The sequence below is a fragment of the Passer montanus genome, unplaced genomic scaffold, assembly GCF_014805655.1.
Source record: "Passer montanus isolate IOZ18808 unplaced genomic scaffold, ASM1480565v1 scaffold27, whole genome shotgun sequence".
Lineage (NCBI taxonomy): Eukaryota > Metazoa > Chordata > Aves > Passeriformes > Passeridae > Passer > Passer montanus.
The window spans coordinates 2,158,849-2,229,409 of record NW_024367372.1 but is presented as its reverse complement, the minus strand read 5'-3'; the positions used below and the strand labels follow the sequence as shown (position 1 = coordinate 2,229,409).

Sequence of the window (70,561 nt, the reverse complement as noted above, 5' to 3'; positions counted from 1 at the left end):
TAGGAGAGTGAGAAGCTCACCTGCTAAGGAAAATTACTAGGAGGACTGACAAGCACTGGGTAAGGCAGAGAATAGGAAATCTCCATCCTGGAAGACAGTAAAATCCTAGACAAGACCAGAGAAACCCATATAGTTGGCCCTGCTTTGAGAAAAGACCTGAACTAGATGACAGCTAGGGGTCCCTTCCAACCTGAATTTTTCAATGTTTCCATGATTTCTCATCTATTATCCCTTTCCATTTTCTTCTGTGTTCATAGTTTTGTGTGCTGTGCCCAGTCATTTTATCTGAAACATGCACAAGAAAGAACTTTGTCTGGCCCAGATTTCAGGATTTCCTGAACGGTGATTTGGGTATTCAGAAGTGGCCAATATTTCACCTTCACAAATGTCTCACTTCTACATCATGGCCTGCTTGTTTCATTGACATTCCAGTCTCTAAGAACTCCAGTTGCGATACCAGAGTGGTAAAATAAAGGAATCTGTTACACAGGTGGGTAAGAGGAAAGGAGACAGTGTCACACACTAGTAGAAGCTTCTGGAGCAGTTTCATTAATTCTGCCGTTTTACACAGACTTCTCTTTACACTGGTACAGTGCTTCCTTTAGACTGCTCCAGCACACTGCCAAATGTGAAGATAGTGATCTTGAGCCACCTCCCTTAACTTAGTGAATCTAATCCAGCAGAGTATCAAAAGCACTGAAATACAGACCCAGGAGGAGCCTTGTCTCACAGAAGTTAGAGCAAAGAAAATTAAATGGATTGCCAACATTGCACCCAGTCAAGCCAGGAATGCCAGGCCTTTTCTTGAACACAAGGTTCACTCATCTTTTCTGTTGCCATTGGTAGGAGATAAGCAAATGTTCCTATTTCTTCTTCTACATAAATATTTCCAATAAGTTAATACGAGGATATAGGAGTATGAATTATTCCTATACTTGCCAGGTACTTTGGTATCTCTGGAAAAAAAATTCTGTGAAGGTTTTAGCCATTATTAATTAACATGTATATTGATTTTTGCAAAATACTGCCTGGTGGGAATAGTGCAATGTCACTGCAAGTGGTACAATAGTGCAACATAAACCAGAGCATGGTGTGTGTTTCTGAGGCACATGTGAGACACAAACACAAACAGGGCAAGAGCTCTGTGATCCAGCCATCTCTCCTTCCCACCTTCAGGGCAGCAAAGGCAATATTCAGGAGCCTCAGCTGTTCCAATGGCATTTAACATCTCAATAACAACAGAGGAGCTGATGGGCCAAAGAGTTGAGTCAGCAGTAATGCGTTTGCTCAGTCGGTGCCCAACAACTCCTCCAACAAACAGTGCTTTGTGTGTAAATTGTGTCATTTCCTACTAGGTTTGCACAACACACTTGGTTTGGGATGTAGACCTGTGGTTTGTGTTGGCTGCATCCAGCCAGCCATGTCAGCACCCCTGCAGCACTGCAAGCTCAGGAGCTGCTGGAAGCCTGTCATTGTCACAGCGGTGTAACCCCACAGCTCACAGAGAAACCCACCACCAGGGCTGGGCACTTGGGCTCCTCAGACAAGGAGCAGGTCCTCTCTGTGCAGCCCAGGATCACCAGGGCGCTGGGGGAAGAGCAGAAATAACTATATAAACTTCACCCACATGCAGTAATGAAGCACCCTCCTGGAGCTGTTAGCCTGGGCCTTTATCCATATGGAATCCATATTCTGCACCCTGTCAAGAGAGGGGCCTCACCCCCCTCAGGGGCTTTTTCTTAGGAATAAAATCCACTCCTTTCTTTCAAAATATGTGACAGCATCATACTGAGGAAGGAGGTGCATGCACTCTTCCATGAGGAATACTCAGAGCATTGAAGACAGGGGGCAGCCAGCACCATTCCTGACTAAGGTTTGGGACAGTCTAAGTGACTTCCAGCTTGATTTTTAACCTCTTTCTGGGACTATTCATTACATCTGAAAATGTACACATCCTGTTCACTACATCTGAAAATCATCTGCGCCAGCAGGTGAACAGGAACAAGGTTTATACTGCAGGAATCCTGACTCTGAAGTCATTACCTTAATATTAACATTTTCACTTGCTCTCTTCCTGACAAAATGCATCTTGAGCACCTCTCAGGCAGAAGCTGGGAGAAACATTCTCTTTGAGGACATGGTGGCTTAGACCAAGGGGTCTAGGGAGAAATGCTGGCCCTGGTAACTCTGGACATGATCAGACAAATATGCCATGGTGTCCATCAGCAGCTTGATGAAGAGGGTGACAAGATGCAGAGCTCAGATCCAGGCCTTGTCCTATTTACTCACAGAGGATGATCATTTAGCTCAGACTGCAGACTCAAATGTCTATTTAAGGATGTGCTGTGTTTACCTCACAGTGTACCAAGGTCCCTTGGGAGTTGTTCTGTTTCTGCTACACTTCCTCCCAGATAATGATTGACGCATTTTCTTTATTTCTCTTTAGTATTTACACCTGATGGTGGATAACAGGTATGGCAATGCTGGCACAGCTCTCTCCCATACAAATGTAATCAGCATTTCAGGCTATAAAGGCTGTGATGGCAGACAGTATCTTTCTTGTAGGCAGAAAGGTACTTTCTAGCCAAACTAGCTAAGTATGATTCTGCTCTCCCTATCCATGTCTCTTAAAAGAAGCTTGAGCATGTTTCACCTCTGAAACTCCTGGAGCAAAACCTTCAGGCCCTGTTCTACTGTGATTGCTGAGGGGAGGGTCTGCACCTCCAGAGAGCTCACCTGGGCAAGACTCTGCCCAGGTGGAACTCAGAGGCAGCAGAGTGATGCTGGATGTACCTCTGGAGCACAGATGGCAGCACGGAAAGGCCAAATCTGAAAATCACTGGAATTGTTTCATAAACAACATGGAGGATAATTAATGACCCCATTATAAAGACACAGCTATGGAAACAATTGCAAATTGACTTTTGGCAGATATTTTTGGCAGAAGGGATTTGAAATACCAGAGAGGGCCTCACAGGACTGGGGTCTGTTTGCTGCACACAGCATTTGCCCGTTGATTCCTGGGAAAGCTGAGGGACTGAATCACAGGATGGCTCAGGCTGAACTATCCCATGAAGGTGGAGAATATTCCTTTCAGGTCTGCCAAGCACTCACTTGCTCTTCCTTGAACTCATTTCTGCTGCAGTGCCTTCAGCCCCACACTCTGCTCCCACATTTCACAAGTTAAGTTTCATGATTTGAGAGGCTCTCTGACTGCTTTACCCTAGTGTAATCCAAGGACAACAATTTTAAGTGCCTTGACATTTCAGGTGCTTCTTGGAATTTTTAGGGTTTCAGATGAAGACCTGTTAAAAAATTCAGTCCGTTCAGTCTTTTCATGCTCAGAAGCCTCAGCCTTCTGATGCAGTTTATGTTGCAGCAAGTGATTTGCTGTCTCATTAAGAAAACAAAACAAAACACAAAAAAAAACCCCAACAAAACAGACAAAAAAAAAAAAGAGAAAGGAAAATGATGCTCATGTGTCCAGGCAAGGAAATGACACACATCCACCTCCTTTTTCAAGCAAACAAACAGCTCCAGAGCAGTTGTTTGAGTCACAGCTGCCTGAAGAGAGCTGAGTGCTGAGCTCCAGCCTTGCTCACCCAGGACATCAGGGGGATGCTCCCCCTGGTTATAACCAGCAAGCAGAGCTGAACCAGTGGCACTCTGACCACACAAAGATACAAATCTGTCTGTCACTTCATCCTGCACAAGCCCATATTTTAAGTTACTATACACAAAAGCCACTGCAGCCATAGCAACAATTTTTAAACAAACTGCTCCTCAATGTAGTTTTTTATGCATTTATGTAACCTCTTCTTAGGCAAATGGGGGGGGGTGTCTTTATGGTTAGACTTTAAATATGCACAGATACACATTGATAAAGGTGTTGATAGCTGGAGGTGCATACATGCAATGCAGAATTATGGTGATGCCTGTAAGTCAGTCTGTGAAGATGCTCAGTGACTCCAAGCACTGCTCATCACCCTGAGAGGGGAGCCCTGCCTGCACAAGGCCAAGTCACCCCATGGCCAGCTGAGCCACCAGCCTGGCAGCAGACTAACCCAGCAGAAAACCAGGGAATCTTTTTCTTCAGTGTTAGAGAGCTGATCTGGCTGGTGGGAAAGCCTGGTGAGTGTAAGAGCAAGCTGGAGGGAGCAGACAGACTGGAGGAAGAGACATTGCTTGTCAGAGCCCAGGATGTCTCCCTGACCATCCTGAATGATCCAAGTTCCAGTCAGAGGGCTCTGAAGCCCTGCAGGAAGGTCAGAGACCCAGGCATGGAGCCAAAGACCCCTGTGGCTTTGAGTTCGACCCATGGAACAAATTACCACCTTTGTATGAAGAATTAAAGGTCACAAAAGTTTAGATAGCATAATAGTAGTAGTTGTAGGGTGAAAAGAAAAATTTTTGGGGTTTTACCATAGGGGTCTAGGAGGCAAGATGGAGGGATTTGGGTGTTGTCCTGTTCTTCTTCCTTCTTCTTCCTAGCTTCCATCTTCTTGGTGAGGCACTCTAGGATTGGTGTAGAGTAGAAAGCCACTGTCTAACATAGGTGATAGGTATTAGAACATAACTATAAATATCTAATATGTAGTTTATGGTATAAAAGATAACATCAGCCCGTGGGCAGGCAGTGTGCCTCAGACTGACCTGCTGAACAGACCTCGGCAGGCCAGACAGAAAATGTTTTAGGTAAGAAATAATAAACAGCCTTGAGAATGACAGGCGAAGACTTTTGACTCCTTCTTCAACAGCTGGATTGGGAAAAAGAGACTTTTAACAGAGACACACCTCGGGGTCACCTTGACCAGAGGAGATCCCAAGAATGGCTCCTTCAGTGAGATCAGTTCAGTGCACCCACGGCCCCAGCTGTCCTCCTGGAAAAGGCTTTTTCTCTCTTCCTTGACTGTGGAAAGAGCCCAGGCAAACAACTCTTCCTTGTCTTAGCCTTTCCAAATACCCCTCACACTGCTTTCCCCAGGATTTAGGGCAGCTGATCTAACCAGATCGTGGGGTCGATCAAAGTGCATCCCTGGAACTCGGACACGTGAATTTCCACAGCCCAGGCACATCAGCTGGCTTTCATCCCTCCTCTGCTCCCATCCTCTTCTGCAGCTTGTCCGAACAGGCACTGCATGGCCCTGCAGCTTGAGGGCTCTTCAAGCTGCTTCTGTTATTTGAAGACAACTTGTAACAGAGGGTTTCAGAGGAACAGCTCAGAGGGAATATTTACACACTCCAGAGTGGAATTCTGTGGCTGTGACAGTGAGAACAGCTTGGGCATTTCACCCCAGGCCTCTCACAAGTTGGAAGATAAGGACACAATCCCCCCAAGGCAAAAAAAATGTAATATTTCTTACTTGACTCCCTGGACCCATGAAAAATGCCTTTCAAAACTGCTCAAATAATAGGAAAATAATCATTAAATGTTCTTCAAAGGTGTTTTCTTTAAGATTAATATTTTGCAACTTTATATATACACTGTGAATAATTTAGTCTGATTATTTAAACTGACACACACACCCACACCTACTCTTTAGCACTATAAATCCACCTCAGAAATATAAAAATCTAGATTAATTAATTCAGAAGCTCACCTTGCAAATCTATAAAATTATTTTATTAATTTTTATATTACAGAAATATTAATTGGGGGAAACTGTTGGATCAGTTGGAACAACTAATGTTTGATGTGAATTTATCATATCATGCAATTATTTCATATGCTGTATTAGAGTAAATTGCTGCCTAAGAGAAGGGAAGAATATTTTAGGATGGACTTTACAAATATTTTTCCTGATTTTAACTGTTCTGAACTTGTGATTATGCTGTTAGAAAATCTGAGCAAATGAAGGAAGGGTTTTACTGAAACACATGAGGAAGAGCTCTGTAGCCAGGGAAGAGACACAGTATTCTCAAGGCTCTTGCTGAGCCTTGTTTTTTAGAGCATCAGGGGCTTCAGGACTGATCTCTGGAAAGCAGAGTTGTAAAATCATGGATTCTCTGTCTTGTTGAGAATGTTTCTTCAGTTCCTGGGAAAAGCAGAGAGATAGAAAGGGGTATAGTGCTAGAACCAGGCTTCACTTTTGTACACACATCATTTCTGCTGGTTGTAATTGATTCAAGACTATCCATGTTATACACCAGACATTTAAATCAGTGATTTGGTCTGGTTTACTGAATGTTGAAATCCTGGCAGTAAATGAAGCCAAATTAGCTAAGACACTGCAGATTTTTTTGAGATGTAGTAAAAGAAAAGGGTAAAAATAACAGCAAAACCAGGAAAGAGACAAGTGCCTTACACAGAGTACTCCTAATGGCAGACTGCTGGTGTGGCTGTCTGAGGAGTGAGGTGCAAAGCATCTCTTTGTGCCCGTGGCTGTACAGCCATCTCATGGACAGTTACGTTTGAGAAGAGGGGCAAGTGATGGGAAATCATGTCATAACCCTCATGCCAGTGGGTGAGAAGGGAAAGAGCGTCTTGCAGCCCATCTTCAGGGTGGAATGACGCTGAGGGGCACAGGGCATGGCTGGCGTGCAGAGCTGGGTGAAACCTGGGCAGCAGATCCCAGCAGTCTGCACCAGGGGTGATCCACCAGCAGCCCATGCTCCTGCTGAGCAGAGGGAGCACAGATCCTCTGCAGAACTACAGCTCATGCTCTGCTGGGTTAGCAGAATCCCCAGAGTGGGGGGCAAAACAGATACACACACTGAGCTGAGCTAATAAGTCTGCCCAGTCTGACCAAACCTTGTTCAGGGTATCAGCAGGATGGAGGGATGGCTGCTGGATCCAGCTTTTTGGATGTTGTTACCTAAGAGCAGCAGATTTTGGCGTGTGGCTCACAGGACAAGAGGGTTCAAGAGCTCCCACCACCATGGATCCACAGCCAAGCTGGCATTTCCCTTGCACCATGGCATTCCCCTTTCAGTACCAACATTTCCCTCACAGAATCGTGTCTGAAGATTGTTTTCAGTCTGTGGAACCACCTGGGATGCTTTTTCCTATATTACAGGCTCTACTTGGCTGCTTTTCTCTTCCCACAGCATATTGGCCTTTCCAATACTCAGCAGTCCTGCAATGAGATTTTCTTGCCATAACTCACCCCACTGGGGTGGTATGGAAAACAGGATGCCTTTACACACACAAAATACCCATCAGTCTCAACTGGGGGCTGAGGAAATTGCATTGCTGTCCTCCACGAGGCTCCAGCCTGGAAAACAGCAGCTTGGAGCTGGCTGGGGCTGGGAAGGGCCCCTGCAGCAGAGCTGTTGGGATGTGCTGATCCAGGCTGCGTGCATTTCTCATCTCATGTCACTGACTTCCAAGCCTCTCCTTGGGGCTCTCTGGAAGTTGCTTTGTGCTGCCACAGGCCTTCATGCAGATCTTGTCAAATGAATTCACAACCCTCACTTACTCAGTAAGGAGCTCCCATTAACTGGAGCTAAATTTAGCCCAGTTCTGCCGTGTTGAAAGATGCTGTATAGAAATGCAAAATGAATACATTAAAAATTAAACAAGGCAAAGATCTAAAATACTAACCTTACCACAATATATTCAGCTCAGTCTTCTCTCTATTCTCAATATTTTTGCTAGCCATCTCTTCCATATAAATTTATTTAAATATGGAAGCCTTGGTGGCATTATTTCAAAAGATAAAAATCTTTTTTCCAGTTTTAGCTAGTGAACTGATCTCAGTGATTGTAAGGAGAACAACATCCAGGTGTTAGCAATAAACTCAAAAATATGAAGTGTGCTAGCCACCTTATTCTGCAAGGTTTCACTCCTAAACAGCACATCTAATGGGTTGTAGGAAAAGAGCAACTGGTGAATAGGCTAGTCTATGGTTAAGTATTTCATAAAATTTAATGGCTCACTAGATTTACTTTGAAATAGCATTTTATTTAACAAAATGCCTTTTCTTGACATGTTCCTACCCATATATAACTTCTGATTTTCCCTGACACATTCATACCCTTGTAAATCATGTCTGCACTCAAGCTAATAATAAATGTATGCACTTTTATACAATATTCAAAACCAGAAAATTAATATAAAGTGTGATTGAACTTCTTAACAAATACTTTTTCATTTAAAAAATGAACTGTTGGTGTGTCTGTGCATCTCAAGTTTATATTTTGCTGTATTATTAATTGACATGAACTATGTGTGTGCTTTGATGTCTGAATTGAACAGCCTCTTACTGCCACTGTTTCCTTTAATGTAAAATGTGTGTGGCATAAACTCATTGCTAATTGCAACCTTATGATAATATTCTGCAGTCCTGCTGACCTCATTTACAATAGCGTAAGAAGCCCAGGCCAGCTGCTAATAGATGCATGCTAAGCCTTTTCTCTTTGGTGAGGTTTTTTAGCATAAATAGAAATGAGCAAAATCTAAATCTTAAAATGCAAGTCTGTAGGCACCTGGGGAGAGTCTGGATCAGGACACAAACTTTGAATTTCCAGGCCAGACACAGGTGCTGCAGCAGAGGTTCCCTGCTTTTGCTGCTGATTTGTTTTGCTCTCAGAAATGTGGCCTCAGTGTGGAGCAATGGAAAGCATTAAATAAAACACATGCTGCCCTCTTCCAGCTGGAGCTGTGATAGCGTCCTCAGCGCAGGAGGGACTGGCTGTGTTCCCTCCTCTGCCCCCTTTTGATTTTGCTGTAAAGTGTCCAGCCTTGTATTTATGGTGTTACCGACACGGAGCTGGGAGCAGCCGCCTTTCCCCAGCCAGCTCCTGGCTGTCAGCTCCAGCCTCAGAGGTTCAAACAGCCTTCTCCTTGCAAAAACAGCTGCCTTGTGATCCATTTGGTTGTACTTCGTTTTACCACTTGCAATGCAGACAAAACAAGGCTAAAGCCTGACTCCTTGTGAACTGCATGCTGCAAAGAGCATCTGGAAACACGGCTCAGGGAGGTGCTTGAGTAAGTTTTTAATGCAGTCCATAAGAGGCAGGCACGGTTCTAAAACAACTGTGGTGTGGTACACACTGTGTTTTTAGCTTTGAGGGGAAGGGATAGACAAGATGACATGAAGGGTGTTTGTAGCAAAGGTGGGAGAGAAGGATTTCTTCCCACAGACCCTTCCAACATTCCCAGGCACACAGGATCTCATTCCTGGGGTTGTTCTGTGTCCAGGACAGGAGCTGGACTCGATGATCCTTGTGGTTCCCTTTTATCTCAGGATATTGTATGATGGGACACTCATTCTAGCCATGTTTGAGACAGCACATTCCCACCTCCCAGGGGCATAAGTAGGCAGAGCAGGGGTTGGAAGTAAAGGAGGCAGTTTGCTTCAGAATCAGAAATTGTCACCTGTTTTATGTGACAGCTAAGCCCTTGCTGTCTGTACTGCAGCCATACTGCTTTACTGGAGAGGTGCCACTCTCTCGTAAGAAAGGCAGGTGACTGCCTTGCACACATATGCAAAATTCAAACAAATTTTGTCTTTTTGCTATTTAATCCCATGGGGTTTTTCTTCTTGCAAAGATCACATAATCACAGGTGAGATTGGAAGAGACCACACTGGGTATTTTGGTCCAACCTCCCCACTCAAGCAAGACCATCCCAGAGCACAAGGCACAGGACTGCATCCAGATGGTGCTTGACTATCTCCATTGAGAGAGACTCCACACCTTCTCTGGGCATCTGTTCCAGTGCATGGTCACTGCACAGTAAAGTTTTTCCTCATGTTTGGGTGGAATTTCCCATGCATCAGTTTTGCCCATTGCCTCTTGTTCTATACTTGCCACCACTGAGCAGAGCCTGGTCCATTCTCTTGCCACCCTCTCCTCAGGTACTGACAGACACTGATGAGGTCCCCTCTCAGCCATCTCCTCTCAAGGCTGGACAGGCCCAGCTCCCTCAGCCTTTCCTCATAAGAGAAATGCTCCAGTCCCTTCATCATCTTTGTCACCCTCTGCTGGACCCGCTCCAGGAACTCCATGTCTCATCCTGAGGAGCCCAGAATTGGACACAGCACTCCACCAGGGCTGAGGAGAGGGGCAGGATCACCTCCCTGAAGAAGAGCATCTGCCAATGCTCTTCTTAATGCACCCAGGATCCCTCCCACTGCTCTTCTTGGCCACAAGAGCTCACTGATGGCTTGTTGTCCCTTGGGACACCCACAGGTCACAGGTGTTTTCCAGCAGGTCACCCCCAGCCTGTGCCAGTGCCTGGGGCTGTTTCTCCCAGTGCAGGACCTGCATTTGCATTTGTTGAATTTCAGCAGGTTCTTCTCTGCCCATCTCTCCAACCTGTTGAGGTCTTTCTGAAGTGCTGCACAGCCCTCTGGGGTATTGGCCACTCAGAATGGGAGGATGGCATGTATTTTTCATTCATACTGCAGTGCTACATTTTAAGCAATAAAATGACACCTTTATTGACAATTTAACTTCACATGGTTTGGGACATGGAGACATCCATCAGGGACACTGTGTCTTCTTTTAGGGGCAGATAACTTAAACCAGCTTTAATGGTGTTTCCCCCATGCAAGGCAGAGTGGGGATGTTTCTCCCCATGCAAAGTGCTGTGATGACCACAAGTGCACCAAGCTTACAGCCCCTGCAGAGCTCACTTGCAGAATGAAGAAGCAAGATCCTTGTAATTAAGGAGCTACGAAGATGCTAATTATCATGATTTTGTGTTCTTTCACGTGCTGCTTGAAGTGGGAACTTGAGCTTTTGAAATATATTTATGCTAATGCTTTATTTGATTTTTTTTTTCCCAGAGATTTGCCAAGTGTCAAATGTAATGACTTCAAGTTGAAGCACAGCACTTCTAATGGGTTGTGTGACCTTCCCACAACCTCACTGAACAGCACCGACGAAATTTCCAGGAAAGCTAATTAATACACTGGTACAGCACCGGGCGGGTGAACCTCTAGCAGCTTAACTCTCAGCTGAGAGGATGAAATCCTCCTGCCCTCCCCACACCCACATCTCTCTAACAATGATGGATTTGGGACCTAATCAGGCATTAAAACAGAGGATTAGTGAGCTGCAGACCGCAGCGATCACGGCTCGTTTTACAGGGCATGCAGGGGACTGGCAAAAACTGCCAGGCATGCTCCCAGTAAATTAATGCCCGTGTACCTGAAAAACCTCTGTGGGCAGCAGAGACTTAATATATAAATGTGATGATTTGGAAAGATCAGCAGAAAAAGCAGCACAGAACAGCAGCTTAGTGGGAAATGTTACTAGAGGAGCAGGTATAGGTAGGTGTGAAACATCAAATACAATCCAAGTGTGGTACCACACTCCATTGTCTTACATTTAAACTACTCCCTTCTTGAAGATCTGGCTTATGTAGCAGGTTCAGGGAGTGTAGGGCCCACTTTCACCTGTGTCCAGAAAAGGTATAACAGGAGAAGGTACCAAAGGAGAATACATGCTCCTAGTTTTTCTGCTTTGGCTACACTCAAAGCAAGGAGAAATCAAAGTAGGAAAGGAACACAGCATTAAGAGAAGCAGGAGTTGGAGGTTTCAGAGCTAAAAGAAATGTGTTACTGTCTTCTTTAAGATCCTTTTCTTGGCTGAGTTGATCATAAGAAGCAAGATATTTAGATGGCCATTGTTATGTGTACAATAATAAATAATTTGGTGCAATAGGTACTGGGCTTGCACATCTGTCATGAATGGTGCTGAACTGCTTCCACCTCTGGCTTCTGCCACAGGCCTTCCTGTGGGATGTGTGTGCAACAGCTTGGTGGCTCTGGAGAAAGACACTGGTGTCAGGCCATGTCACCTCCCCAGAGCCTCCAGAAGCCAGTCTGGCACCTTGGATGTCTGCCAGCCCTGCTGAAGGAGGGAAGGAACCATCCCCCCATTTGTTTTACACAAACATGGCAATGTTTGGTGCATGGCTTTGAGGCAAAGCCATCCATCCTGGATCTGGCTGGACAGGCAGATCTGATCATTGTTGGTATTTTCACGTAGGTGCTGTGTGAGTTATTTCTCCTGCAGCTCATAGCCCCTGTGGAATTGCTTTTAGAGGTGTGCCAGCACTCCTGGGCAGTCTGGTGATATTTATCACTTCCCTGCAGATCTGAGCCCAGAGCTGTATTTCCTTCAGAAGCTTTGGCCCCTGCCAAGCAACGTGTATGGAAAAGCAGCACTCACTGTGTTGGGAACAGGAGTGTGGATATAGGGTGCTGGTTCCAGCTAATGAGGGAAGGAGGTGAAAAAGGCATCTTACAGTATGGACTTGAAGGGATCTTCTGTGGGATCCAAGAATAGCACCCTGGAGCCACTTCAAAGCACTGTCACTTCCCCAGGTCCTCCAGCATGGTGACAGAGTCCACGTGAGCTGTGTTGTGCTCTCACAGCAGGGGAGTGTCTGCCGTGCTCCCAGTGCAGTGCAATGGAACTTCAGGAGGATCACCTTTATTCTCTGAAATCTGTTGCTGGTCAGTGCTTTCATACAGTCGCAACATTAGCAATCTCCTGCCTCTACCAGCAAATTATCCTGCTACCCAGGAAATCTTTGTCCCTCTCATGTCCTGCTCACTGAATACAAAGCACCACTTCCATCGGGAGCCTAAGCCTCAGCTCTCTGAGTTTTCAGGAGGTTGAAGGCAGAAGAGAGAACAGTTGGCAAATGGATAGTAAAAAATAGATCTGATAAAATAATTGAGGGGTTCAGCAAGTGGGACTGACAACAGAAGGGAAAGCAGCTGAAGAGAGGAAAGGATTTCAAACTAGCAGCGTCACTGGCCGATGAAGTGGTGGCAGAGTGGAAGGCAGGCAAATGCTGGCCACCAGGAAGGTGCCTGTGGCATTTGGCCCTTTTCATATAGGGACAAAACCCACTTTGGGATCTTGTGGGAGCTCTGAATGGTTTGAGAGTCCTCTTTCAGCACATGTGCTACGTGAATTGCTGGAAGATCCTGAAGTAGTGCTGCCCACTGAATTGGGAAGATGATGTTTCCATTAACAGTGTTTCACTGCCTTTCCCCAGTTTGTGCTCCCCAAAACCACTCTGAGAAGCAGCCTAAATGTCAAAGCAAATGTGAGCTTTGCTTTGGAGCCACAATGTGGGCAAACACCCACATAAAGGCAGCCACTGAACACAGGGCACTGGTGCCTCTTGCACATCTTGCCTTTTTCAGAGGTGGACTACAGCTCCCATATCTTTCACACCTGAGACAAAAAGAGAAGGACATTAAGTACATCTTCCACCTCCTACGCAGGGTGTCTCTTTCTTTATCACTTCTGCACTGACAGCCCATCAATGAAGGGGTCCTGTGGGATGGATTGTCTGGGTCAGCACACAAGGCAGGTGGTGCAATACCTTTATGGAGTGGAGGGTGGAGGGGATTAATTCTTCCCCTGCTCAGGAGATTTGACAGATGTGTTTGTGCACGAGAGAGAGAGAGACAAGGGAGAGCTGCCATCTGCTGTTGGAAAAATCCTGGTTCCTCTTTTAGCCCAGGCACTGCTAAGAGCTGCAGGTGGCTCCTTGGTGCCCACAGCTCCCACCGCACTGGGATAGCACACAGAGCAATATTCCACAGGGAAAACAGGAATCCAAACCCTCCCGTGCACTGGGGAGGGGAAAGGTTTGCCCTGAAGTTCTGCTCTTCTCATGTGTAAATCAGGAAGAAGAAGATGGATTTCCCGACCTTTCCAACCATCCATGAGAGCAGCAAAGCAACGAGGGAACAAGGTATGGCAAACCCACTGTGCCTCCAGGAGGGACTGCAGTGGAAAAATCAAGCCCATCTTCAAACGTAAGGCACAGATAGCCAATTAGATCAGTATGTAGACCTGATCTCTGCAGTGGATTTTCAAAAAGCTGAGCATTCTGTATTATCATGGAAATGAAAAAATTGCTGACGTCCTACATTCTAAACTCTGGGTACTCAGGATGAAAAAAACCAATCACTAAATGAAAAGGCAGCTCATTTATTGAAATGCCATTCTGAGTCATTCAAAATTATTTATTTGCTTCTGAAAACATGTTTACTTCTATTTTCTAAGTGACATTTTACATAATTTCAGCTAAATGTATTATTTTTTACAAGAAAAGGCATTCAAGTATTTAATATAAATTAAACAAAAATACTTCAGTCCTTTAAATAGCAAGTTAATGTTGTTTAAAATTTCAATTAAGTAAACTAAAACAAATCTGAAAATTCTGTGCACAAAGGTATCTCTTGCTTATATTTTTTTCCAGAAGAAAAAATGAACAAAGGAAAAAGCAATCCATAAAAAAACAATCCTGGTCATTTACAAGGGAACCACACAATTCAATAATCCAGAAACAGGTCTTTCATAAGCAAACACAAATTTTTAATACAGCAGCATGGTGCTGATTTGATCTGAAAGTAAGCACTTAAGTAAGCAGTTATTATGTTGAATTTTTTCACTGCAAATTGGTACTTTTCAAAAGGATAAAAAGAAAAAGATAATTATTCTAGAGTATGTGTACTAAACTCTAATGATTTTCCAGTAGGAATGCTGAGAGGAGCAGTACTAATAGTTAAAGATGAGTGTTCAGTCAATTCAGTTGTTTGCATTGGTGAATTTTTGAGAAATGATGTTCTGCTCTGGTAGATGCATATGTGTGTGTCTAAATAGAAGCTTATAGTCCATGTCTGAAGCTTTTGACCTCTTTACCTTCTAAATAAGGACTGAGTTATTAAAAAACAAAACGAAAACCAAAAAAAAAACAAACCAAAACCCCATGGTGATAGTTCAAAAAGAAAGTATTGATTTAATGCAGTAATTATGCACAAGGCCTGGTCTGACAAAACTGTAAAACTCTTTTTTTTTCCCAGATAACAGGAATTTTATCCCACTGTACTTCAGAGGGGAATATTCTTAATCCAACCGTGTTGATGGTCCTAACTTAACCCAGTGTCATTTAAGGCAGGAGCTGGTGATCCCAGCAGCAGCTGTCACACACTCAGCCGAGTGCAGAGGACTGAACTCAGACGAGGGTGGGTGAAATCCCCTTTGCAGGACAGCTGTACTTCACACCGACCCCTTCTGAAGTGGAAACCTTCCCAAGCCACAGCAGTGCAGGTTTTCCTTGCGTTTGTGGGGGTTTCCAGCAGCATGTGCCTGGGAGCAGAAGGCAGCAGTGGCTACCCCCAGCAGAGGCTGCAGCCAATTGCTGCACTGCAGGGACCCAGGGCTGGCGTCTGAGTTTTCCCAGGGTGGGTTTTGAGGTGTGCTGGAGGCACACAGACAGCAGCGTTACGTGGCCAGCCCTTCACAGGGTTTCTGATGCTACCCTGGGAGGAAGGTGCTGGAACTTCCCTCTGTTCCCACACTCTGGTGTCAGAGGCCTGTGGCAGCTTCTGGAGATCCCCAGCTCCGCCACAGCTCCTTGCTGTGCTGCAGGGACGCCTTGCACTCGGCAGCGTTTGCAGAACCCACGCAGCCCTTCCCCTCCGGAGGCAACCCCGCAGCCTTTGCGCCGCCTGCTCCTTCGAGACGACAAAGGTGAAAGCGTAAAGCCGAGCAAAACAACCTCAGCCACTGCAAAAAAATGTTGATCCCCCTGGAAAACTGAAGAGAGCGCTGGAAGCTGCGGTCCCCCGGGCCGGGTCAGCGCTCCGGGCTGAGCCAGCCTCGCCCAGCCCGTCCCACATCCCGAGAGCTGCCGCGGGATGGCCACGCAGGGCAGGAAACCGCTCCGAAGCAGAAAGAAAACAAATTAAAACAAACCCTGCAGACAGCTGCCAATAAAGTTTCTTTGGCTCTGCGTCTGGGCATGGCTCCCAAATCCAGCCTCTCGCCCTCGGATAGAGCACTACAGCCGGGAATGGGAGTCAGATGCGTGGGAGGAGTGCCTGTGTCTGTGTCTGGGCTGGAAAACACATGTACTGTAGTGCCTAGAAAAAGCTTTTTACTTTGGGCCTGGCTCCAGAAAACCTCTTTCCTTGCTTTTACAACTGTCCCCTGTTCCTTGGGACTACCCAGATGTTTAACCCGGCCTGAGGACAGGGAGCTGAGGAGTTTTCTCCATGTCATTCCCTCTGACCCCCAGGGAGCAGCCAGCCTGGGGCACGCAGCCTCCTCCCACCTCTGTTCCTTGCCAGGTGGGATGGGATGGGATGGGATGGGATGGGATGGGATGGGATGGGATGGGATGGGATGGGATGGGATGGGATGGGATGGGATGGGATGGGATGGGATGGTCACCCCGGTGGTGCTGCCTGTGTGCAGCACTGGACCCACAGCTTCTGGCTTTACCTCTCCGAAGCGGATCAAGCCTCAGCCTCAGCAGAGACAGCCAATACCTTGGGGGGCAAAAGAAGAGAAGGAGGAAGAGGATTGTTGTTGGTCTGTTCCTACTGTTTAATCCCGAGGTTCTGTTAATTGGTGGACTGATTATCACTTTTTAAAGATCCATATCCTGGAACTTTGCAACTATGTGGGAATTTTAGCTAGTCCCAAATGAAAGGCAAACAGCAACCCCCACCATCAAACCGTGCCTCCTCAGCCTGCCAGGCCGCAGCGAGAAGCTGGGGAAGGAAAAAAAGAGAGAATACACTTTTCCTTTTCACATCAGAATTTGAATCCCAGCCTGTTCCCGGCGGGCAGGGCGGCTGCAACCCGAGGGGTGCGGGTGCCAGCGAGGCCGGGGGAAGCGGAGCGAGGGCGGACAGCGGGCGCTGAGGATGCGCTGAGCCTGCCCGCGCTCCGCGGGGCGGAGGGACCGAGGGCTCGGCTGTCCCCGGGCGGTGCCGGCCCCGCAGCCCGCCCCGCACACCTCGGCCCGCCCCTGGCGACCTGCGGGAGGCGGGGAGGCCGCTCCGGTGGGGCCGCTCCGGTGGGGCTGCTCCCTGCCCGTGCAGGTGACACCGCACCGGTGACACCGCACCGGTAACACTGCTCAGGTGACACCGCAGAGGTGACACCGGCACAGGTGACACCGCACGGGTGGCAGCGCGGGCGGAGCAGCCGCCGCCCCGGGGAAGCGCCCGCGGCTCCGGACGCGCGTCCCCCGCCCTGTCCCCTGTCCCTCCCCGCGGAGTCCAGCGCGTCCCCGGGGACAGGCGAGGGACCTGCCGCGCCCCTGCTCAGTGCCCGGCCCGCCTGCGGAGGAAACCGGGGATAAAACCACACTTTCGGGTCTGCCAAGCGCCGCGGCAGCTCGGTGAGAGGCGCGTTTAGTGAGTGCTCTTTAACCCGCCCCCCAAAACCGCTCGGGAAAATGCTTGAGGAGATGGGGTTAATCTAACGTGACCGGTGCAGCACGGTCTGTATCGTTTATGGATGCCAAACTGAATTTATTAGATCTGCGTCAATTACCTACGTAGCTGCAAATACTGTATTTTTACAGGATTCTGGTCGTTGGGATGGGGCAGCCCGTGCCGGCAGAAATAGCATTATTTGAGTTTGCATTATTTGAGTTTGCACGAGGTGGATGAAGTAGTCACAGAAAATATTTTTAAGGCTCTGGATGTTGACTGTAGTTATTTTAGTTTGTCTCCAGTGTACTCTGCCAGTACTGAGTTAATAATCCAGCAACTTCTGTTATGTATTTGCTGAGTATTGTTCACTAATTTAATGGCTTTCTTGTGGTGCGGGCAGATAGTTCAGTATAAATTTTAAATAATTTTGCCTACAGCAATTTTCAGTGGATAATGCTGGAATGTGTTTATTTTAACCCAGGCATTCTTTCTCCTACCTTATCAGCTATCTTTATTCCTACACAGGCCTTATCACAGAGGTATTTATTTATAATCCTTTCTTTGCAGGCTTAATACTCTACACAGAAAGTGAGGCCGAATAACGTGCACATGCCGAGTACTGGAGGAGAGGCTGAAGGACATCCTGTTTTGTTTCAGCAGTGTTGTTATTCTTTGGGATGAAATGAAGAATTTGATTCTGTTTTGGAAACACTCATATTTCTGATGCAACTGAACTTCAGTAACCTTTTTGCAGTACAGATTTCAACAAATTATTTTTTTCCTCTTGAACAAAGATGCAGAACTTGTCGGTGGTAGAAAGTCTTGGTAGTGTGGACATACCACACTGTGAGCTTCCAGAAGACCTGGCAGCTGAGGCAGGTGGCGTGTCTCTCCAGGAAAGTGGCTGTAACTGGAATGAAAGAAAAAGTGATGAAGAAATTGTTAATCTTGAAGCAATGCAGCAAAGCCTCCCTGTAACGAACAGCGAAGGGAGAAGTCGTGAGGAGTTTTCTGAGAGCAGCTTTAGTACCTCAGAACCCAGTGGCTCCTGGGGTGATTTTGAAGGCTTCAGGGAGCCCTTAGACAAACCAGAGAGATTTGATGATAACCATGAAGTTTTGGTGAAGTCAGCAGGAGCCAGGGGAGCCCATCCGGACCTAAGCAGCGGAGGCTGCAGCATTTCTGCTGCCCACGTGTGCACTGAACCGTCTCTGTGCCACGGGATGCAGGAGGCTTCGGGCTCTCAGGGTGAGGTACGTGTTCACGGCACACCAAGGACCTGAGATGTTTGTGTTACTGCTTCCTGCACCTCTGGGTCTGTGTCTGTATTCTCTGTGGAGGGTAATCTGCACAAGCAGAGAAATTGTCCGGCTCCTTCGCAGCTACCTCAAGTGGAACAAAAGCAACTTCTTTGCAGTGTTTGACAAATCCTTAAGCTGTGCTGCTGGAGAGCTTTAAAGAATGTAATGCACTATTTTGCTTCTAGGCACTAGGAATAAGTAGGCACATAGGCGAGTAAGCACGTAGGCACCGTGAACCTTGCCCTGAAGGACATGCAGTGTAACATTTAGACAAGAAAGAGCATAAGAAACAACAAATCGGGAAGGTGGGTGACAAAAGAAGGGTGGACAGAAATTCTGTGAGTTGCCTGCAAACTTCTTGAAGTAACGAAGAAATTACTTCAATAACCCAAAATAACTTCAAAGTACTTCAAAATAACTTAAAAAACCCACATACCATTGAGTTAGAAATTGGCAAAACAAATGTATTTTTGTTATTTACTATAGTCCCTGAATAATATCAACAGTTCTTCTGGAATTTTAGTCTGATGGTGACACACAAGACGTTAGTAGAAATAATATAATTCATATTTTAGAATAGGATATAACATTCACTCTTACAATGTTAGAGCTAAAATTCTGAGTAAATAATGCAATGAATTTTTATTAGCACAAAAAAAAGCTTCAGGTAAAGGGTTATATATTGTTGGGATAATTGTGTTTCCATGTGGACCAAACATGCATCAGCAAAGGGAAGGAAAGTAACAAAAGGGCAGAAAGAACATAGAAACACAGAACAAAAGCCCCTTGTTCTTACTACTTTCATCTTAAATGACAGCATTTTAAAAGAAAGAACAATCAGCTAAGACTTCCATGGGATTAATCTGTAGCAGCAATAACTTACTGCTTGTAGTCTGTTTGGTGAGTTTCAGTGTGCATAGGGGACTGTGACTTTCCTGGAGACAGGATTTCATGCCCTTTGCCTAGGAATTTCACTTGTTGCAGAGGTATTACTAGTAAAAGCACAAAGATGCAGGTGGGAAAAGCTGCCCACGCTGATTGAAAGTAGATACACAAAATACCTGGTTATTGGTGTGCACAAACAGAGGATTCAAATGTTGTGTAGTGCTGGAAGTGGCAGACAAGAAATCTTCTGTTGGAGAAAGAGAATGTTGTAATGACTGAAGCTGAAATGGAATATAGCAGGTTGCTTGGCTTCTTTCCAAAAGCAGTAGATCTTAATCTTACTGAAGCCTTTTCTTTATTTTGCATTTGTTAAAGGCAGAAGGAAATGTCCAGTATGAGTTAAATAAGTTGACCATGATTAGAGTTTCAAGTTGTCTTTTCTCATCTCAAGATAGCGAAACAACCACAGAGCTGCTGGATATTCCTTGGAGTGTACAATATGTGTGTAGCTGGTTCTTTATCCCTGTGCTTTTTGCATTGCTACTTTGAGATCCTAAAATCTTTGGACTGGGACTCTGGCTTTTGTAAGATCAATAGAAAAAAGGCCAGGTGGGTTGGAGAGGACCTCTTGAAATCATCAGGTCAGAGGTCTGACCTTCAGTATTTATTGCTTCAGTTAATTAAATGACGTCAGTTGGGATCAGAATCATGTGTTTTAAGATGGAAACAATCATTAATTTCCTTGCAGTAGCTGGGTATTTTACCTACAGGATTGAACACTTCGAGGATTTTTCATGTGCTCTTTAAACACTGGCCTTTGAGAGAGGGACTGGTGCATGTGTTTAAGCCATGGGGTATTTTGATATAATAGGATATAGAGGATTTATTCAGAAAGTACTGATGTGAACTTTGTACATTGAATTTTTATAATTAGTACAAAGCCACAAGATAAATGGAAATATACCCAAACTTTGCTTCAGAAACACTTACTGAAATAGACAGTAATAAAGGTAATAAAAAAATCTCTTGATCTGTCTTGGCTCAGCTAGAAGTCAGTGACTTGTATGTGTGTTGGAGCAGCACCAAGGCTTTAGGGAGATGCTGCAATTGAGGCAGAGCTGTGCTTCCCTCAGTGCACTCCCCGGGGCTGTAACTTCCCCATCCCAAAGCCAGGAGCAGCTGCCTGGCTTTTCCTCTCATCCCACTTCACTTTTGGTGCCTACCTGGAAGTTGTTTTTTCTTTTCCTTGGCCATGTATGCTTTAGCCAGTGTTACTTCACAGAGCTCTGCTTCTCGAGCATCCATCAGGATCCTCCATGCTGTATCCCTGTTGAATTATTTTACAAATTGATCAAAAGTATTGTGACACTTTGGGCAAGATTCAAAGGAATTTACCCAGGAGTCTTTGAATGTCTCAGCAGTGAATCATCAGGACAGGACTTTAGCAAGGCCTTACTTCAGGAGGGAACAACATGGAGCACAGATTCTGTTCCTTGAAGCATGGTCAGAAGAGCAGAAGCCTTCTACCAGCTCTGTTGATTTTTCCCTCTTATCCTTAGATTAAATCCATACTCTCTCAGTGTTCACCCCACCTGAGTTGTGTAATGAGGCTATGGAAATATTTCAGCTGTTTGAATTACAATTAAAGGAAACTATGAAAATATGAAGTATCCACGCTTAGGGTTTTCAGACTAAATTATTGATTGCTGGGCAAAAACCCCAAACTGACTGGTTCTATTCTTGAGTTTTCACACAGTGTTGCTGCTCCTGCATCGCAGTCCCTGGGCAGGGTGGTGAAGTCAACTAATTTGTTTTTATTTGGAAAATTGCAGTAATTCCTTCCTTGAAGGAATAAAAAGATACAGCTTCTGAACCAGATGGCATGCCCCTCAGATAAGATGTAAATTATGCATGTTTTTCCTTGTATATGTATTTTTCAGTTGTCAGATAACTCTGCTTACTAGTGCTTACTTCCACTAGGCCTGTCTGGATCCCTCCTGTGCTGTGGTCAGTCCTCCAAACCTGCTCATCACTGCTTGAGGAGGAGCAAGGATTTAAATCTGGCTCTGATTTTTAACATAGGCTGGGGAAAGTTTGGTGCAAACGCAAGGATACAGAAACATCCTCACCCCAGCTTTTTTGCAGATTTGCACAGTGCAAGTATTTATTGGTCACTGTAGCATTTGGCAGGTGTGTTACATTTGAATTAGGATTGTTTGAATACTGAGTTAGCAAAAGGAGCTGTTGAATTGATACATCAGATTTGACCTGGACTGAATTAGCTGAGCAGAAGGAGGAGCCCCAAGTGTCAAATATGCAAGTCTGTGACTGAGAAGTTGGGAAGTTAAAGACTAAGGTTCACCAGAAACTCTGGCACTCTTGCTTCCTCTAATTCTAAGTACCCAAAATACTCAAAACACTGAAATATGAGCTCATTCCCTCTGCTATTAATATTAATATAAATATAAATATAAATTCTAAAAACAATAAGACAATCTCTAGAATTATTGTAGTCTTTGGACTAGGTCCTTCATGAACTATGAGGATGACTTGTATGATGTATGTAATAAAAATCTCTTTTTTTATAGGAAGACCACAGCTATGAGGAGATATTTAAGTTGGGCTTTCCAGAAGTCTTTGTACCACAGTCCAGAGAGTGCATAAGAAGCTTAGAGCAAGTTCTTGAGGCAAAAAATGAAGATGTTTGGATTCCTGAACTTTTGAAGAATCAACTTTGGTAATGAGTTTAGATTAGCACTTAAAAAAAAAAAAGGAAAGAAAAGTTCATCATCAATTATACTGTTTCATAGTTTAGAAATCAGTGGTGCACTTAAAAACCTTTTTAGTACTATGCCTTTCAGTGCATAGATCTTACCAGTTTTGTAGTACATTGTTAAAGGAAATGGATGGTGTCTTAGCCATTGGAAAACAATGAAGGGAATATATAAAAATTACAAATTCCTGCTTAGGGTTTTTCCTGCTGTTGGTGTGCCTCCTTATGACTAAGCCTCTGGAATGCCAGAACCCAACAGGCAGCCTGTTCTTCCTGTTTGCTTGTCCTTTCTTTACAACACATCCCACTTATTTCTTCATCATTGGAGGCTGCTGCTTCTACTAACAACTTGCTTTTTTTTTTTTCTCCCCTCTCAGTTTTCCCAGTTGCTAACTTCTTCTCATGTTTAACCAGATGTGCTTCAGAATCTGTGGTGCATCTGGCTTCTTTCCTGGGCTCTGTTAATAGCAATTAGTATCATTAACTAAGCTTTCTCTTGCAACAGCTGGAACACTTCTAGCTCTGTTACATGTTTTTTAAGGATCAGCAGCTTCAGAGCAGTATTGTAGTTACCCAACGGTGTTGCAGTTATTTTTTCATAACTTGGAGGCTTTGTGTCTAGAAAGCAGTGCCAGACCCTACTTGAGAAATGTCCTAAGACTCAGAAGAAACGTAGGTAAAACTTTTCATGTGGGCACCCTTTCAGCCAAGTTCCCTGCATAGGTGTTGTATTTTAATCAGCATCAAACTTGTGGGGAAATATAATTGTAAAGGGGACTGCACTATTACAGCAGAGTTCCACGTAAAATCAAAAATTTCCTGATCTACTGTGACAAGTAACTAAGGTCAATGACAACTGCCAACTAAGTAAAGCCCAACTGAAATTTTCTGTGTGATGAATGCAGTGTAAGAATCCAAAGTGCCACGTCAAGGGAGCTCTCTCCTTCTCCCTGTTTCAGCAGTGAGTGCCTTTGGCTTGTTTGGTGGGACAGGTGCTGCAGGGGTGAAGTGTGGCCTATGGCATGGAGAGACTTGAGAGAGAGAAAAGGCAAAGTGCGGAGCTGACAGGGCTGAACTCTGCCCACGTTTCACAGAAGCAGCTGAGCACTGCGAGCTGTTGGCATGCAGCAGTCTCTGAGACGTGCTTCTAATGCCCTTCTTATCTGAGGAGCACAAACACTCACTTCTGCTGACTTACTGCTTCCACTAATTGTCACGCCAGCTCATTAGTGCATTGGGCTGGCAGCTTGGACAAGTGTAAAAAGAGTTTTAAGACAAGTTGCTTGCTAGGTGAAGGTTAGTGTACAGCTGTGTGTGGTGAAAATAACTTGCATATGTTCACTGGAAACCTCAAAGTGTGTTTTGTTTCCTAGCATGGATTCTGGAAACGTATGGCGAGCACTCAGAGACTTTGATAATACCCCCAGCTCAAGACATCCCTGGAGTAAATCTCATTGCCAAGAAAACCTCTTGAGAGTTCTCGGAGTAGATGCAAATCAAAAGGTAATTGAACAATGGTTTTCCATTCTGCCAGCATAAACACTGGGTTGGGAATCTGATCTTCTGTAAGCTGTACATGCAGATGCCTGAGGGACTAGATCTGGGTGAGTCACAAAGTAGGTTTTTTTTTTTCAACAGGGAGCTTTTTAAGACAATAGCTTAGTGTTTTCTCATCTTCATGTGTAAGTAACTGTGAACTTGTGCAGGATCACACTTTAATTGTCTTTACAGTGAAGTCTGCCTGACACAGTTCCCTGTTAGGTGGTACACCCAGCTTTGGTAGAGATGGAGAAGTAGCTGTCAGGTGGCAGAGATGGAGAATCAGCTCCCTGGTGTGTGGGCAGTAGGATTGTTTACTTTTTTTGCTCAGAGTGCAGGAAAACTGCCAGCCTCTAATATCTGTATTCACTTTCTATTAAGTGAAAATCAGATCTGAATCAGAGAGGCTGTTACAGTAATTACTGGGTTATTTTACTGTGAAGAAACTGAAAGTGTGTTCGACTTCCCCTTTCCTCACTTCATTCCTCTGTCTGTTTTTGTGAGGCTTGAGGGAGAGTATGTTTTAAATTGGATTGAAACCAAACCAGCAGTGTTGAAAGATCTCAAGTAGAAATGTCTCTGTTTAACAATCTCTTGTTTTGAGAAGGTACTGGTGTCAGGGATGGTTTAGGATTCAGTTATTTAGCTGGGATTAATTGGTCACATGGAATTTTCAGAAGTAACTATTTCAATTTGATTATTTGAATACTGATTCATGGGGTTGGCAAGGTAATGATTTTATGGGCATATTTGACTTTTCATGCAAGTTATATGCAAACAGAAGGATGGTGCTGAAAGTAGAAACCTATTTTGCACTTGAAAAAGTCACTTTGTAGAACTGTAATTTAACAAAGAGAAAATTTGAGACATTTCTCTAATATAGCTAAACTCCCATTCTGTTCCTTTCTTGCCCCCCAGCATTAAATCAATGCCCAGGCAGCTTAAACTTACATCATTACTTCTTATCTATTACTGGAAAATTGTATTGCTTTTAACAATACTGATTGAGAGGCATTTCTCAGCAATGCTTTGGTGCTCATTAAGACTAATACTAATTGGAAATGGCTTTTTTATTAATTGAAGCCACAGATCCATGTGTGTAGGTGATGTCTTGAGGGGCTACCTGGAGCAGAGGCTGGGCAAAGTTAGAGGATAAAGCAGGTATTTATTAAAATGCTTTCAAAGGATACTCCTTGGGCAGTGCAAACCTTGCAGAGGCTGAACCCAGGATGGACAGCAGTCAGCAGTTTTCTCAGATGGATATAAGTTGGGTCTGTTTGCATATCAGAGGTTAATTGTCCAATTTTACCTTCAGGTAATTAAGTCACATTCCCCAGTTTTCTTCTCTCCCCAATTCACTTTTGTTTATACTTTTTTGGGCCTGAGGCTGTGTTGATGACCTTGGTTCTCAGGCCTAAAAGTATTGTTTAGTCTGACCAAAATGTGAAGAAAGCTAGCTAGCATTCTATACAGACTTCAGAGTTATGCAGTACAGAGTCTGAAAAATACAAAAGCTGAAACGTAAGGCATCATTTGTAGAACTGGTCCTGGCATAAAATTGTTTTAATGCAAAGGGGGACACATGATAAAATATAGCTTCAGAAGGTAAAATTTAGTGGTTATTATTTGAGGGAAACTTCTCTTTAGGTTGTATGCATTGAAATCGGAGAGAAATGCATAAATAAATTCATAAATAAAATGTAAATTATGGCTTTTTTAGGACGTTTCAGAGAACCAGGATGATATTTTTGAGGAATCAAATATCAAAAATAATGAAGACTTTAGATTTGATGGATTCAGTGTTAATGACTGCAAAGCATTGATCCAGACCAAGGTAAGGATTGCTCTGGAAGTGAGAACTCCAGAGAGCCACAGAGTGTGTTTAGTGTGTTCCTCCCTGATGTTCCAGCACATGTTCTCATGCAGTGGCTTGGTGCTGTATAACTTTTGGCTGTGGAGTTGGTTTTTGCTCTTTGAAACCTCTCTGACTGCTCTGGAAAAGATACCTTGGCACTTGTTTGTGTCTTGTTGTAGCAATGCAAGTTGGAAGAGAAATCGTGTCATTCTCCATTGCTGTAAAACACCTCAGTCACCTCAGTCTGTTTTTAGCAAGGTATTTTGGAGGAGTGTACTTAACCCAAGGTCCCTTCCTCAGTGGAGAATAAAACTGAGCAGCTGTTGTCGCTGTGAAGACAGTTTGAGACACACTTTTTATTGCTCTGTTTTATTCTATTTACTGCCTTGGCCAGTCAAGGTGTATAACTGGTCTGGGAACCTTGTACATAGGAGATGATGGGATGGAGAGTTCAGAAATAAAATTTAAAAGGACTGTACAGCTTATTCCTTCGTAATTCAGTTCTGCTTTCTCCAGTAAGTACATGATGGGGGGATCACAGTGGCTGAGTCACACTGGAAATGTGTAAAATACAGGAACAGGATTTAGACAAAGGAGAGGTGGTTTGAGGTAGACAAAGAAGAAATAAAAGAAAAAGAATTGTGGTACAAAGTTAAGGTAAAAGGACAATATTTTTCTGGGATAGCCTTGTAAAGGAAAGAACAAATCCTGCAGCTTGGTGTCTCAAAGAAAAATTCATTTAAAAACATAAGTTGCTATTTCTAATTTAAAGTAAATCAAATCTTAAAATGGGATGCTTTCCATTTATCTTCATATTAATGTTCTTTTTTTCCTCTAAAAAATTTAAAATAATTTAAAAAAAATATTATTTTAATGAAAATTTATATGAATTGGGTTGTCATATGCAAAGTGATTAACCTCCTATAGGATAGAAAAAATTAACTAAGTTTTTCTTTTTCACTCAGCTTTCTGTGTCACCAGACTCCAGACATGGTCACCTCTTCACCTGTAACCTCTTTTTGAAGACCACATCATCAAATGAAAACACACAGTGTATAACAGTCCCAAGGAAGAAGCAGATTTTTTCTACACACAATCTAAAAATGAAATTTTTCAGTAGTGATGTTTGTTGAACTAAATGCAATTTTTAGCCTTTTTTTTAAACTGAATGCAGTTTACCTTCATTTTGTTACTGACTTGTTACCACAGACCACAGACATTCTTTAGGAAAGTGGCATATTGCTGTATATGAGGGACATAAGGCCATGTTATTAGAAGATATTTCTCCTGTTTAGTTGTGAAGTCAAGTTTTGTGATTTTGTCCTGCTAAGTTTTGCCACAGAGTCGTGTTTCTTACAGTAAATGCTGCAGATGCAAACACACTTCAAGATAACTCTGGTGAACTCTCCCGAACTACTGACCTTTCAGGCCTTAATGCCTCTTCAATCAGAACCCTTCTATCCCTGCCAAAATCTGCACAGTCTCAGGTGTGTTGCAACGTGCCTTGTCACCATCTCTCCTCATTCTTGCTCCAGTTTGGATCAGCTGAGACCTGTGGCTTTGCCACTGCTGGGTGTAATGAGAAGAGCCTTCTTCATTTGGGGACTTTCAGTGGGGTTTAGCAGAATACAAGTGTTTTAATTTCTGCCTGGTGAAGCCTGCTGTGGTGATAGGGGTGGAGGCAGCAAAATGCTTCATTCTGGGATTGATTTCTGGCTGAAATAAATCACCTTGTTGAAGCTGATTGCCACAGGACACGTGGGGTTCATCCAGCCCTTACACCATGCATCCCCTGCTTGTGAAAGCTCAGCAGTGTTGCAGCTCAGGACGTGAATAATGGGATAAATTCCTTCCCTTTTAAAATTTTATAGAAACTGTTGATTGTTGCCCATCTTCCTGCATGCCTGAGTGCCGCAGGGGATGCACTTCACTGTCACTCAGGAGAATCCATGCTGGCTCCCTGCCAACTGCAACAGCTTTATTTATTCATTGGCAGTAACTTTTACACAAGTTACTGATCTATTTGCTGCTCTGGCCATTCTGAATATGAAAATTTTGTATGGATTTTTGTTTTAAAGAGCTGCTAAGCACGGCAACTGATATTTTATGTGTTGAAAGCAGTGAACAGAGTTGGGTGTTCCGAAACTAAGTCAATTAATTATTTAATGATGTGCATATTCTGTTCCTAGAATTAAGAATACTATAAAGCACTGGCAGACTTCAGCCCTTAATCTAGTAAACTGTTCAGCAGTGACATAACAGTTGCTGTAATAACTTCAGTAATGCTGATGATACCTCAGTGCTTTTAGCATGGGATGAACTCTGTCCTGCTTACTCAGTAGGTGGAACAGGGCATTTGAAAAAAATGCTCTTTTAAAGTGGTTCTGCAGCTTCCCTGGCCCTGGAGGGAGTCCTTCAATGCCAAACTAGAAACTCCATCTGTATACAAGAACAGGATTAACTTTTTCAGTTAACCCTAGATTTGAATTAATTTTCAGTTTCCCTTATATTCATTCAGAGCTCATAAACATGCATTAAATAGGTTGCAGTCATAAGCTCACAAAATATTAAATTGCCAGTAAATGGTGAATGAATAGTTGAGGTTAGTAATAAACATGATTAAAATCAATTATAAGATTAAAATCCCATTTTTATGCCTTCAGACAAGCAGGGGCCTGCAGAGGGGCTTTAGGGGGCAACTTGTAGTGTGTGCAACATTCACTGAAAGGCATCAGAGCCCTCTCTTCCTCTGGGCTTTCAACTTTGCCTTTGTGAGCACTGGATGAATGGATCGAAAAATGTTTTGCACTGTTGCTCTGGGAGAAAGATGAATACGTCATCTTCCCTCATATTAGCAGATTTTACAGCCCTGTCCAAGGTACAGAATGGAAAGAAAAAAGGGTTCAGCCCATGTGATTCAGCAGGGAAACAAACTACTGGGGTTCCAAAGGTGCTGGGCTCCGCCTTCCAGGTCTTTCTTCCTCTTTTGGACAGGTTCTTGGGTGCCGGGTGGGCCACCTGAGCCCTCAGTACCTGTCAGCACTGGCTGCATGAGACAACTGGGCGACCTTGTAACTCCCATTTCCAATCTGAGATGAACAAATTCACCATTCCAGGGGAATAGACTAGAAAATTTGAATGGCAAAGTAATTCAATTCAGCTTCAAGGTTGGGGAGTTCTGGCAACCCTCCTGCCCTCTGGGAATTTGGACACAAAGACAAAACTGGACTCTCTCAACTGACAAAAGATCAGGGAGACAAACCCAAGCGTGGCCAACATTTTCAGGCACATTTCATAGTAAAAGCACAGCCTTGCCTCCCGTGGCTCTCCTGGGAGACGAGGGGTGCCGGAAGCGCCTCTGACGCCTTCTGCACAAGCAGTGACCGCGCTTTCCGTGACTCATTTCCTCGTCCTGCTGTCCCTGGCAGCCAGCCCGGGTGCCAGCACAGGCCGTGTCCCCAGTGGTGCCAGCACACGCCGTGTCCCCAGTGGTGCCAGCACAGGCCGTGTCCCCAAAGGTGCCAGCACACACCGTGTCCCCAGTGGTGCCAGCACACCCCATGCCCCCAAAGATGCCAGCACAGGCCGTGTCCCCAAAGGTGCCAGCACACACTGTGTCCCCAAAGGTGCCAGCACAGGCCGTGTCCCAGGGCTGCCAGCACAGGCCGTGTCCCCACTGGTGCCAGCACACACTGTGCCCCCAAAGGTGCCAGCACACACTGTGTCCCCAAAGGCACGGCTGCACCAGGGGCACCCGGTGTCTGTGCTCTGGAAGTGGCACGCAGAGGAAATGTCACTTTGTACCTCGGCATGTTTAAAGCTACAAATTTCACTGTTTCTAACCTTGATGAACTGAACGTGTTACTGTACTCTGTGTTTGCAGAAAGCAAATACTGCAGCTTCTGACATTTGCCTAGGATTTGGAAAAGGTGACAATGAGAGCAAGGCAGGAGTTCTGGACAGTAGGGCTGGACAGGAATGCCTCTTTCTTCTGCTGGGATTAGAGGGAAAATATACCCATAGAGCAAAGTTTTACAAAGTTCCAATCAGCAGTGTAATGTAACAAAGACTGAAAAATTTTATGTAAAAAAAAAAAGTAAACATTTGTCAGACAAAACCCCCTCAAACCAACTTCACCATAGTTCAAAGACTGAAAATTTTTCAGTCTTCATCAAAGACTGATCATTTTTCAAAGCATATTCTAATATGTGGAATTTAATTAATTAATATTTAATTATTATAATTAATTTAATTATAATAAATTTTAAAAGAGTCAAGCAAAAGAGGGGGGACAGTCAGACTCCAGGATGTTTTCTAACCATACTATAAGCCCACCATTGGTTGCATAGGCAGAAGATGGAGTGAAAAACAAACAAACAAAAAAATCTTGTAAAGATTTTTTTTTTTTTCAAAATGCAAGGTCATTGCAGGATTTAAAAGCACTCTGGTATTTTTAATAATGAAGGTCAGCTTTAGTAGTTTAAAAAATGGGACTTCTGGAGTATGCCTACTCCAGTTAAGACAGCAAAAGGAATTTGGCTAAAACTGAGCTACCCGCAAATCAATTGTGAACTCCCAAATTTTCCTGTGGATCCAAGTTCAGCTTTCCAGATCCACTCTGGAAGATTCAAAAGAGAAAAAGTTTTTGCTCCTTCTACTGAAATATGTCTGAGAAGCTCCTAAATTGCCTCCCACAGCACAGCTTGGACGCCAGAGCACAGCCAGCCTGGCTTAGAGCTCTGCTGGGTGGGATAAGCAGGCCCTGATGAGGGAAAAATGTATGGAATGAAGTTGCAACAGTTTTTGCTTTTTTCAATCGAGGCGAGATTCCTGTGAATGTTGGGCAAATCCTGAAATGCCAAAAATCCTCCAGCTTCCCCAGACATCTACTTTATTAACACACACTTCTACAGACACACTTCAGAGCTTAATGCCTCACTTCTAACACTGATTCTGAGCAGCTCAAAATTAGTTTTGCTGCTAATTTATAACTCATCTTCCTCCCAGGACTAATGGATAGGTTATTTAATTTTGTGTATTTTTCTATTGCTTGTGCTGGAAAATTAGTCTTGTAAAGTGTCCCTTCCAGCACACAGATTAGAGCTGGGCAGAGCACCTGGGCAGCACCCAGCCCTCCCCAGGCAGCTGTTTGAGGCAGCACTGCACTGAGCTGTGCTGCTCTCAATGCTTTTAAGTTCAGATCTTTCAGCATGGCTAAAATCCATGCAAGTGTATGAAAGCCTACACCACTGAAAGCTCCACAAATATTTTCTTAGAACACTGAACTGCAGCACACCCTCGAAAGGCAGCGCTTTCTGCTGCCACAGGCACGGGCTCAGCTCTGTGCTGCAGCATCCACAGCGGCTTCCTCAGCAATGAGTCACCCCGAGAGCTGGTGGCAGGGTGGTCACAGCACCGGATTTGTGTGCAGCTCCTTCCACACCTGTGCTTTACACACTGTGCCCATGACACACAGGCTCCATGACAAAGGGAAGAGGAAATCTGTAAGCAGCAGCCAGTGCAGGCTCATCAGTGAAAGTTATGCCTCAATCTATGTGACATGAACGTTTTTTTCCCTTAAAATGGAGGGAACTTGGTGTAATTCTTAAAATGGCACATAAAGAGATTTGTCTCTATTTAAACACTTAAAAATGGGGAAGTGGCGATTCTGCCTCAATTCAAACCTTAAAAGTTCGTTGCAAGCTCTCATTTTAGAGGTCTACAACAGGAAGAGGAAAACTCTGAACCTGAAGCTGCTGGTTTGATTTTACAAGCAGCCTTTCACTAGCCCAGAGAGGCAGGGCTTTGGTCCAGCCTGACAAGCACACAGGTCTGAAGAGCCACCACTATGTGTGTCAAGGACATCTGTATGTGACACTTGCACTAAGGCACAGCAACCCCTGAAGGGACACTGAGAGCTCACAGGCACTGGAGACAAAGCCCAGAGGACAGCTCAGTGCTAAAATCCTGTGTCACCTGATCCCAACAGGAATCCCACTGCTCCACCAGCTGGAAAAATGCCCTGTGGGCCACCCCTGCTTTGGTTGCAAAGGCGATGTGAGGGTGTAGTGCTTGTCAGAGAAAACTTAGAGCCAGAGCAAAGCTGCAGCTTAGGTATTAATAGCTGAAGTAGAGAAAACCTATGGATTGTGGTAAATGAGTGTAACATTATTAGAAGATTCCAAATTCCAAGCTGGAGGAGGATGAGATGCTGTGTAAGACAACAACCACTAAGCAATGCAGGAGCAAACACCATGAAGAGCCCCAGACCTTATCAATAGTCTGAATTATTACTGTTCTAGACATAACTGCCCAGGAATTTCAGTGTTCACAGTCCCTCTTTGGACGCACCCAGCTCAGGCTGTGGTGCTTCCCTAAAGGAATCCATCCTTCAGGGTGTGTGGAACCCTGTTATGGGGCCTGGCATGTGTAATTCATGTACAGGTTTGTCAGGTGTTTATTATTTCTAGGGACAAAGGATGGGGGAGAGGGGGCATGTGGAGAAGGGAAAAAAGGTACAAATGCCTAGGGAAAATGCTGTGTCATTGTGAGTGAAAGACCAAAGAAAAGGTGGCAGGGTGCCATAGATTTTTTTTATGCTTTGGTTTTAAAACACTCACATACCAAAAGTTCCAAAATATAACTGGTTTAAATGCAAAACTGTGGCTTTTATTTCCAAACATACAATAAATAGGTCCACCACAACTAGCCTCTAACTTCATTTTACATGGAAGGATTTTAAAATTAATTTGTGCATATTTAAAAATTAAACTTCCCTTTGCACATAATTCCAAACATAACCGAACTGCATTACACACCAGCTCATGGTCTTGGCACTGTGACACAAGCAACCAATTAGAAACAGAGCTCTGTAGCCAGGAGTTGTACAAAAATTGCATTTTGAATTGTTGATAAAAGATCTACCAACAATTAAATCTTTTGCTGCAGTATACAAAAAAACTTTAGTACATAAATGTTGAAAAGCAAGTTGTCTTCTCTTCTGTTTCTGTAGAGACTGCAAGGTAAGTGGATTCATTAAGTGTTCACTATTTGCTATATGATACAATTTTCTTACCAAAATATCTTTACTGCATAGTAACATTCCATATTTTCAAATGCAAAAAGAGATTAGATGCAGTCTTTTTATTTTATCCCTCATCACTGAATTTAAAGATATTTTTAACCGCATCTCTGTTTCATCACAGTGCAGAAGGCCCTTAATATTTCAAGGATTTATTCAGTCATATTTTTAATACAAAAGTAGAGGCTGAGGAAAAGCCAGAGTAGTCTATACACAATGCACAATCTGTGTACATTCTGAAGCTGTACCTCTTCAAGAACTAGTTATACACTCTTCAAACAAATCCCTTTATCCAGCAATTCAAAATGCTTTAGATCAGAAGATTTATATTAGAATCAATACAATATATGCATATAAATACATTTATACCCTTCAGTTGCTAAACAACCCAGATGGCTGCGAGGATGTGACCTGAAATGGTTCTCCATTGGCCTGGGATACCAAATTACGTCGGCAGCTAACTGTTAACCAAGAGAGTCACAGTAAAACATGGAGATCTCTGCACAAGGTAGATGTGCCACAGCATCAGTTAAGACTAGAAATAGCAGGTGAGACCCTGGCCCCTTCAACAGGGCCAGGATTTCAACTTCTGTGAGATGCAACACACAGGCAACATTTTTTTCCCTCTGCCGACACTCCGTTCATAAAAAGTCTCAGCAGAACAACAAAAACCCAAAAAATACAACAAACCAAAGCAAAGGTTTTACAACTGCAAGTTTCCAAGACAGGCGCTGCAGCTTTCAAGAACAAAGTAAAAGTTTCATAATTAAAAAAAGAAGGAAAAAAAATCCAAACCAAAAAGCAATGTGCAAGTGTGAAACTCAAAAGACGAGAGCAGGGATCGATCTAGACCTCGGTTCAGGCTGAAACAGAGAACCCAACCTGCCTGATGGAAAACCAGTTCTCACTGCAAATCTCACCTCCAGCTGAGCAGGGCGTTTGTGTATCTGCATGAAAACACCGCTGCCCCACCCAGGACAGCCTGGGCTGGGAGGGACAGAGCCACCAGCACCGGGTCCCCACAGCCCCACGGGTGCTCCGGGGCTGTCACAGCACAGGGTGATGTGTTCTCAGGGCTCTCAGCTTGGCTTCTGAAAGGATGCAGAAATGTTGGCTGAGTATCCTCCAAAGGTGCTAGAGGTTTTAAGTCTGAAGCGTTTCTTCCCACAATGCCAGGTATAAAAATGTGTATCTCTTTAAATAATATTGCACATAAAAATCATCTTAAAATCTGTAGTGAAAGCAGGGTTGAAGGACAGTGTTTTCCAAAAGAGAATAAAAAGCTACCTGTACATAGTAAATTTTAATTTAAAGAACGCCAAGATTATTCAAAATCTAAGCACATAATACTGACAGAAAAATGTTAAATTGCACAATCTACATATAAATTAATTTGTAAATACTTAAAAGTTTTTAAACATTGAATACCCTCGATTTCACAAATCAGCTAGGTCACTGTCAAAGGATCAACTTAAGGAGTTAGAAGTACTTTCCCCCAGAAAGAAACAGAAACAAAAAGATTTGCAGTCTCAGATGAAGCACTGGAAAGAGTTAAAGCATTTCAGCTCAGAGGTAGTGCTAAACACATCCAACTAGAAGTCCATTATATTTGAACTATGATGAAATAACGTAGTAAAATGTAGAAAGACTATAAAATTTACAAAAATAAATAGTTCTGAATGCTTTAGAAAATGCAAGAGACTTTGTTGGTAAGTGTCTTGATCTGCTTTTCTGACCAAAAGAAAGCAAAGCGTGTCTCATTTTTAAAATATACCCATCTCTAAGAACGTGTCTGCAACCCACACAATCTAACTCTGCAACTTGACAGATGCCAGCTTGGCATAGACTCTGATATTAAAAATAAAGTGGAGGCTTTGTAAAAGATCACCTCATTTGAAATTTGCTTTGCATGTAAATTCTTCTGTCAAATTAAAAATTGCACATAAAAAAGTTTATTGAAAGAGGCATGAGGGGTGATGAGGGTATGTGCCCATTGTTCCACATACACCCTGGAAGGAAAATGATGATTGCACAGTTCTGATAAATAATTTTTCTTTTTTAAAATCTGCCACTTTTTTGGTTTGTAAGTTTTGGAATTATTTAGAAAATTCTACTATGGACAAATTATTATTTAGTTTGCTTTTTAAAGAATTCTTTACAGCTATTCCAGTGGCTTTTATCCTGAAACCAAATGCAAGTGGCAGTCTAAAAGTATCTTTGGGTAAAACAAGTATCAGGATCCAACGAGAATTTCCATGATGTGGTCCAACTCACTCAGATCTGTTCTGCATATCTGAATGTTGTTTGCTGAAGAAGAATTACAAGATGGGAAGGTTTTCAATGGTTCTTCTGTAGCAAGAGATGGTGATCTGGGTGGCATCAGGGGAGGGCAACAGAAGTCTGAATCATACATTGAAGTGTCAATATCTTCAAAAATGTCATCTATTGCCAAATCCTTCAAGTAACTGGTAGAATTTGAAATCTCAAAGGAACCAAACACACATTCAGCTCCCTTCAAATCCTGTCTGTCATCTTCTAGTTTCAGACCAGTATTATCTGGAAACTTTGGCTGGTCATCTGCAGTAGGAACCAGACAGGTAGGCGGGCTGATATCTTCCACAAAGTCCAAATCCTTCAGAATAGATGAAATAGCAGATGACATGTCGTCGTCTGAAACGATCAGCAGGCTGTTTTCAATCGGGTCCTCCACAGACCGCAGCTCGCAGCAGTGGGGCTCTTGCTGACCAACACCTGAAGGCAGCTGAAGGGAAAGGCCAGGTGACTCCATCCCTGTGTAGCTGTGAGAGGCAGGAGCAATGCCAGGGCAGATGTTCAGTGGCTGCTGGCTGCTCTCCTGCCTCATCTCCTCCTGGATCTGCCGCACGGTGTTGGCGATGAGCACGGAGCGGTGCAGGTTGGGCTCCACCAGCATTTTGTACGTCTGTAACTTGGTGAGGCACATGTTGAGCACCAGCTGCCTCTTGAGCGGGTAGGGCAGACCTCGACTGGAATCAAAGGCACTCGTGAGACCAGCCATGCTCTCCTCATAGTCACTCAGCTTGCGCTTTAGGCCTCTCCCCAACATGAACCTGCAAGACAAAAAATCTTGAATTAAACCTCGGCCAGGTCCAACAGACAATTCTGAAAACCTTGTAGTGTACAATGTATTGGTTAGCTGAGACTTTTGATGTCACAGAACATCAAGAGATAGAAAGAAATCCTATACAACAGTACTTTCATTGAAAAGATGCACTTTCCAGCTGTATTGTTTCATAGCAACTATTTTCCTAAAGAGTTAGTATATTTCTTCCATGTTTTCTGTTTTTTAAAAAGCTATAGACTTTTAAATATATATCTGACTGTCCACATGAAATAAAATAGATGCTTGTATTAAGGATCAAACTACAGAATATTTCATCATTTCCATTTTAATATTCATTCTTGGATACAGCAGGTCAGATTTCAAGCTAGTTTTCAACACCCATTTTGATCTCATTAAGACATTGTAATGTCTTGCTCAGTGTCTCTGAGAACGTGCATAGAGTTCTATGTAGGGCTGATTCTTCTCTTTTTTCCTTTGGTGACCCCAAATTGTACAGCAAGACCAACAGCAGGGCCACCCGTGGGATCCTTATATCCATTCCACATCTTGGTAGTTTGGTTAAATGCGGGAGGAAATCTGGCTGAGCTCACAGAGAGACAATGGTTGCTCGTGGCTGCTGGTTCACAACCTGACTTCACACTAAGAACATCAGGCAGGAAGCTATCAAACAGCATTTTAAAAGTGACCAGTTTTGGTAAAATTGTTAGGGAAAAAATATCATTTAGTTGCTTTCATTCTGCTTGGTATGCTCTTGCACTGAAATACAGTAGGTCTAGAACAACGTGGTACAAAAACCTGTACACACAGATCTAAAATATAAGTGATCCAAATAAATACCTGCTTGGGTACTTTGCAATTACCATCCCAAGTCTAAAGAGTTTTATTAGGGACAACAAGCCCTTTGCAATCACTCATATAAACAGAGAAAAGGAGCATACTCTGCAGAGAAAACAATGGTAAAATCTTAGTTACACACATCCTAAAGTGTCCATGAACACAGACACTTTGTTCCCAAACTATTAAGAAAAATTAAACAATCATAAATTAGACACCAGTGGCAGATTAAGGGCAGATCCTTCACGCACAATGATCCAGACCCTGCATGCTGCTGAGGGCCTCCCAACTTCCTTTTCATGTGAGCACTGGATGCTGCCAGCAATAGCTCAGCTGATGGCTGCAGCTGCCAGCCTGTTGCTAGACTTTTGGGGACAAGGAGAAGGCAGCAGGAGAAAGCCTCTCTTACTTTCAGGATTTCTCCAGATTTGCAGGGCTCCATCCATCTGCCCAGACAAGGCTGTTGGAGAACTCTGCTCCTCTGGAGGAACAGAAAGCAAGCAAGCAGTGCATCCTCCTCAGCAAGACACACAAGAGAAAACAGACAGCTGCTGCAGGATTTGAGGTGCCAGACTTCTCAACAGTAGACACTTTTTGGTTTTTTTAAGGATATATCTGGATGAAATTCAACTTGTCCTAGGACTGCATTTTTACTTTACAGGGAGTAGTCTGGTCTATCTTCAGTTCATTTACACAGTCAATCTTGAAACAGCAACAACCTTTAATTACTTCTCATCTTACCACTTCTGCAACTTTTTAACTTTGGAACTCTCTTTTTCTCCAAAATTTCTGCTAAAGTGCCACAGCAGGAGCTGAATCTCTTTAAAAACCAGAAGGTGTCTGAAGTGGTGTGTCTGTTCACCTGGGTCACCATCCCACACTGCTGATGTCTCACTCTCCCACTCCAGCAGCCCATTAAGAGCAAACAGACCCAGCCAGCCCCGAGCACTCCATTACAACAAAATCAGAACAAATATGGATACAAAGTTCAGGCACAAAGTAAAAAAGTATTCTGGGGAGGCAGTGTGTGTGTGAAGGATCCTCAAACTACTGACAATACAGTCAGTAACTGCTAATTTTTGACACAATCTATGGAAAAAAAAAATCACATTTACACTACAGCTAATTATACTGACTCTCATAGTGAAAACAATAATTTATGTAAATCATAAACTCACAATAAAATTGTGAACTCTCCATTTCAAGTAACATTTAAATGTTGTGTACTACCTCAAAGCATCACTCTAAGAAAAAAAATTATCCACCAAAACAGCTGTTTCTTTGCTAAGCACCATCATTCCCATACACTGCACACTAGTGGGGTTTGTTTTTCTCTCAATTAATTAAACAGACCAAAATTTACACCCATAAGGGAGTGAAGATATGACCACACAGGAAACAGCAATTCTGACATATCACACATTCAGAATGCTTGGTTTTGATAATTTACTGCTTTTAGTATGTTTTTAAAATACACATTTATACTTTGTTAGACACATAGAACATACTATTCTTAACTTTTTGAATTATAAAAGCATTAATTCCTAACATCTTAAAAATGTGCTACTATTTAAATTCTGTAAGCAAGCAGACTATAATATGCAAGGATGTATAATTTCATAGAAACAAGTATGACATGTTTTACTTTTTAATTCAAATGGTAGTCTTGTTAGACTAAATACTTCATGCTCATATAGGCAGACATCCCTCTTTTCATTCCTTAAATTTCCTTCATAAAATTTGTCCCAGAGCAATTTAGAAGTATTTAACAAAGCTTGAGTATGACAGCACTTGACTATAAAAATGAAGTGCAATAAACACTATTTGCTCCAACTTCAAAATGTTTCTACTTAACATACTCCCTACTCCCAAGATGTGTTTTTAAAATAAACAAACATAGTACTACCTTACCTTTTAGAAATTCTGTCTAACATTGATTTATTTCCTAACAGGAAAGATCCCCTACTCTCCCCTCTGGGACCTAGATGACTTCAGAAGTTACACAGAAATTTGTAAAAGGCTAATAAAAACCAGAGTACCATTGGTACAGTGGATTTAAAAATGACTAGTGTCATGGTTGCTACAGGAGACATTAAATTTCAGTTCTTGTCAAACACACTCAGCTGCTGACCTACAAAAGACACAAAGCCCCTTTGTTAGCAGCTAATCTACATTTTATCAGGCCTTTTGCTTTACTTTCTAACACCAGAATTTCTGATGGGATCAGATCCTTAACACACTACTGTGTATTTTCTAAGTAGCTTGTTCTTCGCAGGGCTGGGTACTGGCACCTCAACCCAAACCCAAAATTCACAGTCAGATGCTCTCTTTCACAGCATTACTTTGCAGCAGAAGATGCTGATGGCATTATTTAATTATGCAATGCTTATTCCACTTCAGTTTTTGGTAGCAAGGCAAACAAGCAGCCGTGCACACACAAACCCCCAGCTGCCTGCTCAGACCAGGAGCAGTGTCAGCCCTTCCATCAGCTGACAGCAGGGCACAGCCAGCTCAGAGCAGCACAGTCTGGGCACACCGAAGCAGTCTCCAGAAACTGCACTCTCCTTACTCCAGCCTAATTCCAGGAACCTACTCACATCTTAAAAAACTGGATCAACTAACAGGATTTTGGGATGTGCCAATCTGATAACTCTGTAATTTGTAAGTAAATAAACTGAATAAAAATTAAAAGTTTACGCCGACTTCAAATGTGAGGTCTGTACATAGCTGTTCAATTATAAAAGCAACAAGCTCTAAGTCACCCTTTTCTTGAACTTGAAGTTCCACAACAAAAATTTTTTTTCTGTTCAGATGATCTATTTTAAAATCTTTTGTCATGAAAAAAACAGGAACAATGAGGAGCAACACATCTCAACATTTTTCCTGGCATCTTCTCATTATTCTCTCAGTATAGTAATGAGAACTGAGCCACAGGCCGTTTATGGCAAAATGCTTTTTTAAGGAAAATAATTTTTCAGATATAGAGAAAAGGAAGCAAAGTGAACTCAGTATTTGGGAGTACCAAACTCTCTATTCACATCACTGAACTACAATTGAGTCTACACAGAAATTCTGCCCTGACAGCATGTTCCTCAGTTCCTTCGAGTCTTCCATGGAAGACATTTCACTGCAACTCCTCCCTGCTAAGAAGAGAAGAAGCATCCAAGCACTGTAATCCTACACCATACCACGGTTTGAAAAAACCTGGGAGGAAAGAAGCACGTCCCTGGTTGGCAAATCCACACAATACTAAACAAACTGGCCTGGTCAGGGTGCAGCTACTCAGAAGAAACATTCCAGGCTACCAAGAAAAATCCACATTGCGACGTGTTGTGGACAATACAGGGCCTGTGCCACCATTTCAGCTCCATCTGTCACACGGTCTGACAGTGCAGCTGCCACTGACACATGGCTGGGAAGTACAGCTGGGAACACTCTCAAGGAATAAAGCAACATGTGAAAACCCTCAATTACTTCTATCTGGGCAAACTACTACTTAAAAACTTTTTTGGAATATGAGGGAGAACTAAAGAGAAAAGTTAAACAATGTTTAGAACTCAGGACATCACAGAATTTTAACTTTTAGTAGAGAAGAGCTTATAAAATAATGAGTGAATGAAACATGGCTGCCATGGTTAGTATTGTCTGAACACAAACTTCTCTTGCATAAAAATGAGCACTGTATTAAACTACACAACAGTTTTTTATTTACCACTAAATATGTTTAAATAGTAAGATCATCAGCAAAGTACCTGCCCTTCACTATCCAGGTAAAGGTAACTGAATTCACAGTGGCACCTTTTGGCTTTTCTTTTTAGAGTATTATTACATTCAAACTTGCTTGATCCTTTCTGTACAGCCACACTGCTGTATTTTTCAGCCCAAGACTGTCTCAAAGTGAAATACTACTTTTTCTTACAGGACAAAAATACCAGCTTTGCAGGTGTGTAAGCGTCTCATGAATGAAAGCTGCCTGTCCAGTTTGCAGTAATGCAACTTATGTATTAAAATAAAATTTAAGAGACTCCTTGCTATTATAATTTGGGCAATTCCCTTTCAAAGTCTCCTTTGCCTTGTAACTGTAGAAACCATGTAAGAGTAAAGACAGACTCTCTGGGCTGTAGACTTGTGTTAGTGACTGACCAAGGCTGGCTGATAACCTGGTATTCTGCTCTCCCCTTTCTTCATGGACACATGAAGCACACATCCATCTGCAGGAGTGCAAAGGAAAACAAACACCCCAACAGTTTTGGCTGTTCCCCAGAATTATTTGATGTATGCTGTACACTATTTTTAATGATAATCTTTCCCCTACCTGACACACATTTTTAGGCAACACAGCTTCACAAGCAGTTTTAATTAAGTGCTAGACTGGCCCTTGGCTTGTATTTCACGTAGAAGAAAGTGCACAAGGAAATGGAAAGGCTGAAGGTGCAGTTAACAGACACAGCACAAATCCCTTCCTCCCATCCAGGCTTAGTGCTGATCACTTGGACATGCCTTACATAACAGTGTAAGCTGTCAGAGCACACAGAACATCTCTGATCTGGGGTCCCCATCAGGTGCTGGAGATCCCCACACTACATCTTGGCTGCTACCCTGAGCAAGTGAGGGAAGGACTAAATGCCTTAGGAAACACCAAATGAAAAAAGCTTAGACCTGAAGATACTTCCAAATACACAAAAGTGTGTTTAAGTCCATTGCCTCCCCACCCCCCTCAGCCCTGCCCCAGTTCAGCCAAGATGAGTAACTGCTGGAGAAGGCACCAGTGACTAAAAGTGTGCACACAGGGAGGAGTGCAGTCCTACCAGCTTACTCCCATACCTAAACTCCTATGCAATAACTTCTTCACAGGAGTCAGAAATAACCAGAAAATGGCTGCTCAAAGAAAGAAGACTTAATGTCAACTTTTTTGGTCAACAAATCCTGACCTACAACACACCCACAGTTTGGTACAAAGCAACTGGAACACAGAACCAAGATATGCCACTGTTCAGACTCAAGAAACGCCAACAAAAACAACAAACAAACCCAAAAACAAACACACACAACAACTCTGCAAACAAAACAGAAAAAAACCCACACCTAAGGATTTCCCCACATTTTGAAAGTAAGACTAGCCTGAATAGCATTCATTAGGTACAGGAAAGGAATGAGAGGAAGACTGAGTTTAATACAGAATTATTCTGAGATTAAAGTTCCCACTGTCATTCACTATGTGTGGAAGTAGAAAATAAACCTGTATCATACACAAATATTTTAGGAGCTAAAGTGATGTTTAGGAAGCAACTGGAAATAAGTTTTACTTTGATTTAACAGTTAGTTTGAATCCCCCACAACAACCTGTTTATGTTATGTCTCCTGGGATCTGGAAAATTCCTGAACTTAAGGACATCTTTCTAAGTTCCTTACTCTCATTTCATGTCACAAAGCACTGATAAAAGCTTTGCTTTACAAACTGTGGCAGCTGAGTTTCAGAGCATGGCATTTCACTCTGGAGAAGGAACTCCTCTGTTAGGATCTGTACCTTCCACAGCTAAAACAAGTGGGCTCCAGTGCTCAGTAGAGAAAAACTTCCATCCTTAAATAACCCCAAACTCAGCCACTATCACTCTTGTCTGTCACTTCTGTATCTTGTTCCACATTTAGTAATAAATCTCATGTGTATATTTTCTATGGGAATGTGTTTAGCAAGGTTTTTCAGGGATTCTGGGTGGATTTTTTTTTTTTTAATGGAAGAAGGGCCTGGAATCACTTAAACTAAGAACCAATACTAGTTGGCAAAAGCTAATACATGATCAAGAGTTACTAAACCTAGAAACTCCCATAGTAAAACTAAACTATAATTAAATGAAAACATAAGACTCATAAAGGACACAACAAGAACCAAATCACCCTGGTTCCACCAAAGCATCTCACTGGAGAGACAAAGGATTATTAGAGCTGCAAATGCAATGACATCTTCACAGCTTGTTCTAGTCTACTGAACAGCTCTCAATCCCACATTTGGTTCAAACAGAGATACTAGATGCATTCCCATACATAACACTGACACACATTTTAGGGCTACAGTGATCTAAAAGATCTACTAATAAAGGAAGTTACAGTTTATTAAATATTAAAAACTGGCATGCCCATACTTTAACAGAAAAACTGGACCATTAACAGTAAAGCAAACAAGAAAAAAGCTCTTTTCCTGATAGAGGACTGGGCATTTTTTATTTCAGTAAGAAAATTCAACGATTTCTGATTTGGTTTCTCTTGTAGTACACAATGTTACTTCAGTATCCAAAGTGCTACCTTCTCACAAGACAAAACTGCAATACTCAATTTTAGCAGCTGAACAGTGGATCTTGCCATAAGACTGACATCTTAGTTAAGCAATTTCCCATAAGAAGGTGATCTTAAGGTAATATGCTTTATTGCATTGTAATAATTGCCCCTTATCAAGGAAAAAATAGTAAAGGAAATTCAGAACACTCAAACCAAAGTTTTTACCTCACTTTATATTATATATCCCTCTTTTAAATGATACATTTCAGTTTACCATTCTAATCCACATATAACATCTGTAGTCTGTTATCAGAACATGTCCTATGACTGTAAGATACAATTTCACAAAAACAAATAAGTAGTTACCCTTAGAAAACAGAAAGGAGTCCAGGCAGGAAGATTCTGGAATTTGCATAAAGCGTGGTCATCCAAAAGTCTTGAACTATCCCAGAGGCCAAGCCATCCACCGAGGTAGGATGATGCGACTTAAGAGGAAAAACAAAACAAAATCAGAGTATTTAATTACATGTAGTGGGTTTTGTATTTTTTTTAACCAGAAGCATTAAGCACACAACTGAATACAACTTTTTAAATTATTTGCGGTAAATTCTATTAAAGCAGATAAACATGGGTTAAGCCCTCTAAAATTCATGAATACACTGAGATAAGAGTACCTAACAGTTTTACCTGTGAACACATAAAATGTGGAAATTATCTTTTGTAAATGGGTACTACAAAATACTGATCCTCTAAGCATTAGGCTTTATGATAAGGACATGCACTGCTACTTTCTCATGTTATTGAACACCAATTTACAATTGCAATGATCTCCAAAATTACATAACCAGGAGAAAGAATACCATGCATTGTGAAGAACTACATTTCAGAATTATCCCCTAATGCTTACAGGCTGCAAAAGCAGTTAGATTTTTATTTAATTCCCCAACTTTCCTCTTTTTCAGCATACACAAAACCAGTATGAGAAGAGGGTTGACAAGGTGTCCTGTCATTGTGTCTAATGTTCAATGTGGCAGCATTTCCATCAAACCCCTGATATAACAGCATCTGCAGTATGGCTAGAGACACATGGATTAAATCATAGATTAGCTCAAGGCATTGCTAACTGGGAAGTGTGAAAAGGCTGAAGTGACAGCAAACTATGGGCTAGGCTAGGAAATGTGGAGGGAATCGCACGATCCATGCTCTTGAGGTCTCACCTCCACCTGGAGAACCAAGCGGTTATGAATTGCAAGGATTGAAGCCCCTGCAGGGGCTAACAGCCTGCAGCCAGGATCGGCTGTGACATGCCTGTTTGTGCACATCACACACACAGACACCTGACCCAGCCACGGCAAAGCGCCTCACGGATGCACCGCAGGAGCAAGGATCAGTACTGGCCGCACCAACACAGTCCTTCGTCACCAAAAACCAGGGGGTCATACATTATTGCACAAAGCTTAAAATAATACATAGTGAAAGGCAGTCTTACATTCAGACAGACGGGCAAGTAAACGCCTACAGTTCATCTTACATAGCAACTCATAGCCTGATGCTACCAAAGGGCTCCTCCGCTTACGGAACCTCGGAACTGTAAAAATGCAGTAAAACAGCAGTAAAACGCCCGTGACCTCAGCAAGCCACATCTAACCCACAGCAACAAACACATTGACATCTCCCTCCTCCTCCTAAAAGCGGACTTCTTTCCCAGTGTAACGATATCCACGCTATCTGTAAATAATTAGGAAAAAAACAAAAGCCCCAAATAAAGAGACAAATGAAGATTCATAACCTATTTGCTCTGAAACAGCAGGACTTCAGGTGGTCACTACTGAGGTTCATTAAAGTGTACTTGTTAGGTCACAGGGAGAGGTGTGCAGTCACTGCATTGTCTATACACTGAATATAAAAACACATGTTTTAGAGTTTTAGGATTCTTTAATGCTAAAACAACTTCACAAAGTTAACAAGCACAGTAAAATCATGAAAAGTTTTAGATTTCAGCACCTTAGCTAAAAAAACCCCAAACCCAACAGTATTAGAAGCACTGGATAAAAAAATAGTACTGTTACTTGTGTTTTAGAAGTCCAATATTTTGATAGAAGGAGATGAAGTCAAGAAGTTTTCAAATTAAATTTCTTTATTAGATACTTCAAAGGATTCCTGCAGGAGTAACTGTGGAGGTTTTGACTTTTGCCCTGTATGATTTCTGGGCACACTGGGTTAAGTGTCAGCAAGAAGTAGAAAAGTAAGGTTATTAGGTGTAATTTTTACAATCTGTTAGGGGGAAAAAAAAAACAACTATAAAAGACACGGTAGCTGCAAATCATTATGAATTATATCTCTAGTGGATTATTTTCTGTCTTCCCTTCCTACAACGTGTTTAGGGGTCACGTTAGTATTTGAGATTACAGCATCATTTCCATGTTAAAGGTATTTCCCACATCGCAGTTAACTGCCCGAACTATGGAATTTCAGCCACATCAAAAATAAAGTGGAAAACTACTGCATGAAGGTTCCCACCTATGCTTTTCGAAATGAGCATTCCAACACAGTTCGAAAAATTCCAGGCCTAACTAGGGCAGAAATTATTAACTGCACCTATTTGCGAGCTTAATCTGCAATACGCACAGAGACCAATCTTACGCTCCTCCAGCCCCATCCACCTGCTCGCAGCCCACACTAACACGCGTTCACCAAGCCAAGCAAACCCTGCTATTAAAAATGAAACTGCAGCTTACACACAAGTCGCAGCTACGGAGCGGCAGCGATCAGGAGCGCCAGGATGGAGCCGCCGGGATCCAGGGAAAGCCCTTTCCTGCCGCGCTCCCGCAGCCGCTCCCGCGGCTCCTGCCACCATTTGGCCTTTGTGGAAGGAGCCTCGGTGCTTCCTGCGGGCGTCCCGCCCCCCCCGCGGCCGTGGGCAGCGGTAACCAGAGACAACCTTGGGCTTCCCGAGCTGCGAAAAGTTACACTCCTCCCCCTTCCTCCGCCCGGCTCGCTCAGACCCCGGCCGGGCTAATTATAACTGCGCGAACAACTTCCACCGCCGGCCGCGCTCCGGGCGCTCCCCCCGCGCCCGGCCCGGCTCCCCGGGGCCGCCGCGCTCCCGGCCAAGGCTGTGAGCTAAACCTGCAGGCAGGCAGCCCCTGCTCCTCCCGCCGCCTCCCGACCGGCGCCCCACCTGGGAGCAGAGGAAGCCCTGCTCGCTCGCAGCCGGCCGCGCTCCCTCCCTTCGGCGGGGCTGGGACTCGGGCCGGGAGGAGGCGGAGGCAGCGCCACCCCCGCCGGGCCCCGGCAGCCTCCGCTCCGCCCTTCCCTCCGCCCGCGGCTCCCGCGGGGGGGCGCTGCGTGCGCCGCGCGCGCCAGCTGCCCGCCCTCCCATTGGCCGGCGGCCCTTTCAACCTGCCCGGCAACCATTTTCTGACTGGCCGGCGAGCCGAGGGGGCGGGGCTACGACTGGTCCCGCGGCGCCGCCCAATGAGCGAGCCGGGAGAGCCGGGGGGGCGGGGCCGCGCGCCGGGCTCGCCCAATGGGGACGCGGGCGCCGCCGAGTCCCGCGTTCCCCGGCGCGGAGCTCCGGGGGACCGCACTGGGCTCCGCACCACGCCGGGCTCCGCACCACGCTGGGCTCCGCGCCGCGTCGGGCTCAGCTCCGCACCGCACCCCACTGGGCTCCGCACCGCGCCGCGCTCGGCTGCGCACTGCACCGGGCTCCGCATCGCGCCGCGCCGGGCTCCGCTGCTGCTGCGCTTTGAGCCTCGAAAGCACCGCGGAGCCACCGGCCAGCCCTCACCCAAGCCCACAACCACCCCGTCTCCCCTCCCCCCGCCCCCTTTTTTTTTTTTTTTGTATAAACTCGCAGTCCGTCTGTGACCAGAAGTACCAAATTTCAGTAAAAGGCGCGCCCAGGGCCTCCACAGAGCAGCGTTCCTCCAAGGCCCCGGTGCCAGGCCTGTTGGGAAACGAGGCGCGCACGTCTCCCGAGCAGCCTAGAGCTGCGTCAAACATTGCACAACTCTGCCATGAATATTCACTTGGGTTTTTTGGTTTTTTTTTTCTTCAAAGATGAGGTGGTTTTAGCCGTGCTCAAACCTCATATTTGCTTTTCACGGGCATTTGCGTAATCAAGTTACATTGGCACGAGTGTTTGTACAAAGCAGATTTCAAAATCTGACATTGAAGTATTTGTAAAGATCGATCTTGATCCTTTGTCGAACCCTGCCATGGGTTGGTTACCTGATGCATCCCCTAAAAGCTGCTTGATCTAAACCCATGTCTGGAAGAGCCAATCTCTGGGACATTAATACCAAACAAAACTCAAGGACATTTGCACAGACGGGTTCCTACATGGACAGCAAGCACAAACCAAGCTCACACACAATGTTCAATGCCGGTCTCATAAATACTACAGAAACATTTGCAACTTTCTGGTGGAGATACACTACAACTTCAATGAAAGATCAGCTGCTTTTTGTGGTTATTCTGCAAAGGAGATTTTTTTCTTTTAAACCCTCAGGTCCAACAGATTTTAACCCTTGTGTCTCCTGATGGGCGCTCGTGAAGGGGTAGGAGCGTGCAATGGGGGCGAAGGGCAGAGAGGCAGAAAGCCAGAGGTGACCCCCATGGGTCCCTCGCTGAGGACAGGGGATCGTCTCTCCAGGCCACCTCTGTCCTGCAGCATGGTGCCCCCAGTTCCTCAGCCACAGCTGTGCTCTGACCTCACTGCTGGGGGTCACGGAGCACAGGAGGGGAGCGAGTGCTGCCGTGAGAAGCGCTAATGAATCCTTATGGACACGCTGCCGGAGCTGTGTCGCCTCCCCGAATGGCTGAGGGGTGACACCCCGACCACCATGGTCCATCTGCTGCACCAAGAGTAAGTGCAGGACCAGTGTCAGGAGTGGACCAAACACCTCCCCCAGATCCTTTCCTTCCCACCACACACTGTGGGTTAAATGGAGGAGTAACTCTGAGATGTTCAGGATTCTTCTGCCTGCTGAAGTCAACCAGGGACAGCCAGTATCGCACCAGGACCGACCCCTGCCATCTGCTGGGGATTATCTCCAAGGAACAGACACAGGACAGGCATACAAAGGTAGCTGGTGCAGAAGGGATGGATCTGGAATCATTATGTCTAATATGGAATATAAAGGGATAGAAAGACACCAACACTGGTCACCCTGCTCTCCTCACTCTTTCTTGAGTGATTAACCCAAGGTGGTCAGCTGTTCTGTAAGTTTAACTAGCAGTACCATCAAAGTGTCCCCATAGCTCGAGCCAAGATTAGGCTTTGCAGACCTGATCCCTGCTGGCCAAAAGTCTGTGACCTCTGGGCAGCCCTGCAGCACCACTACAGTCCTGGACAATTCTCCCGCTCCAGCTCAATGCTTGAGCCTCTGGTAGAGCCATTCTCCTCCAGTCCAGCAGACCTCACAGACACCAACACTGGTCACCTTGCTCTCCTCACTCTTTCTTGAGTGATTAACCCAAGGTGGTCAGCTGTTCTGTAAGCAGTTTTTGTTCTGTGCAATAGAAAAGGGTGAATGTGCCTTCTATAGTGGGTGTTTCTAGAAAGTTCGGTTGTTTCAAACTCTGAACAAGAGCTACAACAAAAAAGAACCTGGAGTTGTTTAAGTGCATGAATCAGAACTTTGGATTCATGGCTTAACACCTGAAGAAGTTAATAGAAGTGACACAAAATATGGTGATTATTCGCAAAGGGTTTGGTCATTTTTTGCTTGTGTTAACAGTGGGATTCAGATAAGAGCTGGAACAAAAAGTTCCAGTTCACAAAAGAACTGGAACCTCATTTAGCTTGGCAATATTTAATGTCTCAGGTACTAGAGGAGCCATGCTTGCCTCACACAGTGAAGAATTCAGAGGGCTGAGCTCACATACAAGGTCTTTCTTGACAAAAGTCTTCCTTTCAAAGGTCCTTACATTCTCAAATGAGGTCATGTTCTAGGAGTCTCATGCTCTCCCATTTTGACTTGCACTAAGCTTGAGGCAAACCAAGGACTGTATATGATTTTTTGAAGCTTTAAACATGGCCTTTCAGTATGACTGTACTCAGTGCAGCAGGCTTGGATGCCATTCTCACGAGCAGCATATTTGCTTTTGCAGCAAATTTTACATAAACCAGAAAAAAACACAACCCCCAAACCAATCAAGGTCTCTATATAATTCATCTGAAAGGAATGCTGGGTGTTTGCTACTTCTTCTTACCTTCATACTCAGCATCTATTCAAAAACACAGTTCCAGGAACACAAGAAATCATGAAGACTGCTTTCCTATGGATTTATGCCTGTGATTAATTACTTTGTGTCTGAGGTACGAGCTCTAATTGAAGCTGGTCTCATGCCTGGAATCTTATGTCTCTCCCTTATCTGGATTACTGGTTATCAGTACAGAATGCTGTTTTCTTCTGGTATCTCCACACTTGGAAACATTCTGAAAATGTAGTGACTGTGAGATCTGACGGATTTGATTGAAATGAATTAGCTGTTCTGAAGCTGAATGGCAGAATGATCCCGTTATGCCACCCTTCCACAGGGAAGTGAGAAAGGCAGAGCACACTGCACTAAACCCTGGTTAGTTTTACCACCTCTTCTTGGTGGTAAAGCCTCTGGGAACAAACTATTCCTACACCTACTCAAGTTTATTAGAAAAAGCCATGACACAAGATGGTTATTACAAAACCTAACAACACCTTACTGAATATTTATCAAGTAGGAAATTAGCCGTTGTTCTCTTTTGTCAAAAGAATCACAATTTACAAGAAAAGGCACTTTCCCCCCATACCTTTCAAACAAAGCAGAGGCAAAAGAGCAAATGACGGTACCAAGCTTCAATTTAAACAATTAGCCATTCAACAATTTTGTCTTAAACTTCAGTCAGTTCACTGGACACAAAATAATCCAAACACGCAGTGCTTTCCATATCTAGCCTTTCTCTCAGTAATGCCTTCAAACACAGAAAAGTGAATTTATTACAAGCACAGTGCTTTTTTTCTTTACATATTAAACTCTTTTGGTTTTTGAGTTTTTTATCAACATACCCACTCTTCCCTTTTTAAGTCCTGTTTTGTAAGCTTGCACAACTCCAGGCTAAAGTTGCATTACTTTTTCTTGATTTCCTCTCCAAATCTTGTCTGTAAATAGAAAATGAATGAAAAATAGTACATACTTTTTCCTTTGCTGCAGCATTTTACTATTGCAGTATATCCTCGCACTTCCCACTCCATGGGGTTTCCAAATTCAGCACACATGGGGATACAATTTGTGTTTAATTGATTTTGCAAGCAGTCATGTAATCACCTGTACCTTCAATTACTCTTCCCTAAAAAGAAGACAGTTGAAATTACTCAAATGTTTCCCTAGCAATGCAAAGCAGGCTCTGGAATTAGGTTTTCCTGTTGACATGTTTGTCATGCATGAACATTTGCCACAATAATTCTTCAGGTCATAAACCACTCGTTTTGGGGGAATGTTGGCTAAGCAAATGATTACTGATTTTTTTAAGAAAGAGCTCCCATACAAACTTATGAAAATCATGTCAACTAATGAAATTTCTGTATTTTTCACTATTTTTTTGTTCAAAAAAAGCACTACAAATATCTAAAATAAGTCTCTTTCCTGACAAATTATTTGATGAGATTTTACCTCTCCATGGAAATTCCTTGGAAAAAAGTAGGAAAACTTAACTGTCAACTTTTCAAGAGACACCAAAAAAAGTTCAGACAATCCTTGCAAAACCTTGTATTTAGTAAGCCAGATTGACAAAAATACGTGCTCCCAAGATGTTTATTTCATTTCTTTGAAACCTGGTGACTTTGTACTCTTAGTATTAGTCAGAGCATGAAATAACACTCATTTAAGAACTGATGAGCAAACAAAATTTGTCATCATCAGTCATGGGTTTTTTTGCATATGGGACTACATCCTAGGCCTGAGACACAAGTATATTTTCACTTTGAACAGAAGTAATTTTTGAAAGCATTTTTATTTGTCTTATTGTAGATGTCAGAAAGCAAATGTGTTGGGTTTTTTCATTCTAGCTTTTGACAGTTCATTTGCTTATAAGGGAATATGGAATAAGTTGCAGGATTGTAAAGCAGTCACGCAAATCAACATTCTGAGACACAAAAAAAAATCATAATGGTCCGATAATTACAATATTAAACTATACTCTCAGTCAATTTACAATAATGCCTTTTAAAATGCTTACTAAAGCAGCCCAGACATACCCAAGACTTCAAAAAGTCTAAGGAGAGCTTTGAGAACAGGTAATTCCTGGTGAGTCTGAAGGCTCAGCTCGTGTGAGAATCGAGGCTGAAATCTGCTCCAGGCTGAAACCCTTCACTGCTGTGCCTCCAAGGCAGTCTGGTCAGGAAAGGTGCTTTTTTTATTCAAAGACCTGATTCTCTCTTCACTGACCAAATTTGTCCTTTAGGCAAACATAGCTCTGGTTGTAGAGACAGGTGATGTTTTTTGCTAGGCAAACTCCCGGAGCTGTGGCAGATAAAGGAGGTTAAAACAAACTAACAAACACCACACAGAGAAGCAATAAGCAGACAAGCCTTTGTTACAGCAGCCTGGATCCTTGCACTTCTTGCCTTTGCAGAATGCCTGAGCTCTGATTTTCTGGCAAGGGAAAAGGAGAAATAACACCACAGGCACAGAAGGGGACAGATACTCAGTGCTACCTGCAAAGGAAGCAGATTGATGTTAGCTATGTGCCTGACAGTGCTTGCTGTGCTGCAACTCTGCAGCCCAGTGCCATCAGCCTTGTCTGACACACAGCATTGATGCTGTGCAAGCTCCACAACTCTTCCCCAGCAGCACAAGAGAAAACAGGCTGCCAGGAGTGGCAGCAAAATCTGTCAGAAGCCTTTCCTAATTTAAGAAGCTATGTTTTCTTTAATTTCCCATTTATATGTAGAAATTAATAAAATCCCCAGCAGCAAGTATCATCTCACCATTTGTAGTAACAGCTCACTAAAGAAATGAGAATGGCAGTTAGAAAATAAACCTTTTTTTTAATTATTTTTTTTTTACCCAGGAGAAGTGAAGCATGAGAAGCTGAGTTAGACTGAGACACATTATTCAAGCAATAGGGAGACAAGCTGATTTTACAGACTGGTCTCTGCAAAGTCAGACCAGTTGCAGGCATCCAACAGTTCTGCATGGTGACTGTGCAAGTTTCAGCAATACCAATTCTTATACCTGCTGAGCCAAGATATCAGACTTGTAAGAGCACATAAGATTTGGCATCAGTTTTAAGAATGCAATAAAACAGGATATATATTTCTGTTTAAATGCTTAACTCCACAAATACCTACTTGCCTAACAGCTTTCCTGTTAAACCAAGTAGACTGTATGAATTGTTTTAAGTAGGCACAGCTTCCTCAGTAAAGGAATGCACCCAGCTAGATGCTTTACAGTAATAAAGCACAGAGTTATAAATACACACATGTACACTTGACATACACAGTTTAACAGTTATGAACAAGTTATACTGATTCCTATCTGTAACATGTAGACTGATGCACACTAAAGAGGTGGGGAAGAGCATTTTAAAAATATCTTCATGTGAAATTGCTCTTTTAATGAAAATGAAGGGTGTGGGGACAAAGGGGAGCATTCATAATTGCTCAAACCTGTGAGTTTTCAACACAGTTCAGAGCAGTTTTGGACAAGTTTCCCAGAGGAACAGAAGATATTTAGTTATTCCAATCAATGCCGATATTCCCTTTATAAAACTGAAACTGCCTGGCTCCCTGTTTTACCCTAAGGCATCTGCTTTTCAGTTATGTGGTTCACACACAAAAAAGCATCACGAAAAATTACCTGCAGATTTCTAATTTTTGAAAGAATTTCTGATACTATAACAAACACTACCAGATAAACCAGCTTTATTTCACTGTGAGATACAACAGTTTTAATCTGTATTTGTATCCTCCTGAATCAGCATTTATTGCTGCAATACCTATGAGTGATCTCTCAATTAAGACACGTAGCATGGGCTTCTCTGTGGTCCAGCTGTATCCTACAGACTGAACTTGCAAGTGCCTATATGCTATTTTGTCCTTTAGCATGAAATTATTAATCAGTGTTTAACGACAGCAACTACAAGTTATCTTATGCCAAGTTTAATACAAGGAAACATCTTTTAGTTTGCTGAAAAGTCACACAAAGTGCACGGATTCAGAAGATGGAACTGATACACATTCAGCTGTTTGAGTTTGCAAAATTTAGCTAAATGATATCTTTCCTCAAAGCAGATGATTCTAGAGCACATAAGCTCAGCGGTCTCCTTATTCTTGAACTGATACTCAAATGTTCTTAACACCCCTTTGGCACCCCCACCTTGAATCCCCTTTGCAGGTTTGAGAATGTGCATCGTAGGGAAGGTCACTCATGGGAAGGCAGGGCCTGTCACACACAGCAAGGTTCTCTTTTCTTCAGCAACTGGCTTGGCCCAGATCTACAGAAAACAACCACATTACTGACAGATGTCTTCCCCTGGCACAGCCATGGCCAACACATTTTAGAAGCCAATCCATATTTTCCCCCTTCCCTACACCCTGCTAGTTTGGGGCTTTTCCTCAGCAGCAGCTTCTGATGGGAAACATTTGTTATTATATAATAAAATCATAGGCTAGACTCAAATTATCCCTTTCCCCCCAAAGAAGTCTCCTAGGAAGAAGATTAGTTATATACACTCTAAACCGAATGTGCTGGAAGAAAAGACCACCATCCCATGTTGTATTACATTTTTTGTTATTAAAAAAAGCCAAGAAGAAACCCTTGGTAAGAGTGGAGCATATTAATTATGACAAGACATCATGACATACCAACCAGTGAGACTTAAAGGCCGCTAATAACACTTTTTGTAGTAATTAGTGCAAGATAGTTATCCCATATAAACAAATATTTGATGGTAGACTTCAATGATAAACAATTCACTTGATGACATTTACATATAAATACACATAAATAAAAACCTGCATCATTTAGGTTTGTAGTTAACAAAAAAGTATGGTCTGAAATGAATTAAATGTAATTGTGTCTAGCTAGATCAAAGATCTTCCTATAATGATACTCAAATATGTGGGGCATGAAAAGCATAAATGTACAATTCTCAATTTAGTAAAGTACTACTCTATAAAACAGAATCATGAAAACAGCTCTTACATTTTAATGCAAAGTATAAAATTGTATATTTACATTTACATACACTTTACTGAACTACATTGGGTAGCTCATGGTAAAAAAACATCCCTTTTTGAAAATCTTGCAAAAAATACATCAACTGCAGATATGATCAAAAGTTACTAAGTTAGCAGCTGATATAACATCTGTAGTAAAAAATATATTTTAGGAAAATACCTGGAAAAATCTAAACACCAATAAACACTTTAAAACTATTTTTGAAGTAAAAATTGTAGCAAAACCCAGAAGAAGCTAGCAAGGATAACAAGGACTATTGCATACTGCTCTTTAAGAGCCATGTAGCGACTTAAAACAGAAGCAGCAGGTACGGTAGGAGTTTTGTGGTGTAACCAAGTGGAAACTGGAGGCTAACAGGAAACCAGTTATCCAACTTCTCTCTCTGTTTATTACCATTTTTACGAGAGAAGCGTAAGAAGACAAGAGAATCCCTCTCCCTGAGGGTATCCTCCACCAAAGGCTAAAACAAATTGGTAAAAGGAACCCAATTTCAAGAGCCTTGGACCCCCAACACAGAAACATTTACCATATGTACTTACAGTTCAGTGGACAATAAATCAGATTATTACACAACAAGTTGCAGGTTAACTTTTAAGAGTTAACACTATTTTGCAATATGAAGTGCTTCTTAATAAATGTATCTATATAATATATAGATATTTGTAAAATACTCGTGCAGATTTGATGGAACAAACTGCGCAAATTGCTTTCTCAAGTCTTTTCTTCCTATGAACAGATCTTTACCTCCACACAAGGAGGTTCAGGATTCAACAAGGATTTCCACAATATGATCAAGGTCATTAAGATCAGATTTACAATTAGAGTTAGAAGCTGTATTTGTTGGAGAAGAAAATGTTTCAAGACTATCACAGTGTCCCATTTTTGTGTTGCCCATCATGCCAGTTAACATAGTATCGAGATCATAATAAGAATTGTCAACTTCTGAAAACAGATCTTCAACAGTATTAGGACTTTTATTCTCCAGCGTCTCAAATATTTGATCTAAAGATTTTTGAAAGTTTCCTTTATTTTCTTGTGGACTCTCCATTTCCCACACATTGCTCTGCAGGTTTCTTGGTGCTTGCACTGCAGAGGCTGCTGACATAGTTTCTGAACTATCTTGTGCCTGGTCACTCTCAAAGTCTTTATTGAAAGTACCATAGGCTGGACCGTGCTTTCCCTCAGCTGGATCTCTAGATGAACGACAGAGGATATCTGTTGAAACAAGACGATCCAGGGATGCCTGCCCTGTGCTCTGTGTGTTTATCATCTGCCAAGTCCCGTCTTGAGTCATTTCCTCTTGGATCTGCCGTACCGTGTTGGCTATAAGTACCGAACGACAAAGGTTGGGCTCCACCAGCATGTGACACAGCTGAAGTTTAACCAAGGACATATCTAGAAGTGACTGCCGCTGGAGATTATAGGAAGGAATAGCCTTAATACCAGCCAGAGTCCCTTCAATATCTTCTTCACCATCAAAACATTTTCTCTTTAATCCTCGCACAAACATTGTGTCCTGTTAAAAAAACCAAACAAATAAAAAAAAATCATGTACAACATAAACAGCTCAAGAGGGATGAAAAAAAAAGGTACTAAAAAAGAGAACAGTGAACTGTAATCTTTTAGTAAAAAGCAAATTCTTTAACTATAGAAACATCAGAATTGTCATACCATGTTATAGAATGGCCAGAGTGGTACAACAGGGGTCAGGAACATGTGGACCAGGTCCCAGGGGTGAACAGGTCCACAAGGCATCACAGGGAGGCAGGGGCTCCCAGCTCCTGGCTCCCATGAAGCTCTGCACTTGATGGGAGTCAGGAGCCACTGCCTTGCACAGAAGCAAACATCTCACCAGCCGGATTTCCCCTACTGCACAGGCAGCTTCTCCTCCCGTTTCTACTGGCACGCTTAACCTCTGATTTTGGAAATAAAAATACAACCTGGCACACCATCTTTAAAAGATTTGACTCCTCCAGAACATCAATATGCCTAATAGAGTAACATGGAAAAAAACCCAACCCATGGGCAGCACGTGTGAAAAGATTAGCTTATGTAGCTACAAAGAGAGTGTATCTAGATCTGTTCCATGTAACTTGAGACATTCAGTGAGGCGCCCAAAGCAGTCCTTCCGGTTCCCTTCCTTAGGTGAGTAAGTGAACTGAGTAATTCCTGTAAGAACTGGGCAAGTCCAGTAAGGACAGTCACTGTCATCCTCTATATGGGCTTCTGTATTCCCTTCCCAGTTGACTCTAAGACAGGAAAATTCCTGTATTCGTGGCTTAGGTTCACCAGCTAAAAATACACAGAGTTCATGCAGGCTTTTCAGTATTCACACCTAGAATCACTTGCTGAATTCTACAAGGGGTACCTCTCAAGAACCAGCCTCAGCTCTTCTTCTGAATTGCACTAATTTTTGACAACACTGCCCCATGCAAATATTGAAGCTGGTCCCTTGGAATGCAAAGTAACTTTTTAAAAAATGCAGTATATATCACTTTAAGTCTTATAAAAATTGGGCTGCAAATGAAAGCTGATACCTGACCTTTACATTTATGCTTCTTCCTTATTTTCCTTCTTAGTTTTCATCCTTAGAATTCCTGTTTGCCCACTATTTGGGGGCTTTTTTTCAAGATAGTGACCCAAACAAAACAGTTTTTCAACTACAAGCTGATAAAACCAAAATAGTATTGCAGTGTCTTTCTATGTAACCTCCCATTTTCCTTGATAAGCCCTAAACTCTGCCTTGCTTTTCTGGTTGCTACGGTACATTCCACGTATTTTCAAGAAATTCTCTCTCAGCTTTTTCAGAGACACTAAAAATCCACTAAAGGGCAACAACATTGTTCCTTTCAAAATACATTACATGCTTATCTGCTGTGAAAACCTGGGGATAGCACAGTAGCTAGATAAACACTTGGTCTGACTGTACAACACTTGTAACATTGGTGTATATATCCATGAAATAACCTTCATTGGGATTTGCCAACTCTTAAAAGATTTCTTTCTGCTGAAAGAAATAATGTGCAGAGACTAGAATATAGAATAAACTTGGTCTTGTAGTCATTTTTCCTAACATCTTAAAAGCTACCCATGGATTAGCTATGTATTAAATACTTTGGATGTTTCTTCTAAAATTTTATCCTGAAACCTAACATTTCCATTACTCCTATTAAATAGTTAATATTGTTGTTGCTCGATAGTTCCTTTTCAGGATTTTTAGACATTTCTGCAAACTTCCTATCAGAGGATATCCTATTTAATTTTTCCTACACTTCTATGTAAAGTAATTTGTGAACATACCCTTCCCGCCATGTGAAACAACCTCTAGAAACATCTTTTGGGACTGTGTACAAATCATGTGTGATTACATCATCAAACATTAAACACTGCAGAGTTTGAAGTTTCTTTTATTTCAACTTACATTCTTGTGAAGAGTAATTAAAACTTCAGTTGAATGTTAACCTGGTTTTCATACATCTATAATTTGGCATTTACATGCCTTCTAACACCCACCAACAAAACAGAACACAGGAGAAAACCTGAAAACCTCAATACCTCACGCACACTTGGGCACCTAGAAGCAGAGGAAAAACATTTATCTGTTCTTAAAGGCAAACCTTTCACAGCAGTCACTGGATTTTTTTTCTAAAACTTGTTTTCAATTAGTATCTTACACCATAAAGCCAGTTTTTTGCCATCCTGTTCTCGTGATTGCACAGAGTTCCAGGTTAGGGATTCATGTAAGGAGCAAAGTGACGTACCAGGAACTGTGTTTGATGCAGTCCTTCCTCTTCTCCCATGCTACTGAGCAAGAGTCCATGCAGTAAAAGTGACAGCACCACCTGCCAAGCAGAGGGAAGCAGGATGTCAGGCAGGGACAGGAGATGCAGAACAAGACAGCTTTCCTTCAGTATCTCTGTCCTGTGTGTGAGCATCATTCCCACAAACATGAACAGTGCTATTAAACCCAATGCACAATTAGAGAACAAATGTGATTTGGCCAACACTACCCTCAAAATCTGCAGCAGGAGGAAAATGCCAGTCTAATTCCAAGTCCTAGGCTATTGCCCTGACCTTTGGACCAGCCTTTCTCTTGTGCCTACAGCTTTGCCACTTAAAGAGCAAACAGCAATTTTTCATATGAACATTGAAGTGTACACAAACAAGAGGTAATGAAAGCAAATCTTCCCTAATTTTATTACAAAACTATAGTTTTCACCTTGGTTGTACAAACCCATGTATATCTCTGTAGCATCTAGAGGAAATGAGGTGGCACAAACACAAAACTGTAACACCGCAAAACATGAGAGAATTTTCCTTTACCAGCACAGAAACTTTATGACTAAGATTCACTTAGCAAGATGACAATAACGAAAGTAATGGCAGTAATTAAACTGCTTTAACAATAAAGGCTGAGTTTTAAAAACCCATTAAATGCATAATAAGATTTGATATCTCAAATACAGCTTCTCATCACATGCAACAATTCCCTTAACTACTGAAATGAAAAAGAATGCTGTTCCAACAGGCTACAAAAACTTTTATAATAAACTATGGAAACAATTCAGACACTTTTCTAGACATGTCTGTGCAGTACAAGACAGTTCTGTGTCTGCAACTGAAGTGCATACCTGGAAAAGAAACAAATAAAGAGGATGCACATGGACATCTGTTCTTATTTTCTGTTTTGTGTAGTAATAAACAATTTTTCAAGATTGCCTGCTCTCAAATGGAGAGGGAAGAAGATGGATGACAAAGGACTTGGGGATGGGAGAGCAGAAAACGCCTTTCCTCAAGAAGCTGCATACTCGTTAAAATACCACAATGGGAAAGAAACCCACCTTTAACATTCTCAAGCCAAAAACTTTTGACTTGATCCCAGATATTCAAACTAAATGATGTTATGTCATGGAAACTGGATTTCAAACAACTCATAGTATCTTTTTTTTTAGGGGCTGAGCTCACAGCAACTTTAGAAACAGTGTCTTAAGGCATCTGAACTACAACTTCAGTCAGACACCATATCAAGTCAATAAACTATTTCTTATTTCTGGCAAACACTTTATGACACTATAAAAGTTCAGAAGTTTTTGCTCCCCAGGTACACTTTGAACACATTCTGTAAATGAAAAGTGATCTCTTTGAGAGCCTGTGTCTGGTAACTATTTGAATCCCAAAATTTCTACTTTATTGGAGGGCAGGTGACAAGGGCATAAAAAAACATCCAACACCAAACATCCCCCCCAAAAAATAGTGGACAACACAGGAGGGGACCGTTGCTGTTGGTGAAAGAGCCATTATCACATCTACAAACTAAATGGCAGGGGATGCTGGCAGACCAGGCCAGTCTGTAATCTATTTACATACTACAGAAGGAAAGTTTTCCCGTGCAATGTAATAACCTGCTGCTTGTGATTTCAGGTTCTTCCCTAGGTCAATAACCAAACCACATGGACCTCTGTTAGTATAAGGCCCTTGTGTAAAACCTTTTGGTACATCAGAGCAAGCCTGCTGCTGCTTCAGAGTCAAGGTGTTCAAAATCCCCTGATAACTTCAAGCAGCACCTTTCTCTATCCAAGAGGCAGCATCTGGATGAGCTACATCATCTCCTTGCTTCCTCTGCTACCCCAGTGCCATGAGCCCAAACTTTGTGTATTCAACTAAACTGCTGTTTGAAACAGCTATGCAGAAAAAATGCTGTCAAGGAGACAAGAGCTAGCTGCAGCACAGTGCACTAGGGAAAAAGGAGTTTTGTGGGTTTTGTTGTTTTCCTTTTTTTTAATAAATAATAGCACAGCATTATGTAATCCATTACAAGTTTTGCTTCTAGGATCAACAAATTCCCAGCCTGCTTTACATAAAAGGTGCTTGAAATTTGATTCAATTCTTATTAGAGCACCAAGTGAAGACATTCCAGGTTCACACTCAATTTGGACACTCATAGTGATATGCTGCCAAGAGATTGTTAAGTACTTAAGGGGAAAAAGCTGCTTCCCACTAGCTGGGGTACCAGAGAAGACAGGGAATTTCAGCAGTGCTTATCTTTAGGAGAAAGCAGACAAGACATACCTAGGCCAGTGCTGGAGGTTCAGTGAAGCACAGTGCTGCTTTTTGTACAGCCGTAAGCACAGTGATGATGGTTAGCATGAGAAGGCAAGAAGGGGCCGTATCTCCCCTCTACCACTCTAATCCTCTCCACTCCAACACTGGCTTTTCTAAGAACCGTGGGAAGAAACCAAAGCTCTGTGTAACAGTGGAGAAAAAGACTGGAAAGAGAGCTACTCCTCCTTTTTAGCCATGCACGTGTGCCCATATGGTGGTGCCGAGGTATAAGGTGGGATGCAGACACAGCACAGGGATGGCAAGGCCAGAAGCATCGCTGTTCAGCCTGGAACAAAGGCCCCTATAAAGCACTGGGGTCTGCCCACCCCGGGGGCGTAGGGGGCTGGCAGGCACCTCTCCGGCACTCCAGAGATTTGGGAAGGGGTTCCAGCACCCGGGGAAGGGCAGGCTGAGCAGATGGGGCAGGAGCTCGTGGAACCGCAGGTGGGGGCCGGGAGCGCTGAGCAGGGGGAGCCCGCAGAGCCGGGGGGAGAGGCGGGACCGGGGCGGGGAGCGAGGGGGAGCTCCCCGGCAGTGGGAGGGCAGCGGAGTGCCCGGGAGAGGCGCGGACCATGAGGGAGCGCGGCTGCGGAAGGGACCGAGCGGAGGAGAAGTGCGGAACGGGCCCCCCGTCCCGCCGCCCCGGCCCCCTCAGCGCTCCCGGCGGTTACTCCTCGCCCCGCGCTCTCGCCGCCATTTTGAATCGATCCCGTCCCTTCCACGGGTTCCGCCGGCACCGGCTTCCCGCGGATCCCACCCAGCCCAGCCCGACCCAGCCCGCCGTACTCACCGCCTTGCCACTGCTGTCGCCGGCGCACGCCCGCGCAGGAGCTCCCGCTCGGCTCCCGCCTCACCGCCCGCTCCGCGCCCGAGGGACGGGCGGGGCCAGCCGGCCCCGCCTCCCCCCGCCCGCCATCTTATTGTCAAACCCCACAAAGGGACCCGCGTCCGCCGGGGGCGGGCCTGCCCCGGAGACCGCGCCCACCAGGGAGCGGCGGCGGCTGCTATTGGCTGCCGCCAGGCGCCACTCGCCGCTGCGATTGGCGACAGCACCCGCCTGTCCCGCCCTCGGGCTCCGCCCCCGAAGGCTGTGGGGTTGCCATGGCAGCCGGGCCCTGCCCCTCGGCCGTGAGAGGCTGAGGGAGGCGGAGGCGGGGGCGAGGCGGGGCCGCCCCGATTTCAAATCGCAGCCAAGGCCCCGCGGTACGTCTGGGCTCCCGGCCACGGGCTCCGGCGGGAACAGGTTCAGACCTGGCCGCGCTGCAGCCCGCGGCGAGCCCTGGCGGGGGAGGGGAGAGGGAGCGTTGGCCGCCCCGCTCCGGGCACTCCCCGCCGTCAGGCGCCACTTCCCTCAGGGCCGGCGAGCCCCGGAGCTGCGCCCCACGGGGTGACAGGAGGCCTCAGCACTCCATTAGCAAGGCCTGTGGCATTTCCTGTTCGGGCCCGGCCGCCCAGCCCCGGGTCTCGCAGCCGGAGCCGGGAACCCGCTGGGGGCGGGGGTGGTGCCTCACACCCGCAGGGCGCGGCTGTCTGAGCACGAGTCGGCAGCGACTGCCCCGGTGGGCGAGAAAACCAGCGGCATTCTGGCCTCTGTCAGGAACAGTGTGGCCAGCAGGACCGGGGAAGTGATCGTCCCCCTGTCCTGGGCACACCTGGAGTGCTGTGCCCGGTTCTGGGCCCCTCAGTCTGGGACGGCTGTTTAGGTGGCTGGAGTGTGACCAGAGCTGAAGGGCCTGGAGCACCAGTTTTATGAGAAACAGCTGAGGCAGCTTATGAGTGTTTAGCCTCGAGGAGACTCGGGGGACCTTATCACTCTTCGATTTTCTGACAGGAGGGTGCAGCCAGGCGGGGGTCCGGCTCTGCTCCCAGGGAACGAATAAGAATATAGCCTTAAGCTGTTCTGTAGGGAATTTAGGCTGAACATTAGGAAGAATTTCCTCACAGAAAAGGTGGTTAGGCACTGGAATGGGCTGCCCAGGGAGGTGGTGGAGTCGCCATCCCTGGAGATGTTGAAGGAAGACTGGACGTGGCACTTAGTGCCGTGGTCTAGTTGACCAGGTCCTGTTTGACAGGACTGGATCTCAGAAATCTTTTCCAACCTGACTGTGTCCTAAGCTGCCGCCGCCCTGCTGAGCCAAACCCCCTCCCCAGACCTTGCCGCGGTGACCCCAGCCCGGTGCAGCTGCACATCTGCAACCACTTAGGCCGCCGCACGTCTCTCGCTCGCTCTCCCGGCCGAGCAGCTCGGTGCCGGCTGCTCCGGAGCAGCCCGGGGGAAGGAGGGGCGGCCGGCCCGGGCTGCCCGAGCGCCGCAGAGGCGGCTGCCGCCTCCCGCCCCCGGGCGCGGCGGCACGGGGAGGGGAAGGAGCTGGAGAAAGGGTGGGATAGGCAGCCGGAGGATCGGCGAGGCTTGCGGCTGAGGTTGGGTAGGAAAGGCTGGGAAACAGCAGAGCTGTAGCGTTACACGGTAAAGCAGAAGGAAATAACATTTCCATAGCAAAACGAGATCTGCTTTTGGGACAAGATTCTGTCATCTCTTGTCACTTCATCTGGCTCTTTGTAGAAGTAGCCCCAAGTTTATTTGGGCAATTTTGTGGTTGCTTTCAGTTTGCTCAGAAATGTCAGCTCTCTCCCGAAGCTGTGCACTCAGGTAATTGTTCATGCCTGAAGCCTCTGCACAGGTTGGCCATCCCCTGACTGGGTGAGCTGTTTTCCCGTTTGTTCTGGCTGCTTGAAGCATCCTTTATGTCAGAGACTACCATTGATCTGACCAGGACCACTCAATATCCTTTATTATTATGTCTCGCATTATTGACCATGGTTACCTTGGGAATGTCATAATACTCATCTAAGAAGTTGTCTCTAAGTATTCTCTCCTTGCAGCTGTACATACCATTGCTCAACAGAGTGCATGCACTACCTGGATCTATTTCCACACCAGCACCCTTGGCATCACACAGATCTGAGTTTTTCATTAATAGCTCAGCTGATGTCTGCACTGTTATGCCTCTGGTTTCATGTTGTAACACAAAATTCTCCAGGGTGCTTTTCCTGTGATGGACATTTAAAATCCCCTTCACAACTTCATGTGGCACTCACTTCAAACTGGAGGTCCTTATATAGGATTCTGTACAGTCAAGAAAGATGTCTCCTTTCTTTTGTTTGTTTTACCACAACATAAAAGGCACAGCCTTTGAGTTCAGCTGAATCAGCACTGCAGAACAGGCCCTCTAGAACACAGTGACCAGGACAGATGATGACTGTGTCTGCTTCATAACTGGCATTTACAGCTGTCAGTGGATTACAGTGGAACTATACTTCTAGGTCTTCACCACAATCAGCTACAAGCCCAGAATCACACCCTGTTCTCAGATGTCAGCATGCAGCCTCAGTCAAGGCTCAACACATCACACAAAGTAATCCAAGTTATCCTCCTTCTTCCCCCTGTCCCAGTCCTGCAGATGCACTGGTAGAAGAGCCTGACATGCTCTACAGCTTGTGCTGTTTGGTAAAACTCTCCTGACTCATCACACACAACCCACAGCTCCCACACTGGTGTCTGGTGTCCCTTAAGCTTCAAGGAGTTTTTGCTTTCAGCGTTGAGTACTCTGTATCAGCCACCCCAACAAGAACCTCAGACACATTTTATGCCAGGTTTCCTGCTGTCCACATCGTGCAAAGGCTTTGTCCAGGTACTCAGCTGTGAATTGTGTCACCCCCCCAAAGTTTTGCAATGTTAAGGAAGAGTTTGGACCTTAGGTTCTGAGCAAGAGTCAGTTTCTTTCAGCTTGAGGTGGTGCCTCCAGAGAGGAATCCCAAGGAAATCCCTGGGCCTTTATATCCCTACAGTCTGCGCACCTGATCTTCCTGAGCCCAATGGTGGTTTATGGTCTGGAGTCTTCTAACACCTCATGGAATTCTTTTTCCATGTCTATGTGGGCAGGCCATTAATTGTTGTTATCTTGCATCCTGGGGCCCTTCAGGATCTCAACTCTTATCTGGAGATACCCAGTCTTTCTCTGTTTACTCCCCTGCTTAGCTCTCCATGCTGACAAAGTTCACTTAAAGTTCCATGACACCAAATTTTGAGTAGGACCCATTCATGCTAGACTCTCAGCAAGTTACAATTAAACTTAACCCTAGACAATTAATTTCTAACATTTTTATAAGTAAACAGTGTAATCCCCAACATGCAGTCAACCAAGATGTAATCCTGGTAATCTCTAAATCGCTTGTGAAACAAAAGATGCTCAGTGTGAAAAATATCTGGAAGAAGTACACTCCTGTTGGGGACAGTCTTTCCTAAAGCAGTGCCTGGTTTGTCACGATGGTGCCTTAGTCACTCCAGCAGCCATCACTCAGACACTCAGCATACTCCTGGAGCAGAGAGATGCAGGCTCTGCCGCCTCCCACAGCTGGCAGCAGCAGGGTGCCTGGCTTGTCACGATGGTGCCTTAATCACTCCAGCAGCCATCACTCCAGACACTCAGCATACTCCTGGAGCAGAGAGATGCAGGCTCTGCCGCCTCCCACAGCTGGCAGCAGCAGGGCCTGACCCTCCTCCCACGCCCCCCGGCAGCCCCTGCTCAGCAGGAATTCAAATAGGTATTCCCACAACAAATCCTGCAAGAACCTTTGAGCTTCCGTGGAGGCCCCTTTCGAGGCAGTGTGGGGGCTGTTCCCTGAAGGATCACTGCTCGGAGAGTTCATTTGCATTGCTCTTTCTAGTGACAGCATCATCTCTATAGAGTAAGGTACTTAAGTCCCCTCTCATTATCCTTTTTTCTTCTTTTTTTTTTTTTCTGTGTAGCTACAGTGAGCTGACCACAACATTTTTTAATGTTTTCTTTCCCCCCAATAACTTCTCCAGTGAAACTGGAGGATGTCTTATGGCTTAAGAACTACATCATCTAAGTTTCTGACTAAACCAGTGAAAGAAAAATTGTGAAAGATTCCATCTTCGTTAAAAATCTGATAAACTAGTGATGTCTCCTCATTTGATTATTCTCAGCAGAAAGCAACTCTCACATCTCACATGTGTGAGAAACAAAACTTGAAAAATCAAAATGGAAAATCTGGACAGATCTTTGCGAAACAATGCAGCCTGAAGTATTTACTAGAGAGCTGGAAAGAGATGTCTGCAAAACTACCTGACAGGGGAAATGGAAATGAAGAAAGTAACTGCATACAAAGAAAAGGAAAAAAGTGAGGGAATCACTGGCCAGGATTGTCAGGAGAGCTACTATTACTTCTAACACCAATCACTTATATTTTTTCCCCACACAGTCCTACTACAATACTTCTTTCACAGTTCTAATTCTTTAAAATATCTAGTCTTTTTACAGGACCCTATTTTAAAACTTGTTGAAACTTGTTTGTAATTCAATCTCTCTCAACAATATAATCTCTATTCTATAGCCTTCCTAAATCAACACACCTTATCTCAGTGTTTACCTACAAATGTATACGTTTGTGTGAACTTTCTATCAGGTTTTAAGAATTCTTTACAAATCCATTTCTCACAAGAGCATATACCCAAAACTCCTAGACGACTGGAAGGCATTGCACCTAGTAAGACACTGCAGAGCAGCCTGCCTGCTGAGGAACATGGGTGACAGGGAAAATGGTGCAAATCAGCTCAGCAGGTCTCTCCTGGGAAGCCGGGTCACCACTGACGTGCAGCATGATCTCCAGAGCGAGTGGAAGTTCTGAAGGGATTTAAAAGCACTGGCAGCCTGTATAAAATAGGAATGGGATGCTCTCTTTGTCTGAAACAGGAGCACACAGGGCTGGTGTAACAGAGTAGGCATTGCCTTGATCTCCCCAAGCAGGTCCGAGGTGTAGATCCATTCCTAGCACATGGAGGCAGTGATTGGAGCGGCAGCCCCAGCCTCAGAGCAGGAGGGCCGGGTGGAGCGGGGCTGCTGCCTTGAGCTCCCTTCCCTTGGCTGGGCAGCGGAAGCCTCGTGCTCGGTGGAAGGACGGGCTTGGCTTCAATCCCTGAGAGCTGACTGTGCTCCAGCCGTGCCGCCTCCCCAAGCGGGGCATCCGCGGCTGCGGGAGCTGAGCCGGCAGCCAGCTCCGGCTCTCCGCAGCCCGCCTGCTCTGCCCGGAGCCCTGGCTGCTCTGCCGAGAGCCCTGGCTGCTCTGGAGCCCTGCTCTGCCGAGAGCCCTGGCTGCTCTGCCGAGAGCCCTGGCTGCTCTACCGAGAGCCCTGGCTGCTCTGCCGAGAGCCCTGGCTGCTCTGCCGAGAGCCCTGCTCTGCCGAGAGCCCTGCCTGCTCTGGAGCCCTGGCTGCTCTGGAGCCCTGCTCTGCCCGGAGCCCTGCCTGCCTCTTCCTGCGGCGGTGGCTGGTACCGCCTGGTGTGACCTGCGTGCCATGGGCGTTGGAAGGCAGCCACTGCTCCCTCCCGCCCAGCCCCCTTCCTTCCCGTCTGGAGCAAGCCTGTGCTGGGCTGTGCTTGATGCCTCGGGAGCTTTGCTGCTCCTTGCTCAAAGCTGCTCAGCCCCCTGCTGAGCTGGCCAGTCTTCCACACATTGGCTGTGACTGGAAGGCTGTTTAGAGCTGGATAATGTTTATAAAACCGCAGAAATTAACAGAAACGCAGTGTCCAGGAGCAGGGCTGACACTACCCTTTTAAAATACAAAAAAACCCCCAAACCCAACAAAACCAGACATGACTCAGCCCTGAACTGGAAGCTGTGAGCTGTCGCCAGTGCAGTGCAGTGCTCTGGCTGGCGACTCTTTGAGAGACAAGGTGTGTTAGCTCAAGCTCTCTGCATTACCAGCACAACTGCCTGTGGTTTGGAAGAGTATTTTTGGCTGTGATCCCACTGGTTCAGAACGGGGACAGAGCTTGCTTGCCTCTGCCTGCTAAAGACAACGTGGACTTGTTCTGAGTCTGTATTGTTTCTCTCATAATTACTGTTTGATTAAAGCATTTAAGATATGTTTGTCTTTTTAATTTCGCTCTAGAGTAGGGCAGGAGGCCCACTCTTCGTACACATAGTTTCCTTTAAGCCCAACCTGGCACATTCTGATTACTTCTGAGATAGGGAGCATTATGAATCAGTCCTGAGTGTTTCTGCAGACAAGCACATTCCTGCAGCAGAGCTCCCCTAAAAAATCCAGAGGCAGATGGAAAAACAGCTAAGGAGTAATTAAATGTGCCTGTTCCTCAAGAAACAAGCCTGTAGTAGCAGCTCAGCTGGGCCCCATAAGCCAGGTACAGGATCCAACTTCACTGCGTTCAGTCTGCAGTCACAGTGCACTGAATGTGAGAGAAAGTTTTTGGGTCGTTGTGGTGTGTTCATGTGTGGATCACCAAAGGTGGCTGGAAGTTCTCAGCCTTCCTGAGGGCTTTCCTTCACTGCTCTGAGCCTGGATGTTACTTCTACCTGTAGGAGGGATTAAACAAAGAGCAGTGGGCAACTGGTGCCTGTAAAACAGCCCAAAAGGCTTGTAGTAAGTGAGTGAACATGTGCAGGCTAACTGTAGCTTGATGTTGGATGATAATGATGCTGGCATCAAATGTTAGTGGCTTACAAAATGAAAATAGCACAGTCAGAGCACTCATCACCCCAGCTAATCCACGCAGCAGCTAATAACATGTCTGAATATGGCACTGTTGGCTCAGCTGGGGGTTGAAAAACTGAACAGTGGCAGTAGGCAGGTGATGGGAGGGGCGTGTGGCTGTCAGCACAACAATGGCAAAGCATTCTGTTCCTAGGCACAAATCTGTCTGCCTCAGGCCACCAGCCTCAGGGCTTGGGTTTTATGGCTGTGAGTATCTGATCCATCTACTGGGAGGCCATGGGGATTAGGAGTGACATGAGCCAAGAAATGAGTTCTTTGTAAGGACTTGTACCGACTGAGATACTCCGTGAGCTAAAAGCAGCCCTGCTGTTTTTACCCAAGCCAGCTAGTAGCTTTATGGAACCAATGATAAATTGCTAAAGAGGGGTATTAGTATGTTTTGATTGCAGGAAATAGAGTGAAAACAGGACACAGGAAAGCAGTTAGGTTTGCAGAAGTCCACTCACTCTCTTAGCCTGCCTGGCTGAAGTGGTTTGGTTGGAGTTAAAGACCCCTCACAGGCCCTCACTGTTGAAATCAGTGACCATGAGTTTCCTCTTACAGTGGAAAGGCACTGAAAGAAATAGTGCCCTCATTACAGTATTTGTTTCATCTGTTCAGCCAGGATGATGTGACAAAATAAAAGTAAAAAGCAGTGTTTTAAGCAAGATCTACAGTTGCCAGCCAATTCAGAGAAGGTGCTCTCCATGGCAGGTGAAAAATGTATGGCAGTGGACATTGGCAGGGAGGAACAAAGCCCAGATGATACCGAGTTAATAACAATAGGAACCTCTAGTGACAAAGCACCATGCACTGGACCAAACAGCAAAAGTCTCCAAATGTTGCAGCAGCAGTCAGCAAAGATGGATTTTGAAGTGCTGAATGTTGTTTAGGGTTTTATTTTAAGGTACCTCATTGTGATAGTTCAGGTTTATGTTTGTGAGGGACAAGATTGTTTTGTTGTTGCGAAAGTGCTGCCTTAGAAAGGAATTTTAATAACTAGAAGGACACACCTACTCCTTAATAGGGATTTTTTAAACGTACATTTTGGATACTTGAGTGCCATGTTATCTGGTGCTGCTTAAAATATGTGTTCTGTATCTAAGCATAAATACCATAGGCTATGACAGTTGCTATAGCAACTAAGCATCTACTATTAAATAGCACCCACAGGCTGAAAAACCATGTGCAGCCTGTCAGTACACAAGGTATTCCTTTCTTTTCAGCCAGCTAAGAACAGTGTTTTCATCTCGGGAGCTAGTCTGTTTCTGAATGTGTTTGTGCTGGTCATGTGAAGATCTTTTCTCCCCCATCAACTCTACCTTCCTTTGAAACAGCAGATACTGTAAGAACAAAATAGCCTGGAATGGCTGCAGGCTGAAGAAGTTAATGAATAATTCCTTTTTTCATATATTTTTGAACATACATTAGAGTGTGGCTTTCAAATCTTTTGGTCCAGATTTGAGCTTGCACCTTTACTGTTCTGCATCTTTTGATATTACAGTGTTTTGCTGTTGAAACCAGCCTTTCAGGAGGCACCGTGCTGTTCCTACAAGCCGTGTCCTTGAAAATTACAATATCAGTGGGAAACTAATTTCTGCAGTCATGGCAGACCTGAGAGTCATAATTCAAAAGCACCGTTAGAACTAACAAAACTTTTAGGAATATGTGGTGTAGTTATTTATTTTTAAGCTTACCTTAAAGTTGGTAAGCATTTGGACCATGAAATCTATGGGGGAAAAGTAAAAAAATAAAACCACTGATTTTCATATGCAATAATAATTCTGGTGGTTGAGACTTCAGTAACAAGCTGTTGACAGCATTAGTTGTTTTACATTTTCCAAAGCAGAAATGTGATTTTCTTTAGACCCGTCATAAATAACAAGGAGGATAAAATTAAGCATCAGTAAGAAGAAATATGCTTGTCATTGAAATGAATGCTTTATCTGCAAATTAAAAGGACCCTCTATGAGCCTTGAAGAGTAGAAAGCCACTGTGATGGCTTATTGGAGTGTTTGGATTGTTTCCAAAATTTTTTTTTTTGAGAGTCTGATGGATCAATAGGTTAAAAAGAAAATGTACTGTAGTCACGAATTATTGCTGATGTTGTTTTGCTGGTGGCTTAGCAGAATTCCATAGTTTGTAAAAATATAAATTATAGTAGGAACAAAACAATTACAATTTAATAAGAGTATCGAAAAGTGTGGATAAGAAGTAGGTAAACTAAGGCATGAAAAAGCATATTAAAAATGTGGGGTTTTTTTCTTAAGAGAATAATTGCTAACACGTGTGCCTTGTGTTTAAAGGGTTAACCCAGTTAGAAGCATGACTATGAAAAGAGATAACAGGCTGTGAGCTGGTCTTGTTCTCTGCTCTGGTCCTGCACCTCGATGGGAATGACAGCCTTGACTTTTGTAGCAGTAAAGGAATGTTAACTCCTGTCTCCTGGTGGTCTGCCAGTAGCCAGTGGTTTCCCAGCAGTCATTTCAACGTCTCGTATTAATGGAATAATAAATCTTTAATTTGCGTTACTTACAAGTAGCACCAAATGCCAGCAGACTTGGATAAAGTCGCAGGAGCTGCTGTGAGCAGTGGTGCAGGATGATGTGGAGAGAGGTTTGCCGAGGCAGAGAGGCAAAGTGGGGCTCATCAAAGAATTGTTCAGAATTTCCTGGGTGTTTAGATACTGCATGGGGCTCAGCTGAACGCCTTAGATGGTCTGCCTGCCTCCTGCCACTTACATCCTCTCCAGGGAATCATGGACAGATCCTGGCAAGTCCCGTTTCTTAAAATTTTAATGCAAGGGAATTGTCTCTTTCTCCCTGTGATTTCTCTGTTTTTGATGGGTTTTGTTCTGTTC

At 44.0% G+C, this 70,561-nt stretch overlaps 3 protein-coding genes and 1 pseudogene across 13 annotated transcripts; 1 reads left to right on the top strand and 3 right to left on the bottom strand.

Moving 5' to 3' along the window:
* The first annotated feature begins 15,797 nt into the window (after window positions 1–15,797).
* CLBA1 (clathrin binding box of aftiphilin containing 1) lies at window positions 15,798–28,097 on the top strand. 3 transcript variants are annotated; one of them, XM_039712971.1, is made up of 6 exons: window positions 15,798–16,052; window positions 17,718–18,403; window positions 21,925–22,073; window positions 23,483–23,612; window positions 25,369–25,482; window positions 26,469–28,097. In XM_039712971.1, exons 2-6 carry the CDS (start codon window positions 17,945–17,947, stop codon window positions 26,634–26,636), a joined length of 1,020 nt encoding a protein of 339 aa, XP_039568905.1. In that variant the 5' UTR covers window positions 15,798–16,052; window positions 17,718–17,944; the 3' UTR covers window positions 26,637–28,097. The 3 variants fall into 3 exon arrangements, with proteins under 3 accessions (XP_039568905.1, XP_039568903.1, XP_039568904.1); XM_039712969.1 differs by lacking the exon at window positions 15,798–16,052 and adding an exon at window positions 16,628–17,113; XM_039712970.1 differs by lacking the exon at window positions 15,798–16,052 and adding an exon at window positions 16,628–17,129.
* A 4,046-nt stretch (window positions 28,098–32,143) lies between these two features.
* On the bottom strand, window positions 32,144–46,111 carry LOC120503751 (SERTA domain-containing protein 2-like). Of its 8 annotated transcripts, none has more exons than XM_039712605.1 (5): window positions 45,976–45,992; window positions 44,584–44,690; window positions 44,284–44,382; window positions 43,161–43,279; window positions 32,144–35,673 (listed from the first exon to the last, which is right to left on the bottom strand). In XM_039712605.1, exon 5 carries the CDS (start codon window positions 35,667–35,669, stop codon window positions 34,818–34,820), a length of 852 nt encoding a protein of 283 aa, XP_039568539.1. In that variant the 5' UTR covers window positions 35,670–35,673; window positions 43,161–43,279; window positions 44,284–44,382; window positions 44,584–44,690; window positions 45,976–45,992; the 3' UTR covers window positions 32,144–34,817. The 8 variants fall into 8 exon arrangements, with proteins under 8 accessions (XP_039568539.1, XP_039568538.1, XP_039568537.1 ...); XM_039712604.1 differs by lacking the exon at window positions 45,976–45,992 and adding an exon at window positions 45,533–45,900; XM_039712603.1 differs by lacking the exon at window positions 44,584–44,690 and having other exon boundaries at window positions 45,976–46,103.
* Window positions 46,112–50,576: 4,465 nt separating this feature from the next.
* On the bottom strand, window positions 50,577–61,067 carry CDCA4 (cell division cycle associated 4). Of its 2 annotated transcripts, XM_039712853.1 has the most exons (4): window positions 60,916–61,067; window positions 60,093–60,238; window positions 57,785–57,865; window positions 50,577–55,539 (listed from the first exon to the last, which is right to left on the bottom strand). In XM_039712853.1, exons 3-4 carry the CDS (start codon window positions 57,821–57,823, stop codon window positions 54,784–54,786), a joined length of 795 nt encoding a protein of 264 aa, XP_039568787.1. In that variant the 5' UTR covers window positions 57,824–57,865; window positions 60,093–60,238; window positions 60,916–61,067; the 3' UTR covers window positions 50,577–54,783. The 2 variants fall into 2 exon arrangements, with proteins under 2 accessions (XP_039568787.1, XP_039568786.1); XM_039712852.1 differs by lacking the exon at window positions 60,093–60,238 and having other exon boundaries at window positions 60,916–61,066.
* Window positions 61,068–62,665: 1,598 nt separating this feature from the next.
* Window positions 62,666–70,561, bottom strand: part of LOC120503871 — a 13,379-nt pseudogene continuing 5,483 nt past the window's right edge.

Excerpts from the sequence above, each read along its gene's own strand:
- LOC120503751 (XM_039712600.1), bottom strand. The coding sequence starts at position 35,669 with ATGTTGGGGAGAGGCCTAAAGCGCAAGCTGAGTGACTATGAGGAGAGC.
- CDCA4 (XM_039712853.1), bottom strand. The coding sequence starts at position 57,823 with ATGGGAGAAGAGGAAGGACTGCATCAAACACAGTTCCTG. Across the intron at positions 55,540-57,784 it reads TGCATCAAACACAGTTCCTG|GACACAATGTTTGTGCGAGG; the intron begins GTACGTCACTTT and ends TTTTTTTAACAG.
- CLBA1 (XM_039712971.1), top strand. The coding sequence starts at position 17,945 with ATGCAGAACTTGTCGGTGGTAGAAAGTCTTGGTAGTGTGGACATACCA. Across the intron at positions 18,404-21,924 it reads CTTCGGGCTCTCAGGGTGAG|GAAGACCACAGCTATGAGGA; the intron begins GTACGTGTTCAC and ends CTTTTTTTATAG. Across the intron at positions 23,613-25,368 it reads GAGTAGATGCAAATCAAAAG|GACGTTTCAGAGAACCAGGA; the intron begins GTAATTGAACAA and ends TGGCTTTTTTAG.